Here is a 52,603-nt window from a genome sequence, read left to right on the forward strand (position 1 = left end):
TTGATAGAAAATAAGTTGCGAACTATTCCTTAAGTCTAGCATTATGAGATAAAAACGAGGAGTGTTTGAACCCGGTCCCGGATATATTATTATTAATAATAATAATAATGGTAATAATTAATAATTTGTGTAAACTAACATGACCATCCCACCGAGGCCGAGACTACTTCCTGACACAGTGAAATGGACCAATGAGGCTTGGTGTCCTCCATCCAGTGCCAGATAACGGTACAGGAACAGCACCCTACAGCAGCAGCAGCAGCAGCGGTAGCCTAAACCAGCCCGGCTATAAAGGAGTGGCAGAGAAAGAGAGGCTAGTTTGAGCCGTTGACTAGGGATTTTAGACATAGAAGTGGATGCCTCTATGATCCAGCTAACGTTACAGCGAAATACACGGTGTTCAATTGTCACAAGGTGAGATTCTACTGGCATGACACCGGTATCTGCCACCAGATTTTGAAATGACTTGGTTAGCGAGCTGCTAACCGACTAGTTAGCCTGGTTAGCGGGATCACGTTTTCTAAAATGTAGCTCGTTATCTGATGTGAGAATACTTTGTGATAAACATATTAGACGGTGGGCTAGTGAATAAGAGTGTGTATTGTAGTTTGCTATAAAACAAATATTTAAGCAGCTAGCTGAGTATAAGACGCCGGTGTTACACGGGAATTTGTAACCTGGCGAATTATGTGACCCACCAACGTCGGTCGTTTTGTGGCTCAGTCAGCGGTGATCAGAATAATTTGCTGTATTTAACATGTCAAAATAGGAGTACAATGGCCTTTTTTTAACCATTTGTAACCGGACAACGTTACTGTTTCCCTACAAATTATGTTCCCTGACTGTAGCAGACGGCTAACTACCTCCCCGCTATCTGCCCCCTATCACCCAAGCTATAATGGGTCACAGATGTCGGTGTAACACCTGCTGCTAGCCTGAGCTGAGCTCGCCCGGCATGACGGCTAACGTCACCTGACAGGCAGCGTCGCGAATGATAAACAGTAAATACAGAAACAAAGCATTAGCATACTAATAATAATCTGCCACTGCTTGGTGTGTGAGGTTGGAGAACATGGCCTGACGCTATGGAGACATCGTAGACCAGAGATGTTGCCGATACGGTTTATTTTTCCTTTGTTTAAAGACTGGGTGTATACTGAACACATTGAAAGTTTAATTCCATGTGCGGAGAGATTAGCAGAGGATTACAGCTCCACAAGGACAACACACCATCGTAGTAAGGACTGGAGATGTATGAGATGAGGACCATAGATGTACTATTTCTTCCATCACATTCCATCTCGTTGGTTAATTGGTTAATCTCGTTGGTCACTTTTTGATGTATTTGATTTATTTAGCACAAAATGTAAAAACAAAAAAACAGTACACACAATATCAAAAGAAAAGTGCCAGGAGGAGGCAATTTAATTTACTAGACCCCACGTTTGATACGTCCATACGTCCTATTTGCCCAAACCTCATGCATAAAGCAAGCAGATAAGCAAGCAGTGCAAAATGCCAGCAAGCATACAATGACATTTCTAACATTCATCAGATCAGTCAGGGGTGCATGCGTTACCACTTGAACCCCAGCATCTCGCCAATTCTGGGGGGAACGTTGCGAGTTTGCGACGCATGTAGATGGGCTATTTTGGCTAAGAAATTGGTGTAGAGGGAAAAAAGCACAAGTAACAAAGCAAGTACAGTTGCAACTCAGGCCTCTTTGATTAAGAATATAGAGTTCAAGTGGTAAAGATTGTAAGGGAGGTCCGCCTAACTGTCTTTCTCAAATTGCTCATCATTGGTTTTTACAAGATTTATTTGGACATTAATGCCCTATGTGAAATATCCTGGCCTGTGTGCACTGTGGTGCAGGATTTATGATCTGTACATTGAGGCACATGTACATCCCAAATGGCACAGTAGTCTGTGAAACAAAACATATAAAATCTTAGGTTTGAAATTGTCTGCTACATATTGCTGAGCTATCATTGGTTGAATTTGCTCTGGACTATGTCTATGTACATACCTGGTATCTTTTAGTTACAGCTACTTTGTTGCTGACTTTTATTGGAGCATGTGGCCTTCATCCTGTCCTGTCCTTGATCTTTGTGTCTCTCACACAGTCTCACTTATGTCTCAGACTGTCTCTTCCTTTCTGTCCTCGGTGATGGGGTCAAATGATGATGAGTGTGGATTGAAGTGTAATCAATGCCCATCTTTCATTTGACTCTCAGGAAAGGCCTAGTAGCCAAAAATAGCAGCAGTCAGAGACCAGATGACTGTTGAGGAATACAAAAGACTCCTCAGTAGACTGTCTTCCTCTGTCTCTCTTCTCCCTCTCTGTGGTTATATCTAGCATAGTACGCTTCATCTTGCCATTGGCTATTGTTACGGACATGATTAATGACCGACAAACCCATTACATTTGCATTCGGTCCGGATGGAAAGTCTTCTCAACTCATTTTACTCTGCAGTGATTATGCGCACAATAGACAAGGTTTCAGGGTTGAGTAACGCTCTGGTTATTTATCTTTGTGGGTCTCTGAAGTTGTTAAGCTGGGTCATTACTGTAAGGACAATAATCTGACATGGTTACTGTATATATTCTAATTATTTATTTTGTCCTGCATAATGCAAGCTTTGTTGTGGTGGGTGTATACTGTTCATTATAATGGTGTTACCTTTGTTTGTGATGTTTCTACCCTGCTGTATCTACAGTACTTTCTCCTGCCCTGTAACTGTATCTTAACTGCTGTGCTGCCTCTGGCAACTGAATTTCCTCAAAGGCATCAATAAAGCTCTTATCTTATCTGGGTAATCCCGCAGACTTGTACATTAGTTAACGGGACAGGTCAGGCAGTCACCATGATGTGGCTTACGGACAGAGGGCAAGCGTGGTTATCTGCCATATGCCTAAAGGCTAATGTACTGTGCGGAATGCAAATACCCCATTCAATTAACTTATTGGATATTGCGATGGTGATATGACATGCAATTTAGGCTAACGATGACATCCTTAAGAGGTGTGCTTACAAAAGCAGACCCTGGAAGTGAGTAGCCTTTGATGTAAACTAAAGCCTATTTGCACAGAGTACTACCCCTTCATGCTTGTTTTGAGTTCACATTGGATCATTTTATAAAGTCAGAGTAGATTGCATGACATTTGATGGTGATGTTACTGTCATATCGCAACAAATGTCCTTTGTCATTTTTATATGTGCTAATTTTGATCACAAACACAATAATACAATGCGTTGTGTACATTGTGTACCATAACAAATATGCCTTAAACTGTGTTTTGTATACAGGTAGTGTAGGGTTTATACACCAAAGTAGAAAGCAGCATGAGCCAAAAGGTTAGAGGGAATAGTTGGTGTTTGGAAGGGATGCTTGGGTGCGGTTGAAATCCCAAGGATGTACAGGGCAAATCAGGAGTGAAACATGCTCAGCCTTACCTCTATCGTGCATGCAATGAAGGACCTCTTTGGTGACAGTGACTCAATACGCCTAAGGGGCCGTGCCTGTCAGGTGTCTGCTCAGACAAACAATAGTTGTAGTGGTCTTAATGGCTGATGTACACATTTAGATCATGGACAGTATTTACCCACAACACTTGAAATGCAGTGAGGGCTGGATGGAGCAGATCGTAAATATAACTCAAACATGAATGTAAAATAAATGTGAAAAAGAGAGCCATGCAGGGAGCACAAACGTGCAACCAGACCAGTAGAAACTGTAGGATAAAGTGACTTGTGCGTAGTAATTTAATCAATTATACTTGAAACTTGATACTTGAAAAGAGTGTGTTCAAGTAACTGTACAGAATCAAATGCATAGTGAAGTACATCCCTCTCGATTTCTCTCATTCCTCCATCTCTGCCTCCCTCTGTCTCTCACACACAGAGGGTATCTTGGATAGCCAGCAAACTGCTGTTTACTATTAGCGTAAAAGAGGTTGTCGGTCCCTGTAGACGATCAAATTGTTTTTGTCCTCCCAGCTCTCTCTTTGTGTCCCCAGGCCTTTTTTGATCGCACTGCAGCGGTGCAGCCCCTTGGGGACAGACAGACACACACACACACACACACACACACACACAATTGAATTACAGATTAGGGTAATTAAATTGCCGTGATGAAGGAAGCTAGGTAGATGTGGACAGGGCAGGGCTATCCATGTAATTGTGTTCCATAACAGATTAATTACACTAACTGTAGATATATTGTGGTCACACACAAAAGCCCAATATCTTGTTTGTTTGTATAAATGTTCATGAATGAGAGTTGTAACGCTTGTCAGATTGTGCAGGAGTAGAGCTAGTTTATGTGATTTTGTTTGTGATGTTTATGGGTCAAGCAGTGATATTCCATGTCTCCATCTTACATAGTTACCATATACTGTACTTATTTAATTGCACAGTTGTGTCCATGTTTTGTTTTTATATAAGCTATGGAAAATAGAGTTGGTGAACTACATTTTTTTACTCTGAAAGATACAGTGCCACATGGGTGTCATCCTATGAAATAACAAGACAAGTGTCTAAAAGACTGCTAGCAGCCCTGTGCTGCTCCTGACATCCAACCAGAAATTGTGGCCGAAGAGTTATGCCAGAAGAATTGCCATGGTGTCGTCACCAGGGTTCATCCTGCAATCTGCCTATTAGATTATGGTATTATGTGCAAAATTAATATTTTGGCCTGAGGGTGGCACTAGAGGAAGGGTTCATCCTTCAGGGAAAATGGATTCTGCACTCAGCAGTCAGCACGTTTCTTGGCAATCTTCCAATTACATTTTATTATTAGAGCTTCAAGCCCAAAGGTCTTGGCCCTGGTCCGTGAGCTGGTAGAGACATGACACTTTCAATACAGAACCCCAAAATGATGCCTGTTTGCATCATGTTAAGGTGGCTGTAATGTTTACCCAACATAGACACTCCTCTATATTCACACTTCCTCCTAGGTAGATAGGCAAACAAGCCCTGCCAAGTCACACAAATTATTGTCACACTCTCATTATCACACTCATACAGGGAACTGGAGCACATGAAATATCTCTGCATCCCGCTTACTGCGTGCATCCATCTAATTATGCATTTGATCTTTACAAGGATGGACCGATACAGACTGGCCTGGTCCTCAAGCACAATTTAAGGACTAGAGTTGGAATTTGGCTGACGTTACGGGAAAAGTTACTAGTACTATATATAGTGGTGAGGTTTAAAGTTGGGCTTAGGGAATGAATGCATTAATGTACACAAAGGTGTATGTTTTGTGTGCCTTGAGTAAAACCCTTTAATTCCAGCTCTAATCCCTTTTCCTACAATCTCCCCAATAAGTGTTAATGGACTTTTCTCTTTAGAGGTCATGTGAGAAAGAGCAGTGCAGACCAATTTACACTAAGGGCCTAAATGCTTCCTCTGGCACACAGCATGTGACAACAAAGCCATTAAAGTCAACAGACTGAGCACTCATAACTTGATCATGCCAGCAAATACAAGATTGGACTGACTTCAAAATGAGAGCGGCACAGCATCCGTGCACAAGATTATATTTAAAGATGCCAAATTTGACAATCTAAAAAAAAAAGATCCTTAGCTAATAGGGCTCTCCCCTCACTGTCGATTAATCGGTGGGTTTGATCTTGACCAAGACTTTAAGTTAATTAGTAATATTTCCATGCACATCTCTTGTAAACCCTAGATACTGTATATCCCTTTAATTCTGCCTAAAAGACTATAACTTTCAATAGCCAGTAGCCATTGTGAAAACAACATTAGAATGTTGAAACGGCTGGTCTCTCTCTGCATGATTGTATGTGGCAATTGTACAGATTTGATTAAATCAGCTAATCGGGTCCGGGTGGTCGCCAAATGTCTGTCTAGTCGAAATAGTAAAAAACCCAAGCAATGAAAACTGAAAATCATTTGCCTTCCCTAAAAATACACGACTGCTACAACAGCGTCAATGACCGAAAAAGCAGGTTGTACTTAGTCACTGGTTGACTGAACAACGCAGACGTACTGCTGTCGCTGGACAGGCTAATCCTGTGATATTTGCCATTTCATGTGTGAAAGCCACTTATGACATTGGCCTGTGTGTGTGTGTGTGTGTGTGTGTGTGACACACACACACACACACACACACACACACACACACACACACACACACACACACACACACACACACACACACCTGGACCTTGGTCTATAGTTCCACTGACTTCCTGTTGCTGTTTTTTAAATGGAGTGGGCAGGCACTCCACTATTTGAGTTGTTGGGAATGTCTGTGAATGTAGCCTTAGGTACTGAGCATACCAAGATCTCTGGGTCTCCTTCCTTCATGGGGGTGTGATCATACTGCCATACCTGCATGGTGTTGTTGAGAATGGCTTGTTGCCAATAAATGTTTGCGTGCAGCCATGCATGCTTGCGTCCATCCTGGGGCTGTAGTTTGACCAGGACATTGTCCCACTGTGACACAGACTTGGATATGTAATCTGTGCGATCAGCAAAACTTAATCTTCTTTAGCCAACGACCAGGACAACATACCAACATGTACTGTATGTATTAGGCCTGTCCCGACTAAGAATTTATTTAGTCGAATCTGATTGGCCAAATGTTGCTTATAGTCGAATGGTAGTCGAATCGTGCGGGAAAAAAAGAAATAAAAAAGAAATGCATATTCAACTGAAAGATTGGCAGTCGAATCAGACTCCCTCGATCGATTAGTCGACCTCGAGGTCAGGCCTAGTGCGCATACAGTAGCCATGCTCAAACAGAAATTCCTTAGGACACTAATTATCAGTCTCTGGTTCCAGACTAAGGCCCCGTTTAACCTGGCAGCCAAATCCAGAGACAGGTCACATGGAATCCGAACCACCCAGGTCGCATATCAAACTGCCCAAAACGTCACTTGCAGCGCGACCCAAGTGCCACTGACGTCATTACAGAGCGCGAGAATTGATTTTGATTTACTAGAGTGCAAGGGGTGTAATGAAAACAAAACAATAGTGCAGCATAAGTTTTACAGAAGAAATGGCGAGCAGCATTCAGTGGACTGACGGAGAAATTCGTCTCCTAGCACTTTGGGGGGATGCCTCAGTACAAGCGAAACTTGTAGGAATGTATAGGAACAAGATATATGAAGACATATCTCGTGGCATGGCAGAAAATGGGTTCACAAGGTCCTATCTGCAGTGTCAGAGGAAAAAAGAGATAAAAGTCATGACGCCTATGTCGTTACCACGGTAACCAAAGCAGCTATGTCGACGCAGGGCGGCTTTGTGTTGACGTTGTTTTGTTTAAATCAGTCTGAACACAGATCTGGTCACTTGCAAATGCACTGTGAAAATAAATTGGATTTGACTGGATTTGACTGCAGTCTAAACGGGGCCTAAGTCTTGCCATAAATCCTGTCCTTCAATCATTGTAGCAGGAGCCAAGGAGAACATACTGTATATTCTTGTAGCAACAGCAAGGGAACATTGTCTTGTCTTAATGTACAATTGGCCACTGAGCATCTATTTACTCAATTAATCAGTGCTACACTGTTTCTTGTGAACCAATAGCCAGATTAGAACATGATTATATTACATGAGGAATATTTAAATTACAAATGGGTCAGTTTTTCTCCCCCTTTATGTAGTTTGTCACTTTATGGATAATATGGAGGTAACCTGTGAGGTAGACAGTGAATTGTGGAGGTTCAGCAGGAAAGTACTGGTTGGATTTGGCCAGGCTCAGTGTCCACATTGGAGGTGGAGCCTTAAGGACGTAACCAGAGATAGTTTTGCTTTTCCTGACCATGTTGGAACAGTAGCACTGACTGTATGTCTCCAATATGACCAGGCAGACATTAACAAAGTGTAGGTGAATAGACTATCACAACGAGGATCCAGGGGGTGCCTCAGTGGATCACATGGTTATTATCCACTTGGGTCAGTGTAGGGCATATGTTAGGGAGATAGGGGCAAATGTTAGTCTAAAATCTACAGACATGAAGGACATGTTTCTCATTCAGTGGTGAGGATCTAAAATGTGGGTTTGTGTGGTGATCTGACAGGGTTTCATATTGTGTTCAGGGTCAATGTAACATTAAGCCTTCGATGTCAAACCAGTTCAGAATCAGAACAGCTATATCCATTAGATAGAATTGATACATTGTATACCTATTTTAGAGCTGACATGCGCTGTAATCAATTTTGCACTTGCCCGACCGTAAAGTATTAATATAAGTAGTAGGTCCTATTCAATATGAATAAAAAGCTGTGTTAATCTTTGTCTAATCTCTCAAGAACAGATTCTGCACTGCGTTGGAATCTGTCGGTGAGGTTCGTCATAACATGTGCGCATGGGCGTGCCTTCAGATCAGGAAGCGGGCCGCGCTTTACCCAATCAAATGTAGTGGGCGGGATTCACGTGTCCGTCCATCCTTCCCCCCTCGAAACAAACCGAAACTAATTTAACAATAGCGTCCGCGGAGCAGACAAAACCACGGAAAGATATTCACATTTTAACTTACTCTTTCATCATAGAAACAAGTGGGCTTATAACCAAAACGATCCATGTTCTCTGGGAGAAGTGGTGTTAGTGTTCCGTGTAGAAATATTGTTAGTGGGAATGAAAACATAGTCGCACCAACCGGAAGTGATGCGCTGAAGGCATACACAAAACACCGGTTTCCTTGCGCTCTGGCTCTACGTTTTCGTCCTCCCAGAGCCAACAGACATAGAACAAACAGCAGAGGGCGCTGTTTTTCATTTTCAGTTGGCGATGGGTTCCCAGATTGATCTTTGTCAAGCATAGTACCTTTTAGTCCTAGCTATATTGCTTTAGCTTTCTGTCAGGAGTGGGCTCTACCCATTTCCATATTGAGGGCTACCTACATTACATTATTGCAAGTTCCAGCGTGTGGAAGGCATAATCGTGTTTACTGCTAAATATAAAAAGTATTCATATGAAGTCTACCAGCACAGATCTTGGGTAATAACATAACATGACATAACCAACATTATACAGAGTAGCAACATCAAATCCTCCCAGCACCGACTCCAAGATGTCCCAAGTTGCATAATTTGCTTGAAATTACTTAAAAATAATTAAAATAGATCTGTCTCTGATCTTTGTTCTTTTGGGCTGCAGAGGTGAACCATGGCCGAGCCGAACCCCAATCGACCCCCAAACCAGAGGAAGATGTCCGCAGCCGGGGAGAGCCTCTACAAGGTGCTAGGGCTAGAGAAAGGGGCCACAGCCGAGGACATCAAGAAAGCATACAGGTAAATCATACAGTATCACCATTCTACTGATTCAATGCATGAAGGATACACTGGATACCACAGATCAAGTAAACATGTTAATCTTTTGGTCTGGTGAACTAGAATATTTTTTTTCAAGGATTGTCAGTTACTTCTCAAACTGCTGCTCCTAAATAACTTAAACCCCAAAGAAGAAAGCCAGCCAGGGCATAATATGGTTATTGGTTATTATCAGGTTACATTAATCATTTACTGTACTTAAGATGGTAGCTTTGCCTAGCACTGACCACTAGGTCTATGCAGGTTACATGATTCATTATTCAGTATTTGTTTCTCAAATTAGAATGCGCATCAGCCCTCACTTGCCAGTCAGTTAGCTATGCCCCCACTAGAGATCCTGGAGAAACAAACAGATGGCTAGGCTTAATTAATACATACCGGTAGTTGCAAGTCTGTTTGTTATAGTATATAGTTATATTTTCAGTGTGGGGGGGGGAAGTCAACGTGACTCACTTCAGCACTTTTTTCACTTGAAAAACATGAATTAGCCTTAACACTAGCAAGTTAATAGATCAACGACATGTGACACTATGGTTTCATGAGGTGACCTAACTGATTTGTTAGATCCATGATCAGTAACCAGCATAGGCTCGGCCCTCATTATCTGCATAATATTATTTCCGACAAGATCAAAGGAGCCTTCCCAGACTCTGGATGCCGTCCAGAGTCGTGTTAGACAGGCTATGCCTATATGCCGTTAATGAGCCAAGGAGCAAGATGTTAGTGTGCATTTGTAAACTGTTCAGGCAACCATAGTTGGTCCCCCATTCAACCCTCCCATCCCCCTCTCTCTGCATTTGTTTCCCTGTTCTTCATTTTCCTTATCCTGCACTACCTCAACCCCTTCTTCTCCTCCCTTCCTCCCTCCCTCCCTCCCTCCCTCCCTCCCCACTCTCCTTCATTCCTTCCCTCTCTCACCCTTCCCTTTCCCCGCCATCTTTCTCCCGTATCTCAGGAAGCTAGCGTTGAAGTTTCACCCAGATAAGAACCCGGAGAACCCAGAAGCGGCAGAGAAGTTCAAGGAGATCAACAACGCCAATTCCATCCTCAACGATGAGACCAAGAGGAAGATCTACGACGAGTACGGTTCCTTGGGCCTGTACGTGTCGGATCAGTTCGGCGAGGAGAGCGTCAAATACTACTTCCTCATGTCCAAGTGGTGGTTCAAGGTAAGACGAGATGAAGAGATGAAGGCATGGAGGTGTCTTGTGTGTGGGTCTGTCTACGCTTGGAAACCAGCATTGTTCATAGAAATGACGATTAGGGCTGTGCTTGACTCAGACTTTTCTCAGTTGAATTCAGTAGTTTAATAGGACGATTTGACAATTCATTCATTTTATGTGTCTACAGTGACATACATATTCGGGCTGGAATCTTTACATGTACAGTATGTCCAAAACCGTTACTTTCAGGAAATGGGAAAAATAACCTGTGTTTCAATGGATCCAATGTAGTTACTTAGTCACAAGCTGTACTTTTAATTGGTTAATTATATATAAAACCCACAGACAGGCTTAACCTCATGAAACCTAAAATTCACAATGCAGCATATTTTGAGCTTGTATATCAGCTATTTTAAGCAAAGGTATTTAGTGTAGTGCGAAAACAGGAGGAGGCCAAGTATAGAGCCCTTGAGAATCCGGTCAACTAAGCATAGTGTCAAGGCAATCTGTATTGGGGTAAAATATAATAAGGACACATTAATGAGACGGGAGACAACAACTCAGATCTTAAAGTATGAGAGATTTAAAGTATTCAAATACAGATCAACATTTGGTCACAGCTTATATACCCAATGCAACAGAACACACCAGAAAACAAGAACTGACCAGAATTAACCATGAGAGGAACAAGCCATCCCTTTGACCTAATTGTCATCTATAATGAGGGGGTTTGAGAGAAAACCCCCTCTTATCGCCACAGCTGTTCTACAACTGTGCTGGTCAAGGCAAGCACAGAAATACCTGCCCTTAAGAGAAAATTATGCTATCTCTCTCAGACCTTTCCACAGCTGCTTTTGGAGAGAGGATTATTATTGTATATTTGAGTTAATTTAAATGTTCCCTGTGATAGCTACACGTCAGCTGTTCTAATGGACACAAAAACACAGACACACAAAACTATTGAGTTCTCTTAAATTATACTTGTTTCAAAATTGACTTTAACAATAGACTTTAATGGTTAACAACTTTAACCCTGGCATCCATATTTGGGCATGTCATTAGGCGAAGATGTTCCAAAACATTTCAAAACAGGAGGAATGCTGCTCGGAAACGTTTTTCACGTTGGAGGCAAATGAACAGGGAAAGGCAAAGGATACATAAACAAATAAAACATGTCAAGAGGTTTGTGACAGACAGCTCTCATTAATTGAAGTAATTGAAGCATTAAAAAAAGATGTCCCAGAAAGCTAATGTCTCCCTCCTGTCAGAATCACAAATCCAAGTCCAGGTTTCCCCTCCCCCTTAGGCCGAGTGGCAATACTTCAAAGAGTGACAGTGTCAACATAGACAGAGCGCATCAGAAGTCATGTATTTGAACTTGACCTTTTATTCTGAATAGTAGCCTTAAGCTGTGCCTTAGAATGTTTACTTTAGATAATGTTGAGACAACAGTAGCAGGGTTTTTTTGTATGTAGACTTAGCTGATCATCATCTCACTCTAACTCGAGCATTAATGAGTTCAAGCTGTTAAGTCTGACTCACAGACAATTAGAAGTCCCCAGTGTCTAATACTGTAGCTGTTTGGTATGAGTGAGTCAGAATGGATGACGGCAAGGAAAATAATAAGATGCATTGAGATAAGACTTCAGAAGTTAGTAGTATGAGGTTCATATGAGGACATACAGTACAAGATTATAGACTAAGTGTGTCAATACAAAATTACAATGAGCAGTAGAAATAGAAGGTGTCTGTGTGTACTGTTGTGTTTGGCCAGGGAGCAAAAATAGACTATCTTAAAATATTTTGAGTGAGGTGACTGAATCAGAGCAATAATGCATTGGTGTGCTCTTTTCGATTACATCTAGGGGGTGAAGCAATTAATTAATTGATCGATAGAAAATGAATCAGATTACATTTTTGTAATCGTATTATCGGTTCAGTGATGTATCATACACACAGTATATACATTTCTAACATGTTCTGTTTGAAGTTGCAACTTCTAAAATGTGAATGCTTGTCTTTGCTCCATATTCTAAAATGTAAATTTGTTTTGATTACTGGGTAAACATACAGCAATAAGCTATTTCAAGATGTCTGTTTGGGTTTAGACAACTTGTATTTACCATTATTTTGTACTTCCAGTATTGAAGATTATCTAAGATGTTTATCCCTTTGGTCCACTAAGCTCTTCACCATCTAATCTGATTTGTGCAGTAATTGATCATAACAACACTATTTGACTGAGAGACAGGCATGACAATCAGAAATTAGAATCAACTTTGTCACATTATTATGATAACAGGTGTAAAAGAGTGGGTTAAATATTTTTAATGTCAACTTTGCAGTTTCAGGAAGAGTTAGAATAGGGAAGAGAGAATAGAGAAGAAAGGAACACATAACTCAGAACATGTCAACAATATCAGGAAGGCACAGACAAACCTAATATACAATGTCTAATATACAGGTGCATGATAAAAAAAAAAGCAATGGATAGGTGGCACTACAGAAGGCAGAAATGCTTCCCGTGCACATGAAAAACCTAAACGGCATGCAAAAATAGCAGCAGGTAAGGTATAGTATATAAAATCACAATCATCAGTTTCATGGTTATAGCAATACAACATGGCGACAGGGCTCAGCACAGAGCTCAGTGGCTCTATCGATGTTGTATATCATTGCTGTCAGTCAGAAACCTTCTATCCCTGTATTTCAACTATTTATTCGTTTTTTCGTGAATTTATATCTACTGTATGTCATACTACAGTGTCACGAAAGTAGCAAAAGTAGCGTCATGATGCGAGGCTATTTTTGAAAAAAAATAAGTGACATTAAGTGAAAGTCTGTCTGTGGGTTTTATGAATATTTAATCAGTGAAAAGTGTTAAGAGTTTGTGACTAAATAACTACATTGTATCCATTGGTACTGTTTCTTTTTTCAATTTATTTAAAGTTAGGGAGTTTGACGTACAAGGTTTCCACCCGGCAGCGACGATATGCTGAATGCTGAATGACATGCTTTTATCCAGGCATCAGGGGGGAAATGACACAAAGAAAGCGACCTAGGCACATAAATATATTAGCACGGCAGAGAGACCTGTTGGAAATGGCAGATGATTAACGGCTCTGACAAGTTTAACATTGGAGAGGTCGCCTTGAAAACCAGACTTGCTGCATGTTGGAGAGTCACTGGCCAGCTGAACCTGACCACGATTAACCACTTAAAGCCTGAGTTGGCTCTGTACTTGGACTGCTTTTTTCCGTTTACACTAAATCTCTTTGCCAAAAATAGCTGATCCACACATTGTGTTGTGAGCTTGTAGATCGTCTATTTTTGGCTTCTGTACTTCACCCAAGAATATGGATGCTGCGGTTCAAGTGGTTAAATTCCCTGTGGATTTTCTGAGGTTCAATTTAATCTGGGGCAGTACAGACAAAAGGCACAGGAACCCAGTCATTCTGACCTGCAGTTGTGCCTCCCTTTGGTCTCTGTCTGGACCCAGACTGGATTTCTCTTGGTTTTGGTCCTGAGTCTGACTTTGACCCTATGGATCTTTCCTTGGAATGGGCTGAACTGGGGAGAGTGGACCTGTCATGGTGTCCTACAGCATCTACCCATGAAGAGTTGTGGTAGGCAGCTGGCTGTGACTGTGTTGGTTTTGCAGCATGGGAATGCATGTCAGAGGTGCGTGCGTACGTGCGTGCGTGTGTTGTAGCGGCTTTCCCCACCGCCCTGCAGTGTCGTCAGAGATAGACCTGGGGACACAGAGAGAGTGCTGACTGGACACAAACACTTTGATCGTCCACAGGGACCAACTGCATCTTTTTATAGTTGTGTGTGTGTGTGTGTGTGTGTGTGTGTGTGTGTGTGTGTGTGTGTGTGTGTGTGTGTGTGTGTGTGTGTGTGTGTGTGTGTGTGTGTGTGTGTGTGTGTGTGTGTGTGTGTGTGTGTGTGTGTGTGTGTGTGTGTGTGTGTGTGTGTGCGCGCAGCCCTACATGCACGTCTGCACATACATGCGTATTGGGGAGTGTGATGATGTTGATAAATTGCGACTATATAATGTTTTCTAATGCCTTGTGAAACTAACTTTCTAGTTCAGTATGTAGAACACCCTTTGCTTGATTGTTGTTATGTGTATTCAAGTGCTAGGGCTGCACAATCTATCTATAACTGCACAGAATCTCTGCGTGCGTGCGTGTCTGTCCGTGTGTGCCATGCGAGAACCATCCAACTGATTGACTTTAAACTTGGCATGTGTATCGTCAGTTGTCAGTTGGATCAGCGGTTGTCCAGACATATCTATAAATCCACAAATCTCTTTATCGGTCTGTCTGTGTCCCATTTATGCCCATATATGGAGATCCTTGATCAATATAATATCATAGACTGGCCTCCAAGTACTATGATTGTTTCCAATTTTCAGACCACCTCTTAAACAACATATTCAAGGCCTGTGTAGAACAAAAGAAATCAATGTAGACATTTAGCAGACCCTCGTATCCTGAGCAACTTACAAAGTGCAATATCAGAGTAAGTGGCATGAGGATAAGGATAAGGATAATTCCTTTTAACAGGACGTTCATGAAAGTCCTTGCGGGCTTGTTTCCAATGAAGGCCTGTGAGCAATTAGGGGTTAAGAGTCTTGCTCAGGGACAAATTTCATTTCATCGACACATATGCTGGCGTGGCCTGGAATCGTACCTGGGGCAACCAGGGCCTCTGGCTCCCTAGGCGGGCTCACTAACCACTCAGCTATGGCCACCCCCATAAACCATAGTCAACCAACAACAGGATTGGTGGGAAAATAAACAGACTAACCCCTCATGAAAGTCAAGTCTTTATTTTATTTTATATAGCACCAAATCTCAACAGAAGTTATCTAAGGTCACTTTTCATATAGAGCAGGTCTAGCCAGTACTCTTTACTTAAAGAAATAGTCTCTTGGGTTGCTGTAATTTAATGTCGCGCTATTTTCTCTGCTCTGCATGGATAACGGCACTCTGTGTTCTCCTTTGTCCTTCAAGATCAACTATAGCAGCCCTGGCTCTGGCTGCAAATAGTGTGTGTGTGTGTGTGTGTGCGAGAGAGGGGGAGAGAGAGAGAGAGTGTGTGTGTGTGTCTCTCTCACACACTCGCACTCACACTCTCACACTCTCTACTGGTTCTATGAACCAAATGTATTTGACACTACATGCATGATGTCTACATGTGCAATCATTGTGTACAGGGCACCTATTTCATGACGTTATTGCCAATATGCCAAGACAACATGGAAAAAGTATGTCTTATTTTAAAAACTCTTAAGTTGGCAGGCATTAAATCATCTTCAGTGCCCACAATTTGATTGAGAGCTAATTGAATGTAGATCTGCCTGTTTTGTCGCCAGAGAGAATAGAGAAGAAAGGAACACATAACTCAGAACATGTCAACAATATCAGGAAGGCACAGACAAACCTAATATACAATGTCTAATATACAGGTGCACGATAAAAAAGTAATGGATAGGTGGCACTACAGAAGGCAGAAATGCTTCCCGTGACAAACATAAACGGCATGCAAAAATGGCAGCAGGTAAGGTATAGTATATAAAATCATCAGTTTCATGGTTATAGCAATACAACATGGCGACAGGGCCCAGCACTTGTTCAGCAGTGGCGCTATCGATGTTGTATATCATTGCTGTCAGTAAGAAACCTTGTATCCCCGTATTTCAACTATTTATTTGTTTTTTCGTAAATGTATATCCTACCTACTGTATGTCATACTACAGTGTCACACGAAAGTAGACAACTGCCTGGTTTGTCGCCAGATTCTCCATTATATTAGTTTCCGATGCACCTACTACAGGCCTCCATAAAGTTTTTAAAATCTGTCTTTGCGTTGGTGTGGTTGTGTCTTTGCAGAGCCTGTTGCTGTGCTGCACGTTGTTCTCGTGCTGCTGCTGTTGCTGCTGCTGTTGTCTCTGCTGTGGGAAGTGTAAGCCTCCTGAGGACGATGAGAACTACCAGTATGTCGACCCAGAAGACCTGGAGGCCCAGATCAAAGCAGAGCAGCAGGATGGAGGTGAGAGGCGTGTGTGTGTGTGTGTGTGTGTGTGTTCCCCCCAAAAAACCTGAAAGTTAGTTACAGTACTATTGCAATTTCCTAATGGCACTAAGTTGCAATTGTTTTCACTGGATAGGGTGTTTCAGATGACGTCAAAGGTATATTATGATTAATAGTAATGATTGCTATAGTGTTTTTTTTCAATAACAGGGGTCTCCCAGGCTTTCCAGCACTTGAGTAAACAGAAAATAAATTTTCCGGTCAGGATACCAATTCTATCCAATCAGGAGGGAGACTCCCACAAAGATAATTGATCAACCTCAGTTTTATATTCCAGTTAAAATGTTGCTGTTTTTTTGTTTGTTTCATCAGTTCCAATTTAACTTCTTTATCCTGTATCCTGTATGAGTTCTCTCTCCTAATTGGATGAAATTTGTACCCTGATCTGAAATATTGTTCTGTTCACTTAAAAGCTGGAGAGACGAGTAGACCCCTGTTCCTGAAAAAACACTCAAGATTGTTTGCCAATTATTGCTATAGGAATATAGAGTTATTTAACACTTATTTGAATATGTACATCTGATCCTAATGTAGTGTTTATGTATATGGAAAGTTAATATCACACCTATTTATGCAGCTGCAAATGATATATGCGTACTTTTCTACCAACAGATCCTATGGCTCTGACATTAAGTACAGTATGTGAGATGTAACTGATTGATCTTGGTTGTTGATTATAATGTTAGAACCTCAACTGTCCGCCAGCAAAAAACAGTTATAGCCTTATGTGTACATTTTTTAACGTACAAGCTGGCTGAATCGAACACACGTGACACCTGTGTGTCGAGACGTCACTCATCTGTTGCGCAGAAGTAATGGATCTCATTGGAAATGAATGAACGTCCATGGGAGAGCAAGCAACGCAGTAAGTGTGATTATGGTGCAGGGGTGGTAATCGAAGGCCGTCAAGTTCTCCCTTCCATTTTCTCTCCTTCAACCTCTCCTGGCCTCTCGCCTCTCTATCTGGGACTCCACAGATGTCCCTCTTTCCGCCTGAGTGAACACCGTCATTTCCTTCCAGAGAGAAGCGAGAAGATTTTGGGATGGGGTAGGGCACCATACTGGAGAGAGATATGCCTAATTCACAAGCTCCCAACGTGTCACAGATGTGATAGCGTTGTGAGCTTGTAGGTCGGCTATTTTCGGCACGCGGTGCCGTCGTGTGCCGAAGTATGAATTGGGCTATAGAGCGAGAGGGGAGGTGAACTTAGGCCTGTCTGCCGCGAGCAGCAGGCCACAGATGGGAACCGGAGCAATCCAAAATTGTGTCTGTGTTTGTCACACATGAGTAGATATGCCTACTGTGAACATGAGCAAATGAGTGTACATACCAATATGGCCCTCTCCCCGGGGTAGCTTGAGACCCAGTAGTGGAAATGCCTCAGCTTACATTTCCTTTACATCTCTTACATGATGCGCTGTTTCTGCTGTGAAATAGAATTGGCATCTGTTGGCTAAGATGAAAAAGGGAACAAAATGACCTGGCAGATTTTTATTATGATATTATCATGCAGAGAAAAATTTATTTTTGTGTATAGTTGTAAGTAAATCAATCTGCACCAGCGAGCAGGAAGATGGCTAATCAGGATCCGCCCGTAATTAAGTTAATTCTGAAACCGTGTGAAGCAACACTGAACACAGACAAAGGTCTTAGACACAGTTTGACAGGAACTGTTCCTGTCCTGTGAAACCGTGCTAGACATGACAGAAAAACATTTATTCTGTCTGACGACAAGAGACTGGCTTAAATGAGACTGAGACTCGGGCTACGCCTATGAATCCTAGTGATTGAGCGGATACTATAACGCTCTTCTCGTGACTGATCCTGAATCCCAGGACTACGAGATGACCCATCACTGCATAGGTTTGCTCATATCTTGATTCGAAGTAGATCTTGACTTCGAGATAGCAAATAGGGGAGTTTATTACATCTTAACTGACAGGTGCCTTTTGACAAAAGGGGCAGGGCCATCCTGGTCAGGTGACGGCGCAGGGCCATCCTGGTCAGGTGACAGCCAGTCCAGCCAATAGAAATTGTCTGGAAGTGTATAATAAATGCTTCTGTGATCACACCAGGGGGTGCTCTCCCATAAGCGAGACATCATAATAATCAAATAACCGGGGTTACGTTTGTAACCTATAGTTATTGTTAACTACAAAGTTGTCCGTGGACCACTGGTTGAGAAACAGTTCTATTTACAGTATGGATTTGATTGTTGTGACAAACCAAAGTCGTTGGTCATCCATTAACAGAACTTTAACTAACTGCACATAAAAGGCATCAGTGGCTGCTGACTGTGGTTGGTGTTGGCGTTCTGGAATGTTTAATGTGACTGGTAAGACAGGAAACGCCCGTCTTTCAAGACTGTATGTCGACACTATGGCAAAGCAAGTACATACTCGCAAATAAGCTATATCCAAGTTGGTTGCTGTTCTGTTCTTTACCGATGGTTCTCAGGCTTATTAATTTGAAGGACCCCAGTAACTCCAGTCCATGTCACACAAAAAATCGAAAATAGCTATCTACAAGCTCACAACACGCCGCATTGTGACACTTTGTGAGCATGTAGATCTGCAATTTTTGGGTATTTCTGAAAATGTATTATTTTATAAAAATTGCATGTCCAGAACAAATATGACCAAAGTGCAAGTGAGCAAACGAACCACCTATGGGGGCGACTTGGAACCGTTATAATGTTGCGGGTGTTTAAGCTTCCTCTGAGCCAGAGATGAGAATATTTCACCATTGCATTCCTCCTCTGCCTCACCATGTGTTCCAACAGTCAACTGGAGGTTGAGTGGTTTCCACCTTCTAATCCAACAGGGACTACTATAATCATAATCCAGCCGGCATCTACTCCGGGTTCGGAAGGGCCCGACAGCCATCCCGTGGCACAGAGCCAGCCGATACCTCTGCCTATGCCCATGCCGGCCCCTGAGGCCCAACCACAGGTGCAGGCCCAGTCGCCGACCTCAACAAACCCCGCTGAGACAGAGAAACCCGGGGAGACGCTGCCGGAGTCGAAATGACTCGTAAGAGAGCCACATACCTTCATCTTTGTGTCACCTCTCCTTCGGCTCTCTGGTTTTGCTTCGTCTTGAGAGGCTGTCATCCCTGCATCATATTGCATTATTCGTTTTGTCGTCCGCCTGCATGGTTGGCTGGATTTGTGCCTCATGTCTGTTTGTTTCAGTGTGTAACATGTCACACGTGTGCCATGTGCCTGCTTGTTGTATACCGGTTGCTTGTGTCAGCATTAACCCATTTCCTTGTATGCCAATGTTGCATGACGTTGATGTATTTTGCCTGTATCTGAATTGAGCATGGCTGAATGAATTGCTGTAGCTCTGGCCTCTGTGGCAGGCTGTTGGCACATCATAGTAATTACTAATCTTGCACCAACTTCATATCAAGTGATTTGGTTTCAGAGGATTATTACTTTGGTTTAAGAACATTTGCTTACCTTAATTGGTATTAACAGATTCTCTGATGCACACAAGCACAGACGGCATTAATCTCTTGTTAATTTCAGTAACACCGAGAATGGTGATACAGTACATGATGAGAATACTTTGAATAATACTTTGAATAATCCTGGGTTGTCCGAGGCTTTTGCAAGGACTATTTTATTAACTACATTTAAAGAAGTCGTAACGAAGGCAAACATTTTCATAAACATTTTCAAAAATAGCCGATCTAAAAGCTGATAGTTTGAAATTTGAATTGGTCTCAAGTGGTTAATTTAACTCTGAGAATTAACTCTCAGAGTTAAATGAACTCTGAGGATTTTACTGTGTATTGAGACCAGTTGGTTGTTGATCAAGAGGATTACCGTTGTCTAGCCCCAGAGGCCCTTTCTCTGATGTTTACACTGTCAACTCTGACGGTACAGGTAGCTGAAGGCAGTGTCCCACCCTGTTAATTCAACAGTCTGCGCTGCTTGGGTGTTGAGCAGTGTCTATCTATATAATACTGCAGTTTGATTACCAAGTTCAGTGAACTTGGTGGACAATGTGACTGGAACAATAGGCATAATTGACAGTCCACCAATTAACATACTATATTTAAGCAGGCTTACATTGTGTGGGCCAAATAGAATCGATTTTGGTGTCATAGGATAATCATTAAGATCACTGGCCCAATAACCTATAAGGCTACTAGTACACATACAAGTCATACTGTATGTTTTATGTGTGCCAACTGCCAAGTATGAAACGCATTACATTTCTGTATTTGTTTTGTATTATCGTAACTTCCCTGTGCAATCTTTAGGTATTGGATAGCAAGTTATTAGATGTGCAGTTTTAGCACAAATGTGCTAATGTGAGCTTAACAGTGAGCTGTGATTGGTGTTGTAGTGTCTCAGTAGTAGCTGAGAGCTATGTGGTTTTTGTCTACTTTTGTGGGGACATACAAATGGTCTACTTCTGTGGATACATACATACATACCGTACATATACATACCGTACATAGTCTACATACAGTAGTGTGTTGTAAAACTTACATCATTCATTGTCAAAAGAAAGCTCCAACAGCATTTTATAAGCTGTATAACTACCTATTATGTCCTGGTCTGCGGTAGGAGTTCTTAGGAGGGACTGGGAATTAGTCCATAAGAACCTGTCATACAGTACATAGACATTGGTGAGGGTGAGAGTGAGTCACTAAACCTGTACTGTGCTTTCTTGTGATACCACTGCAAGTAACGATTATTTCCATAATCAATTAATTTGTTGATTATTCATTATTTGATACATTTATATGCAATTGATTTTAGACCATAAAATTACATTGGTCTAAATCAAGAGAAACAGCTTTATTGCGTTGATAACGCATCGTGACAGACACCGCCTGCCCACCCGCCACAACGTGAACGTTATATACTGGTAGAAATGGCACCATAATGTGTGATATTTGATAATATTAGAAATATATACATGATTAATCACTAAACTGATCATTTGGTTAATCTTCTGTCTTGATTAATTAAATGGGGGAAAAAATGATTTTTTATTTATTTACCCATTTTATTGAAACCCATGGTACCTCCAACCTGTTTATCAGGAGCAAATACCTTTTGAACCCTTTAGGGGTGGATGACCGCTGGCCCAAGACCATATCTGTAGGCCAGGTTTTCCAAAAACAAGACTGTGAAACCGATTCACAGGGGAGGCTGCCTCAGTTGAAACTAAAAGTGAGAGAACGTAGACATAAAGTTAGTTGTTTATTGTGAGAAGAATATGAAAAGTCCCACAGTACTGTCTTTTATTACCATTTTCAAAGTCAATAATGGCACAGTAAGAGGTAGGGAGTTTATTATGTCAGTCCTGAGGATACACAGTAAAATCCTCAGTGACCACAGCAAAATCCTCATTGTTAGACTCTGTTTTAAATTAATTAACACTCTGTGTGTGTGTGTGTGTGTGTGTGTGTGTGTGTGCGTGTGCGTGTGGTGGCTGTTGCATACTGCTGGGAACTCTGGGGGAGCAGTCGTCCACTGCTGTCCTGTCAACACTAACCATCTGTTGGCTCTTCAGTTTGTCCTCTGGACTTGTCTGTCCCTGGTCTGCTGGCTATCACACGCTCTGTTGTTGTGAAGTGTAATTCACATCGTGCTACCGACTGAAGCCTGCATGTGTTTGTCTCTGTTGGCAGTCGCAGTGTGTTTCTTCTCACCAACACAGTGAAGTGTCTGTCACTTCAACCTTTAATTGCCTTGGCTAACTCAGCTACTCACCATCAGGGGATCGTTCATGTTTTGGCCTACTTGGGGAGAAGGTGATCTTGGGATGTGCTTGAAGCTTGTGATTTGTTAGGTTCCCTTGTCATCAATCTCGTGATGCCTATTCTTTACGTCAGGGGATTGTTTTCAATAGCATCCTGGTTGAATGAAAGTACACGGTAATTTGGGATAAGAGAAAATATGCTCTTCAAAATTGTCCTGATAAAAGTTCATCCATTTCACCTTTTGATTATAACGTTTACTTTTAGTATAGCAGACTGCTGCTACTATACAAGCTGTTACAACAGTGACACATACAGTATGATACAGACAAATCTATGGTTATTTTATTTTTTATTTTTTTATTGAGTATGTACATAGCCAGGGTTCAGTAGACCTTTCATGAGGTAGCATTACATTGTTCTAAGCCATGTGTCCTGTTGCTGTCTTTCCCCACTGCATCCTGATGGATTGTGACATTCATGGTGGGTGGCGTCTCCCCTCTCAGGGAAGTGACAGTGGATGAGCCTCACCTGGCGGGGTGCAGGTAGGTCCTCCTAGGTAGAGGAGACGCTTCTGGTTAGCCAGCTTGCATCCACAGCAGAACATGGAACGCTCATGCTATGCACAGCCTAGAGTGCAGACAGGCCACTGCACAACTTGTCGCTTCTCTGCTCCCCCGATTTAGAGTCTAGACAGTCTATTAGAAACTTATTGTTTTTGCAATGTTGGAATTCAGCTCCGGATACACTTTTTTTTAAATATTTATTGCGTATCTTTTTTTTTTTTTTAATCAAAAGGTGGTATAAGACATCTTCAAGAACTATCCTAAAATTAAAGCAAACATAGAATTGACAAAATACAATAACAAAGTGTTCTTGAACCAAAAACATTTTGTCCGGAGCTGAATTACCTTACCTGTAAACATCTAAAATGATCTTGCTGTCAAGTGTACTAGCCTCGATCTCCAGGCTTTTATTGCTTAGTTTTGCTAAAAAATAAAAGCCTGGCCCAACGATAGCCCGTACTGGGTATGAGGAAGTGTTTCACTTCCCAACCAACCAGAGTGCAGTGGGCGTCGCTCGTAATGTTGTGTTAACGGGGCGGGGGTTGACGGACAGATCGGTGAACCAATGGGATCAGCCGCAGTTTCTCGCCGGCTCTTTACACCCGCCCCTTTATACACGAAATCAGGAGGGTTGCAGCAGGCTACAAGTGTACAGACAAGTCTGCTCTCCTTATTTGCAATGTAGCCTATTGTAGCTACCCCAAAACCCCATGTAGTAGTCGCTGTCACACTTAATGCAATTTCTGGAACTAGGCATTTGTTTGTTTGTTTTTACCCAGCTTTCCAATACATAAGCCACACTGAGGCGTGTCTGCTTATCAGTCATTTTAGAAACTATTACCGTTTTGATGTTTGCAGTTCATGTCTCTACTGAGCCCTCCATTCAGCCTTTGATGTCATTTCAGAATAGTCAACTACCACAGACGAAACGGTTTGTTTCCTTCAGGCACCTCCAGAAAGAAAGACATGAGGTTACTGTGTGTCTTCAGACCTTTAGAGAGCCTGTAGATGCACCTATGTTACAGGACACTGGGAAGATGACCCCTATTCAGCACAACTTGCACCTTGAACATACAGTAGCATGCAGTGAAAATAACATGCACAGAAAACCCTTGATGTTTTCATGACCTGTGTCTAGTAGAAGCCTCCAACACAATAACAGGATGTTGATTCTCAAATGTTCGGATGTATAGAAAGGTTCACTAAGTAAGTCGGTACTCCTAAAACCTTCTTTAGTCATTTAGTTTTAATTGTTCTGTCTTCTCTTTCTTTCTTCTACTCCATGTCTTTCTCTCTCTATCTCCTCTTCTCTCCCCAATCAGGTGCGCGAGGCCCAGTTGTGATCCAGCCGCATTCCACCGCCGATAGCGCCCCAAAGACGAACCAGCCCGCAGCCAACCAGCCCATCCCCATGCCCCAGCCCTGACCCACATGACCTGCCCTGCATCTCCTCCAGACAGCTCTCTGAAGACTGGGCAACTGGATGGATCCTGAGGTCCCTTCATATTAATTTAACCAACTAGCCACACAATGGAAGGCTAGGCTAAGCGTCATTCAACATATGAAGGTCCCTCAACTTTTTTCATCACCAGCCAAATCGAGCCAGGCCGACCGCTGGCTAGCTCTTATTCTTCCATGAACTTCTTTTTCTCCCTCCCAACTTGCCAGCAAGCCCAGCACATGCTCCTTCTGACCTGGATAGCCACCATTTGTGGCTAGGTTAGTCATCTGCACATGCCAGCAGCACTTAGCAACCCGTCATTCATTCTGTGCTGACCTCTATGGCTGTGATTCAGATTGGCCAGAGTGTGACGTGGTGATCTGAGGATGCCAATGGCCTGGCAGATGACCCCAATTCTTCAACTATCCATCCACCATCTTGACGTGCGCTGGAATATATCCGTGTTCGTCAGTCATTCTTTTCCTTCTTCTCTCTAGTCTCTCAATCTCTGTCATTGTTCCCTCCCATCCTCTGTTTAATTCTCTGCTATATATCACATCCTGCCCTTGCCTCACCTCGCCTCCATTCTTCCCCATGTCCCTCCTTCTGCGACTGTACAGCAATGACCAAACCAGCGGTGGTACTGTGGGATTGGCCAGTAGTCGCTACGGCTTCGGGGAATGACGGTGTGTATTTATTGGTACCTGTCTGAGCCAAAAGCCTGGAGACGAGAACTTACAGCATGGAGCAGAGAAGGCCTCCTCACCCCAATGTGCATGCGTTACCTCCCAAAATGCATGACCCTACTGTACAGCACTGGAACACACACACACACACACACACACACACACACACACACACACACACACACACACACACACACACACACACATCTATATAGAGGCACTCGCTACCTCTAAACAAGATGTGCACACATCTACAGTACCACTACACACACACACACACACACACACACACACACACACACACACACACACACACACACACACACACACACACACACACACACACACACACACACACACACACACACACACACACACACACACAGAGACACACAGACACTCGCATACACAAATAACAGTCCCTTGTACCCTGGTGCCATCGTCTGGTACTACGTTGGACAAGCCCCCAGATTAACACCTTGACTTTAACAGACAATAACAAAATAAAAGAAACTGTACCAGAGAAACCTGTGGATGAAAAAAAGAGAAGTAAATTCAACACTTAACTCATTGTTTTTAACAGGTAACAAAGAACGTCTGCCAGGTTTTTTTTTTTTTATATATTGCCCTGTTTTCTCTTTTCCCGTCACAATTCTATTTAGACCAAAGCCAAAAATGCTAGAAGCCCCATGTAGCCAGCCAAGTTCACATTCAAAGACATGAGCACCAATGGAAATGCCATTTAGCTCTGTGTAAGCCACTAGATGAGTGATTTATTATTATTTTCTTTTTCTGTGTTCAATATGCTCTTGGGTCTATGCACTGTGCAAAACTTAAAGACACGGGTCTGTACATTTTTAGTTTTTATGCAAACACTAATGGTGTCTGTTTTCTGGATTTCAAGGGGGCAAGTCTGGATGAGAAACCACATATTGAGGTGATGTAGTCGGCGTAGGCGTCGTTGTGTTGCCCGCTCTTAGAGAAACGTGGTAACACTTGTCATTTATCTTTCAAAGGTGAGAGGAGTGTGAAGTTATATCAAAGATATCCACACAACAAGTGTTACTCCATGAACACATTTTTAGTTTCACCAATGTCACTTCTCGCTTCATTCCATCTTGGCAATATCGCTTTGCATTCTGGCTGCAAACATTGTTTAGTGTCACTGCAAGGTGGCATTTGCCCTGAGAATCTAGTGTATGCTAATGAACCTACTTTGGGGGGTTTGGAGTCTGATCTTCAGTCACCATAGTGTGCATTGCACTACCTTGAAATGCATATACTGCACACAGAGAAATATCAGTGATGGTACTATCCAATAGTACATTTGTACGGTCAGTGTTTTCCTATGTTTGGGTATGCATAGAGTTGTATGGGCTTCACGAGAGAAATGACAGTTTCACGAGTGATATTCATTTGATTTGGAATCTCACCTGATGATGGGAGAGGTGCTTGCTAAAATGCACCATATTCATAATATTTTGTTATGAGTACATGGAAGCCATTCTTGAAAGGTACAGTTTGTCCTTTTTTTTTTTCTTTGCCTCCATACTGCAAGATTTTTCTTAAGTATTCAGTACAGCTGACAGATCGTTCTCATGTGCTAAATCTGAAAACTCACTCCAGAAACATTTTATCATAGTGATGCTACTGTGGTTTCTTTTAGAACTTTTCTGGATCTCCATTCATATCGTAAATCTTCCACATTTGTGGCTTTAATTTTGTCAATGTCACTATGCTGTTCTTTGTAGAGTGGAACCGTTTACATGTCCACTGTGCTTTCTTGTTGGTTGTTAGTGAATTGCAATGGTTTTGTATGTGGTTATTCTTTTCATTTGGCGCTACTTGGCTGACAGTATGGGTGAAATTCTGCTGCAGTTTCAACCTGTGAGAAATGGTAACAATGATGGCCATGTTTCTATCAACTGGGCTTTAGTCCTGAGGACCCAAATCTGGGAACCCATCGTCAAATAAAAAGGAAAAACAGCGCCCTCAGCGTTTTTCACTTTTGCATTTGACTCTGGGGGGAATGATTAAATAGACCGACGATGACTGGAAACCGGCGTTTGGTCTCTGCCCTCAGCCCTCCACTTCCGGTGGTGCGCCTAAGTTTTCATTCCCACTAACAATATTTCTCCACGGAACACTAACACCATTTCTCCCAAAGAACATGGATCGTTTTGGTCATCATAGAAACCCACTTGTTTCTATGATGGAAGAACAAGTTAAAATGTTACTAACTTTCCGTCGTTTTGTCGGCTCCGAGGACGCTATTGTTAAATGAGTTTGGGTTTGTTTCCAGTGGGAAGCGAAGGGCCGAAGGCCAACGCTCACACGTTCTGAACGGGGCTCCCGACAGATTTAGTAGCGCAGCTCTGAATCTGTTCTTGAGAGATTATGAGGACCCAGACTACCCTACTTCTAGTTTTCTCTATTCTACCAGCTAGTTCATTAGTTGTCCCACGTCTAAATTAGTCCTTAAATAGACAGATGTTTGAAACCCTAGGATATTGCCAACATCAGATGCCGTAAACGGTGTCATTGATTAAGCCCTCTTGGCTTTGTCATTTATTCTAAATGCATATGGCACACTCTTTGCTGGATACGTTTTCATGATCTCATACTGTACAGGAATGTTTGGTACATATGGGAAGGGGCCCTAAATCCCTAGGGGGTGCAGAGGGTGCAGCCCCTATTATTATGACCTTTTCATCTAAATTAAAAGGTCAAAATGTAAGACATAAAAAGCCAGTAGTATCAAAATTAAGAGTGAAGGAGCATGCACCCAGGCCCCTTGTGGCAGACTGAAAATTGGCCAATGATTTAGTAAAGTTAAAGTGTTTACATAGAAACAGACCTTTGAGCTTAAAATTCTTACTCGAACTTGACTTAATATTTTCACTTGTTACCTTTTTTTTTATTAAACATTGTTAATAGCCATAAAGAAAAAAAAATCCAGCACATCCCGTAATAATTCCACTAGGTGTTTTTAATTTTTTTCTCTCAAATCAGAATAAACTGATTTCATTTCAGTGTAAATGTGACATGGCCATAGAGAGAATTTGTTCTTGTCAAATTCTTCTCCTGTGTAAATAATTGTCAGTTTTATTGGAGTGTGCAACATCCACTTTGAGAGACCTCATTGTAAATGGAAAGGTGTAACAAATCATAATCTGTTTTTCATAGTGTACATACATTTTTAGCATCTTTATTTTTTAATTTATGTAGGTGTTGACTTAAATCCATTGACAGAAGGCCCACAGGCTGAATTTTGATTCTTCTTTTACAAAGGGCTTCCCCCCTTTTACTGTGAAATCCATCAAATGACACATGGTGCACACCTCGCTGTGTTTGGGCGATTGCATACCTAAGAGTGAAAAGTAGAATATCAGAATTCAAGGTAGCCGTAGAAAATGGCATCAGCTCAGTTAGACTGTCAAGTGGTCCAGACCTTGTACACGTGTTGCCATGGGACCCTTTGATCTGGGGGGAGAAGAGGCCAATGTCCATTGTGTAACTGAAATGATTCCTGATTGCAGGTCAAAAGAAGTTTATTCTTTTTTGTGTGTGTGTCATTCATTGTTGAACATGGATCCTTGTGGACTATCTGTAAATGTGTATTTATATGATGATGAAATCCAATCGAATAAAAGGGGGATTTTATAACTTATTGTCTATTGTTTTGTACTGTAAGTGGGCGTTGGCGTGCCTGAGAAATTGTCGGAACGTCTTGATTATACTTTTAACCTCTTAAAACCGTATACTACCAGGGTCCCCCATGGATCTGTACTTGGTCCCCCTCCATTTTTCCCTCTACACCAAATATCTTCACCGAAATTAGTCGAGCTCAGAATCAAATCAGCTTTATTGTCACATCACAGGTTCATAGGTGAAGTGGTTCACCTATTATTACATGCCCAGAATAAGGAGGGTTAATGTGGTTTAAGTGTTCCCCAAGTCAATGACACGGCAGTCTGAGGAGTCAGTTTGATCAGTGGTAACAGACTGGGTGATACTAACCCTAGGAATGGCATGTGTAACCCTGTTAGAGCGTCTTTGTAACTCACCTCACTACACAACTGTTTAATCTAGGATACATGGCACAATACATGCTCAAGAAGTTGAACTCAAGTGTTAATCTGACTGTCAAGACAGGTTCATTGGTTACGTACCATAGCTAGGCCACACTTCACCTGCCATCCCCATGTGTAGTGTGGTGTGGTGCTAAAGCTGCAGTCGAAATCCGGCTTAAATAAAAAAGAAGATAAGAGATTTACTTTCAGTCAGCTATGATGCACAGATGGACCACAGAGTTAAAAATCCTACTTATTTGAATCTGTATAAACCCAACCATCTAAGCATGACCTGGGTCAAGTTAATTGTAATAATTGGAAGCTGAAAACATGAATGACTGTAACCATGCTGGGTATTTGTGTTTAGCTTACTCTGCCCTAGCAAGAGTCTCCCCGTCCTATAAATGGTCCTGTAATCTCATCAACAGCTTAGTTTCAGCCAGCTCTATTCAGTTGATTAGCAATTACCTCATCTGTTTAACCAAGACATGAGCAGGTTTGAAAACCAACCAAGAAGTTGACAAAGGTCAGAGGGCGGTAGAAGGCCAATGAAAGTGGTTCTGTGAAATGCTGTTGTAGTTTCATACTGTACTGTACATTTGTTGTGTATGGGGAATAGATATGAGGTGGCATACCAGACAAGATTTCAATTTCAAGATTCAAGATTTTTGTTCTGCACACACTAATCTCTCGAGACATATTCTGCTTACAGCAGAAATGTCACTTAATGCGGCCAGCGGGTCAATATGTTGTTTAATAAAAGACATACACAGTATAATATCAAAGGAACATGCATCTTCTCAAAAGCAAAAACCAGAACAAATGCTAAACAAAGATGTATAACATCACCGGCTTCGGATGCTGTCAATGCACTGAATGGGACATTATCATGTTTAATCAGACTATTTATTGATTGGTCTAAGTAGGTGAGATACTGACCTACCCACATTTCTTTTTTTTTAAATATTGTTTTGGGTCTTTTTATGCCTTTATTTAGAGAGGGATAGGGAAAGTAGGCTGACAGGAAATGGGGAGAGAGACGGGGGTGACACGCAGCAAAGGTCGTCGGGAACGGGAGTCGAACCCAGTAAGTATATTATATGTGTATACTATGAAATTAGGTACAAATGTTACACTGAATAATAATAGTCAATTGCCCTTTATTATTACATGTGTGACTATTATGGGCTATTTTAGTGATGGGGTTTACAGTCTACTGCTGGTGAGAGTGCAGATATGCAATGTGGCCTACTGGAGTGAGTGTGGAAATTAAAATTGTCCACACCTGCAGAAGATTATATGCAAGAATTACCTGTATGGACTCATCTCAAACTGTATTGGATGGACCGGATCTGCAACCGACATATGTGTAAGTGGAAAACTTGTTTTAGCAAGTTGTGTGTGATTATGAAGTGCTCAAGTACTGTTGTGTGTGTTATGTGTAAACTGCCATAAAGCTCCATATTCTTTGTGGTGGGAGTGGTGTGCCAATTCTGTCTCACTAGGTGTCTTTGGAGATATGATATTTTTGTGGGAAATTTGATGTTTTAAATGGCTGGCTATGTTAATGGTTTCCATTACAAACAAATAGTAGAAGGCCTGTGGTGAGTCTGTGAGGTATTTTAACATAGCTTTGCATTTGACTATCAGTATGGTTATTTGGTGCTACACAAAAGTCAATTTCTACAGATGTACAGTAATCGTATGTTGCCCATGTAAGCTACAGTATGTGTTTCACCTATGTTTTCTGGAACGACATTTTGTTAAAGCGCTCTTTTAGTCTAGGACCTGGCTAAGATATGTATGCACTTCATTTAGGAGAGAATATCTCAACTGTTCTTGGCTAATATGACCCCAGGGAACTTCTTAGGAACTTTGACTAATTCTCTATTCTATTCTCTATATACGAAATACCAGAAAATGACCACGCCCTTTTTAAAATGACCATAACCGGTGCACTATTTCCAACATGGTAAACCGTTGGAGCTACAGATTTACTGAGATGCTCAAAATGTTCAGAATACGTAAAACATAGTAAAGTGAAACATTTCTAATTTGATATTTAATGACAGAACAGCCAGGGCTTACAGTCTGGATTACAGTCCAGGGGCATAGGGATTTTTTTGTGCTAACCCTAACCCTAAAAGCACTACATTTGTCCCAGATGTAACCCAGGGCATGCTCTAATGATTTAGCAAGGGTGCCCGAGCCAGCGACCTTCAGGGCCATCATAGTGGCCAAATCCAATATGGCCGCCACCTGCCAAAGTCTATGGCTATAACGTTTGAACCACATGAGCTACGAATGCAAACTTGGTGTCTAAATCATGTTTTTTGACAATTAGAAACATGTTTGAATGCTTATCTTTATGATTTAATCTATCTAGGGGACACTAATTTGATTATCACAAATATGGCCACTATGTTATGAAACAACCAATGTATCTTACAATGTAATTTTATTGAAACAATAGAATGATTTAAGAGTAGAACTCATTCCTAATGATACAGCTACAGCTAGTACAGTATGTGCAACAATGCTCAGCATAAAATGTAATACAATATAGTATTACTATATACTGACCTTCTTAATCCGGCCCACCAAGTCCTCAAAGAAAAACAAAATGCCCCCCCCCCCCCCCCCACCCCCCATCCATCAGCATTCCTCCATCCGTATGTACTCAAATGTTTTATGTTTATAATGTAACAGTGAAACAGTCAACCTTGAGTCCATATTTATAACATAATGCAATGTGTTTGATCAGTGACCTATGGAGTGGTGCATATCAGACAAGATAAGATACTGTCTAAATGTATAGGCTCATTTAAAAGTTGATACGGCATTGACGTGGATTGTTTTATGCAAGTAATCTTTTTATTGTAAGGCCAGAGTACACCAGAGTGATACAGTACAGCTGTAAAAAAAAAAACGGAACATTATTATTGTGAGGACAAGTACCTTATTGTAGTAAGGTAGGCTACTGTCTACCAAATTCATGCAGTTTTAACATAATTCAGCACCATGTTTCACGTTTCAATTCAATTGTACAATGTGTGGCACTTCACTCACTTTATCGAAGTCAGTATGAACCCCTGGAAATAAATCTTGCCCACCCCTGGACTAGTATGATATCATATTAGTCAAAGGTGTATAGAATTGTTTACAATATGTTTATATCACATTATGGTCTTGGTGTTACAACAGCAACAACTTTACTGGCACATGCAAGATCCAGTAAGGTTCACAAGTCTTAGTAATGGAGTCCCAGTACCAGCACAACCTATTGAAATCTGGGATATTTTGTTGGACGGAGGTTGTCTGATCCAATAGAAGCTGGTCTGAAGCTGTTTTTACATGCTCTGTGTGTGTGTGTGTGTGTGTGTGTGTGTGTGTGTGTGTGTGTGTGTGTGTGTGTGTGTGTGTGTGTGTGTGTGTGTGTGTGTGTGTGTGTGTGTGTGTGTGTGTGTGTGTGTGTGTGGTGCAGTACTGTATGTATTAGTTATTGCAGAGCTGTTCTGTTGTTGTAGTAACACCAAGACAAATTCCTAGCAACCATTTGTTGTTTAGCAATTACCTTTTCTGATTCTAATTTAAACATATTGTTCAAATTCCATACACCTTTGACTATTATGATAGTGTTCAATGCATGCTGAGCATTGATGTGCATAGTGTACTGGCTGTTGCTGTATACTTTGGGTTCTATAGTCATATTATATTGTTTCAATAAAATTAAATTTTTTTCTCCAGGTTGATCTTAATTTGATCTCATTCTAGGGGTGGGACGATATATCGATATCGTGATATATCGCGATACTTTCTCCCGCGATAAATAATCGATATACTGCCGAAAAAAATCGATATTATAATTAAAAAAATTTGTGATACGCTGTTTTTCCGACTCTGTATTTGTGTAATGATGATTTTGAACTGTTTGGTGCTATTTTAAGTGTTTATGAATTGAATACAAGGACTATCGTGATATATCGTTGGTGAAATTTCATGCAATATATCGTGATATCGCAATATATCGCAATATATCGAATATCGTGATATTATCTTTATCGAGGGCCTAATATCGCAATAGATATCGTATCATGCGATACCCATATCGTCCCATCCCTACTATACACTCAATCTGGATGAAACTTTATGTTACATAACATGTTTGGTATTGTGGCCATATTTGTAATAAGCAAGTCAGAGTGATCTAGATGGATTCAATCATAAATATGAGCATTCCAATGTGTTTCTAATGCTCAAAAAGCATAAAGTAGACACCAAGTTTGCCAAAAATGACAAAGATTAAAGTAATACTAGGTAACGTTTTCAACAAAACTAAAGTTAAATTGTATATCTTTTGCGAGTGGCAAAAGTTTCACAACACCCACTCCGTGAATTTCACCCCCGGAAGCCTTTTATTTATATATTTTCTATTGAACGTGTACGGGGGGGACTTTCCCGGGAAAATGACGTTCCTGGCCAACGTCATGACGTCGTGGCCGACGTCCTCAGGAACTACCGCAACGGTTTCCTGTTTGGCCAGGAACTACCGCGCTATTAACAAAAAGGAACCTCACGCTGATTTTAAGATAATGTAGGATTGGAAGATCGAAAAAGAACAGAAAAAGAAAGCACAGCTCATGGTAACTAATGCTCCACTGGCTAAGAGAAACGATCCGTAGATAGTATAAAACAATTAAAAGATCGCTTTTTGAAACGCTTCCGGTGAAAACGAATGGAATTCTGGGTAATCGAGGACTAGGGAAATTGTATGCAGTGACGGTAGTGACCAGCAGAGGTTGCTAAAAATCGTTATTTGTGATTCTGCATTGTACAACTTTAAGGTAAGTAAAACAAATTTCTTTGAAATATGTAAAATAGAGGTCCAGCCACACCCAGTTATAAAGATAAGCACTCCAACATGTTTCTAATTGTCAAAAAACATGATTTATACACCAAGTTTGAATTTATAGCTCATCTGGTTCAAAAGTTATAGACAAAACCGTTTTTAGCTGTTCTGTCATAACATTTCAAATTAGAAATATTGCACTTTTCTATGTTTCCCTAAACATAAGTATTCTGGACATTTTGAGCACCTCAGTAAATCTGTAGCTCCAACGGTTTAGCAAATAGAGCCATGTTGGAAGTAGTGCACCAGTTATGGGCATTTTAAAAAGGGCGTGGTCATTTTCGGGTATTTCGTCCCGGATAGAGAATTAGTCAAAGTTCCTAAGTTGTTCCCTGGGGTCATATTAGCCAAGAACAGTTGAGATATTCTCTCCTAAATCAAGTGCATACATATCTTAGCCAGGTCCTCTACTATTTGACACTTTGAGTTTTAGAGGCAGGTATGGTGAGATGAATGTGGCATTTCGTACATCATTTATTAAGTGTATAACACATACAGTACATATTAGGTCTTTGTAGAGAGGATCTCACAATCTCCTAGAAGCAGGGGTACCGCCCAGGTCTAGGGGCCCAAGAGCTCAGGGGGCCCCTGGTCAAAGCCTTTGCGTGAATTGACGCCGTTATTAATTAAGGTTGCATTTTTTTGTCAAAGGCTCAGCCATTAACGGAGCCCCAAACGTCCTACTGAAAACCTGTATGGTAACCTCCGTGAGCTTGTGATATCACAGAGCGATGTCAGTGTGTGACATCATCAGTGACACATCCGGACAGGTTTATATAACTGTCCGTGCGCCAGAATAGTCTCCATATATGGGCATGTTATGTCCAGCGTCCAATGTCCACCCACAAGGCAATTCTAATTGAATGGAATTGAATTGCCCAATAGTCCATATATACATATTCACAGATATTTACGTCTGTGCTTACATCACACCAGGCCTATGCCTACAGTATATAACTATGTCCAGCAGATCCCCTGGCTATCTAGCTACTCGGTTGCTGTTTCCATTTCATTAAAGGAACTCGTCTGCCATACTATTATTTTTCCCTCTAGTGCGTAGAACAATATAGAAATGGATGATTTTGACAGCGTTCCCGCAGTCGCATTAGGTCACGAGTTTGGGTTGGAGGAGGATCCCGCCACTCGTTTCCTAGACCAGAAGGAGAATGATTTCACGTGGATCGAGAACGAGGACTTCTGCGTCCTGGACGGCGGACAGGTGGTGCCTTCATCTCTGGGAGACACAATTGATGCACCTGTAAATGGACAACATCATGAGCCTAGCAGCGGTCCATCAGACGCCGATGCAGCTATCTCCAACGCCGACAGCCTGCAGGATGAGCCAGAGACCCTACGCAAGTGGAGGGAGCAGCAGAGAGCGAGGCTGGAGGCCCTAGACGCCCAATCCCGTCAGGAGGAGGCAGAGTGGAAGGAGAAAGCCCTGGTTGAGCTTGAAGAGTGGCACACCAGGTATAACGAGGAGGTCGAGATGGCCAAAGTCACCAGGGCGGCCGAGAAGGCCATGCTCTCGGACCTGGACGAGAACAAGCCGGGGACAGAGTGGGAGGAAGTGGCGCGGCTCTGCGACTTCAACCCAGAGTCCAACAAGCAGGCCAAAGACGTGTCACGTATGCGCTCGGTCCTCATCTCATTGAAGCAGTCTCCGCTGCTCCGCTAGGCAGTGCTGTCATTCCTTATCCTATATTACAGTGCTTCTCAAACCTTTTCATTTCAAGTCGACGAGACATCTGTCTATATCCCATAACCATACCTCCCTGTTTTGTGTCCTAGTGCAAACTTTCCATGCCAGGGACCCTCAAATAGCCATAGCCTCTGGCTGCCCTATTGTGAAATGGCTCAAAAAATAAAATAAAATAAAATAGCAGATCTTCAAGTTTGTAGATCTGTTTTTCCTATTTTCAAAGGTTTTTGAAAATATTTCTACATGGCTCGCGTTTAACAGTACTTTCCTAGCAATTCTGATAGTCATATATATATACTTAAGATACAAAATACCTATGTAGTTGTAGGTTGTAAAGATCACCGCCTTCACAGAGAGTCTGTCTGAGAAGGACAAAGCCTGGAAAGAGGAAAGTGGACGGTGGAAAATGTGATGAGGAGAGTAGAGAGCTCAAGTAGCTGCTGAAGTTCAGGAAAGGAGGAGGAATGGTGGCAGAAGAATGAGCAAATATATGGGTTAGGGTTAGGTTTATTTCATTTATTCATTTTGTTGTTTTCTCTCCATAGGTTTCGAGGTCTGAGCTGGCTGAGGGTGGGGGGACGGTGATTGGGATTTTTTGTTAGGCCCTGACTCCCATAACACCAATAAAAAGAGTTGGGAGGGGGGAGGGGCGCGTGGTAGCTCGAGCAATCTTTTTTTGCCCTTTTTTAAGTTAGATAGTAGAGTGTGGAGTGACAGGAAACCAAGGTATACTGTCTCCTTTCTCCCCTCGGAGAGATTTGTGTTAATCTGACTCTGACACTGTTGGTCTTTGGGGTTCAGGGTGAACCAAAGCAACAGACAGGCTTTCTTGGTCTGTATCTCAACTCCCTGACCATGATGGTCTCTCTATCCCAAGAGGATAGTGAGGATCTGTGTTGAGTTGATTGAGTTCCAGAGACTACTGGGGATCATCTCAGCCACGGCCATTGTTCCAATCTGCCTTCTCGCAGCTCAATCTATACAGGGAGACAGGCATGTGAAACGTGTTATGATGAGGTACCTCTTCCCTCTGCGCCCCTTGAAAGAGCAGGACACTGTTGACATAGGCCAGGGAGTCCCACTTGAGAGACCTCCCATTCAGGAAGCCATGTGGCAACCACGGACACATCCCTGACTCTCTGGGGAGCTGTCTACGAGGGCAGGATGGCGAGGGGACTCAGGTCATCTCCCTGGACTGACTTAGCAAAAGAAAATTTAAATCCCAGAAAATGTAGTTAGGGGAAATGCCCGTGGTGCAGCTAAAGAGGCACACAACCTACGTACGTAGACACACTGCTGCAGGAAAGTGGAGCTATCAACACTGCAGAGCTCCGGACCCTGCGCTGGATAGGAGTGAGGGGAGGGCAGGTGGTGTCGGCTAGTCTGTACTCTCGCATTGCATCACATCACAGGTAGCTATATGGGAAGAAGCATTTTTTGTTTGTTTGTTTGTTTGTTTTTTGGAGTCTATAACCTATGGTTCAAGAGTCTACCATGAGGACCTGCCATGGGTCACAGACAACGTCAGAGCTGAGGCTCGCAGGGCACTGCGCCAGGCACCCGGAACTAGTGGCAAGAAAACTGACACTGTGGGAGCCAACCCAGGGCAATTAAAGCCAGGAAAGGCAAGAAGCGCACCACCTACGTTGAAGCACTGTCTGCGGCACGACAGCTTAGTTTGGAGTTTGGAGGGCAGCGATTCAGGAGTCCCGAGTTGGTGTTGACTCACTAGACCACACTCTCGCATCGCATCGCAAGAAATTTGGCTCTGACCAGTCTAGTAGTTTGGTGCTGTAGACTAGTTCCAACAAATTATCTCCGGCCCTGGCCCTTGGCCTGGTCGGAGGTATAATAATACGAAATATCTTCTATTCCCAGACCATAATCACTACAAAAGTTATATAAACTGTAACAGGCAGTTACAGAACCGGACTGTGCACATTACTTTCTCTCTCTCACACACACACACACACACACGCGCACACGCACACGCACACGCACACGCACACACACACACACACACACACACACACACACACACACACACACACACACAGATTATTATTTTGTCTTTTCTTATTACTTTGCATTAGTACTACTATTTGACCTTCTATCCTTTTTATTTATTCCACTTTATTGTTATTGTGTATTGTATCTGTATCATGTGTACACAGGTAGGCTATGTGATGACAAACACCTTTGACCTCGAACTTAATCAGTTACCATAACACTTAAGTATTCTATTACCATAACACTTAAGTCTTCTATTACCATAACACTTAAGTCTTCTATTACCATAACACTTAAGTCTTCTATTACCATAACACTTAATTATTCTATTACCATAACACTTAATTCTTCTATTACCATAACACTTAACTCTTCTATTAGTGCTGTAGCACAACTCTAAGCTACTAGCCAAGGCAACTAATAAACTCTCTTCAGTGGTGGAAAGTAACTATGAACATGTACTCAAGTGCTGTACTTAAAGTACAGTTTTTAGGTACTTTTACCTACCCGGAGTATTTCCAATTTTCCATACTTTTACTTATACTGTCTCAGAGGCAAATGTTGTACTTTTTACTCCACTACAATTATTTGAAAACTTAAGTTACTAGTTAATTTGTAGATTTTTATTATTATTACAAAACATACATTAACCACTTCAGCCCTATATCTATGCTGTTCGGCAGAAAACAACTAACTCCAAAATGTTCATTTTTCAGGAAATTACAAAAACAAAAAGTGGAGTTTGGAGGTTTTGTTCATCATTGATAAGAACAGCTGAATGGACCTCCAAGCTCACAATGAGGTTGGAGGTCAAAAGGGGGTGGAGCCTGGAGTCAGCAAAACCAGCTAACTCCACCCCCCTTTGGTGGAGTTTTTTCATTTTATAAATTAAAAAACTTGTGAATGCTTAAGTATATTTTAATGCGAATACTTTTGTGCTTTTACTCAAGTACATTTTGAATACCGGACTTTTATTTGTAACAGTATTTCTACATTGTGCTATTGATACTTTTACTCAAGTACAAAATCTGAGTACTTCTTCCACCACTGGGAAGGTCACCCTTCCCTGCTTGATAGACAGAAGCTGATGTTGCGCCGCTATGATGAACCAGAGTGCAGCCAGAGCCATGCAGTCTGATTGCAGCAAACTGGTTTGGCAGTAGACCTAATAGATGAATGCCTCTTGATTCCGTGATGCAGTGAGACATCTTGTGGGCAAGTTTAGGTACTGCATTTTGAGAAAATTGCTTTTTCCCCCCCCATGAACTGTATTCCTCACATTACCTCACAACATTTTGCAAGAAGGGTCCCCACGCTTGAATGTATTTTGTAGTAGGCCTAGAGCCTTTATGGTAAGTTCTTAATTGTCTTCCATTTATAAAATGTAATGAACATCTTGGAAACAGTGTGTTAAAAGCTGGTGGATCCACGTAAGCAATATTAGGCATCTGATCAGAAGCTGCAAGCGACATAGACTACATGTTTGTTAAATAATAGTAAACAGGCACAGTACCATATACAGTATGGCTACCATTGAGCTAGGGCAAAATGACTGGCAAGTCATTTTGCAAATGACAAATCGGGGAAGAAAATGACTTAGGCATGGTGAATCTCTCTCACCTCCCTGCTGGCATTGGTGGACAGTAATGAAGTACATTTATTTGAGTGCGCTACTTAAGTACATTGAGTATCTGTACTTTACTTTACAGTATTTATATTTTTGAATGACTTTAACTCTGCTACATTTCAAAGACAAATATTGTACTTTTGACTCCACATTTCTAGGAAGAAGAAAAGTATACTGTATTGAGATTTATTATTATGAACCACTTAAGACCTACTTCAAATGTAGTGAAAATATCAGATGTACAAACTCACAACGTGGTGCATTGCGACACGTTGTGAGTTTGTAGATCTCACACACTGTTTTACTTTAGTGTAGACTCTACATGACTCTACACTCAGACCCTCTACACTGCAGAGGGTCTGAGTGGTTAATGAGGCTCTGTCTGAGCTGGCTTGTCATGGTGGTTTGGGCCATAGTCATAGTGTATCAACAGCATTGAGATTAGTCCCTGTCCATCTAGAGGGGCAGCTGCTGTTTACTCCACTTATTGACCCTGTGCCTTGCACCAAACTTGAATTTAAAGGACAGAGAGGACAGAGAACCGAGGGCAGAGAAAAGAGGTTGAGTGTGAATAATAAAACATAAAGAAACAGATTAAGATAACCTTGTTTCAGACTGCATGGTATGTAGATATCTATATAGATCAATTAGGAAGCACATTTTTAGCAAACAAGTAGAGATTACTGTGCACAGACACACATAAGCACAGATCTGCTATTTTCACCAAATGTTTACCCCAGAATAGGGATGCTAGGGTTAATGTGGTTAATTTGGGTTAAGTGAACTTGTACTTCCTGTTTTGGACCCTTCAGGTTCCTATGAAGAGAACTGTAGCTGTAGCCACAGAGTTGTATAAGTTAACTAATATAATATAACGGGCTGTAATGTAATGTGAGCTGAAAAATAAAGCTCTATCAAAAGATTATCTGCCCCTCCCAGTTGTTATTCTTATTCTAAGTTTAAAGTATTTCCCTACCAAACACGAACCACCTGTTATCCAACTGAGAGGAGCAGTAGGGGGAATAGTAGAACTGATTATCAGGGCCCCAAGGTGGGGCAGGGCCTTCAAAAGTCCTCAATTTAAAATGTTATTTTGGTCCTCAGTTTTTAAATTTGTACATAGATATTAATGACAGAATCAAATAGATGAGAGTGAAGATTTGATCCATCAAAACTGTTACTGGCCCTCTCCCCCTCTCAAAGGCAAACTATTGCCTTTACATTTGACAGTATTTATGCAATTGCTTTAACAGCTTTTCTAGTCTTCTTCTAATCGGATTGAATCAGGTCTCCACCTAAATAACTAAATTCAGTTTTATAATGAAAGGAAATACTTGATCCTCCCCTAACCATCATGCACCATGTCATTGTTTCCCCCCAAATTCCAGATTTTATGGCCATATAGAGACAGTTGGATGGTGCTGGATTGCATGGCATTGCATGGCATCTTCCCAGCGGCCAGCCTAACAGAATGCTCTTTGGATAGTAACCCAAGCCAGAACAAACTCCAGTGCTAAATTTACCCACAGACAGCCTGGTCCATTTGTGTGTGTGTGTGTGTGTGTGTGTGTGTGTGTGTGTGTGTGTGTGTGTGTGTGTGTGTGTGTGTGTGTGTGTGTGTGTGTGTGTGTGTGTGTGTGTGTGTGTGTGTGTGTGTGTGTGTGTGTGTGTGTGTGTGTGTGTGTGTGTGTGTGTGTGTGTGTGTGTGTGTGTGTGTGTGTGTGTGTGTGTGTGTGCACGTGGCACCAGCGCTGGAGGGTCTCAGCAGGGCACCGAATAATTGAGGGATAGTGAAAGCATCGACAAAATAGCTAGAGGAAGAAAGACAGAAGAGATACAGACAGAACTTCAAACAGCACATGACATAACCTTCACGAATATAGTAGGGTAGAGCAGCTAGACAGGTGGACAACAACTGACAGTTAGTGAGTTAGGGAGTGACCACTGTTGGATTCATCTACATTTACTTGTGAGAGCAACAAAATTAGCACTGGGGACAGAAGCATCCAATAAGAACACTGCTTTTACTCCTGAAGACATCTACCGCGACGAGGTTTTAACGTGACGTTGAAGCAGGCCACCGGCGGGAGCAGATGAACTTCGCCCTGGGCTTCAAGCCGCTGGAGGCAGGGGACTCGGGGCCCGGAGGTAGGACTGTCAACCGTCATGGAATTTTACTTGACTATTGATATTGTCATACAAATAATTACATTTTTAAACTTACATTTCTGCCTTTTAGGCTTTGTAAACCAGAATAGCACAGGGCAGATATGACAAATAACTTCAATGACTCACAAAACTGGTTCCAACAATCAAAATAAATAATCTACTGTGGCCAAAATGTAAAAAAAAATGTGACAGGCCTGCCCGGCGGTAGAGCCATGGACCATCTGGAGAAGCAGCTTATCTGTCCCATCTGCCTGGAGATGTTCTCCAAACCCGTTGTCATCCTGCCCTGCCAGCACAACCTCTGTCGCAAGTGTGCCAATGACATCTTCCAGGTGAGAGTGCACGCAGGCACATGCGCACGTGTGTGTGTGTTTGTGTGAGTTAAAGAATTTTCAGTCAGTCATACAACAAATTAACCCTGACATCCCTATAAAAAAACATTCTTATCATTATACGTGAACATGTTAAAGTTGTACAATGCAGAATCCCAAATAACGATTTTTAGCAACCTCTGCTGGTCACTACCGTCACTGCATACAATTTCCGTAATCCTCGATTACCCAGAATTCCATTCGTTTTCACCGGAAGCCGGAAGCGTTTCAAAAAGCGATCTTTTAATTGTTTTATACTATCTACGGATCGTTTCTCTTAGCCAGTGGAGCATTAGTTACCATGAGCTGTGCTTTCTTTTTCTGTTCTTTTTCGATCTTCCAATCCTACATTCTCTTAACATCAGCGTGAGGTTCCTTTTTGCTATTACCGCGGTAGTTCCTGGCCAAACAGGAAACCGTTGCGGTAGTTCCTGGGGACGTCGGCCACGACGTCATGACGTTGGCCAGGAACGTCATTTTCCCGGGAAAGTCCCCCCCTTCACCGTTCAATAGAAAATATATAAATAAAAGGCTTCCGGGGGTGAAATTCATGGAGTGGGTGTTGTGAAACTTTTGCCACTGACAAAAGATATACAATTTAACTTTAGTTTTGTTGAAAACGTTACCTAGTATTACTTTAACAAATGCATTTTTTTCATAGCACACACGCACATGTGCACACGCGCAAGCACACACAAGCGCACACACACACACACACACACGCACGCACGCAGCACGCACACACGCACGCGCATACACGCACGCACACACACACACACACACACACACACACACACACACACACACACACACACACACACACACACACACACACACACACACCTGTATGATTTCCACCCAGTTGCCTCCACCCAGTTGCCTACATTACTGTTTATTCTGACTTGCGGCCATGTTGAGTGCCAGTGTGGAGACTGATGGTTCTGTGGGGATCAGGCAGTTGCTGCTGAACCCAAGCAGCTGTCTCTGTTCTGGGCAATAGAAGAGGGAACCCAAACGCTTGTCTGGTTGTCTGTCCAGTAACAATGAGCAGTAGAATGATGGCAGCGCAGAGGCTGCGTGTCAATTTGTGACAAATAGGGGCCTGTTTCAGTGTTCTTGAACAAGTTACAGAACCAACCGCATTAACCACTTGAACCCTAGCATCCCTCTCCTGGGAGAGCTGGAGAGCTGGAGAGCTTATTGATTGGCTATTTTTGGAGGAAGGATTTAGTGTAGAGGGGGAAATGTAGCCAACCCTGGTCAACTAAGTATTAGTTTACAAAGTATAGAGGATTTAAGTGTTTAATACATTTGGATACAATAAGAGCTTTCAGATTATGTTCTGTAAGAGGGTTGGGGCATTACAGATATGAAATTTGGAAAACATTATGTTTACACCAGATGGCACAGGTAAACATTGGTGATTGACTAATAACTTGCTCCAAGTCTTTGAATGGACTATTGCTTTTTGCTTCAGAAACAGTCAGATTGGAACTTTCTGGGCATTTAAGAAATCTAGATCTTAATAAAAAAGGGGGGTTAGCTCCTGATTACCTCGACATACTAAGAGTGCTTGGATTTCCTGCTTATTTTGACCTTCCCCCTCCAAGTCGTCTCTTTGGTTTAATCTGAAAGAGACATATATTGTTATTAAGCCTTATATTGTCATCATTAATCATTTGGCCTACATAAACGTTGACATATGGTACTAGGCCAACACAGTGACTTTTCATAGATCTACACTGCAGAAAATGTGTTCTCCCATCCTTTCTAAGTCAATTAATGGGGTTATGGACTTCGGACTTGACTTGCAAAATTAAAAAAATCATATTCACATGTTGAATGGTACTATAGTAATGGCCTATCAAACATTTCAATGGGCAGAAAAGCACTAGTAGGTTATGTCTTGATTTGACACAGGCTATTTGGAAATTTACTTTAGACTTGCCCTTCATTACTTGTGACTTGAAACTCAAAGGTTAAGACTTGAGACTGACTTCTGTAGCAGTGTTCTGTTGTGTAGCAGCTACGCACAAACCACATGATACTAGAGCTCTGTGTTTTCATTTCTTCGTGTCAGAGAATAGTGAACATGGTCTGTAGAAATGTACACCATGAACTCACAACACTGTCAGCTTTTAAACAATTATTATCAAGGCATTTTTGTTTTATTAGTCAGTTATGTGGAGAGAGAAAGGATCAAAGGAACCATATTGAACCCATGACATCATCATTTGGGTGCTGTTGCAGTCCACAGGGCACCCCATATTGCTGTGTAAATGTGTGTGTGTGTGTGTGTGTGTGTGTGTGTGTGTGTGTGTGTGTGTGTGTGTGTGTGTGTGCGCGCGCGCGCGTGCGAGCGAGCGAGCGAGTGACATTGCAGTTTTGTTTATGTAACTTTGCTCACAGATAATAAAGCTTATACATTCTGAACAGGTGTTACCAATGATACAAATTAAGTTTGTGTTCCAATCAGGTCAAAGAGTCATGGTGCTGTTATTGTCCATATTGGCTCACTGGAAAGACGCTGCTATAATGAAACAGATACTAATACATAATTTGTAACATCTGATGTAAAAGTATCCTATAGCCTACTATGTATGTCAATATGGTATTGACATGACATGTTCTATTAAGAGATCTAATTCTGTAGTTTTGTTGCCAAGCAACTACACAAATACTTCCCCATGGCATGAGCTGGCTCATCAGCTTAGCTAAACATCTGAGAGGTTTGTTTGCAATGTGTCAAACCTGTGTGTTCATTGGGTCTGTGTTGGGGCAAGGGCTCAACCCCGAGGTAATGTTCAGTGGTGGGAAAAGTACTATTTAAAAAAAAAAAAAAAAAAAAAAATGTAATTTCTTTCTTTTTATTGGATTTAATTATTTTCTCTTTCCAAAAGAAATATAAAAAATAAATGAAAAAATTTATTGAAAAAACACGGCCTCGTCCACATATTAGGAGTCACCAGAACCAAGGACGGGTGTTTTTGATGAATCTATCATGGTTAAAATGGAATTTGAAGTTATAATGGATTTGTATAGGAAGGGGGCGTGTCTGATAAAATCAATATCAAATATCTAACTACTGAATCAAGCAACTTAAAAACTGTCCGGGGTGCTCACAAAAGCCTGAGTAGACGATGAAATGACCCAATAAAAAAAAAAGGTGAAATATCCCTTTATAATTCCTTTAACAGGTCCGTTCATGAAAGTCCTTGCGGTCTTGTTTCCAATGAGGGCCTGTGAGCAATTAGGGGTTAAGAGTCTTGCTCAGGGACAAATTTCATTTCATCGACACATTTGCTGGTCTGGTCTGGAATCGTACCTGGGGCAACCAGGGCCTCTGGCTCCCTAGGCGGGCTCACTAACTCACAACCACTTTAACTCGGTTGTGAGTTGGGCTCACAACCACTTTAACTCAAGATCCACAATATTATATCATACAATACGTTTAGTTACTACAACCCTGTCACATCATCTCACGGCCCACCAATGGCCCGTGAACCAGTGGTTGAGAAAAAAAACTGCCTTTTAGTTTCTTTCCTTAGCTCTTCCTTCCTCTTCAATTCTCCCCACTTTTATAAATCAGGCATCTATCTATCTATCTATCTATAATCTCTCTCCCTCTACAAAGTAGGTTGTTATTGATTCTACCATCTGAGTGTATAATGTCTATTTCAGACATATTCAATCAATGCATATTACCCAATGGCTAACCAACCCCAAAATACTGTATTTTAGCATAAGGTCACAGTTGGTAAGGTTAAACATATTAGTAACACTGGTCTGTATTGTTTGTTGTTACATTTCCTTTATTTGTTTAACTGTACTGTAACTTCTTCAACCTGTAAATAAATGCATGCCCTGTCCCAAGGCACTGTTGGCTGATGTGAATTTGGTGTGGTTAAGGGTTCGTGTAAGGATCTGGGGATGGCCTACAAACATGTCCGTCCGTCAGCCAGACAGTGGACATTCCACTTTCCCCATTGTATTATTATTATTTGTAATCAGACCCTGCCACTACTACAAAATAGTGACTGCCACTACAGTCACTACTTTGACTGTATGTCCGGGAAGTGCTATTGTGCTCTTTTTATGTGATATCACCAAATCACCACTCCCTACACCAGTGGTTCTCAACATGATTTTGAGGGGGTCCCCAGATGACAGTGAAGTGACAATTTAAGTAACCTTTTTTAATGCCAAAAAAAAGACAATAAAAAGACCATTACTGCATCAAAAGTAATCAACAAACTATACTATAAAAACTGGTCAAACATTGGCCAAATTGTGAAATAATATAAGAAAGTTTTGAAAATAGACGATCTACAAGCTCACTCAACTGTAGATCAGCTATTTTCACAATATTTCTCTGTGGAACCGAGTCAAAATAAATGTAATGCCTCAACTCCTACCAAGTGCTTGTCAGGGTGGGGGGTCCCCAGTTCAAATATGATTATTTTGGGGGTCTCCAGTTCAAATATGATTATTTTGGTGGGTCTCCAGTTCAAATATGATTATTTCGGGGGGTCGCAGCCTGAAAAGGTTGAGAACCACTGCCCTACACCACCCTACCCCAACTTACATCTTTCTTTACCCAGGCAGCAAACCCTCTGTGGCATTCTCGTGGCTCGTCCAGCATGGTGTCCACCGGGGGTCGTTTCCGCTGTCCATCGTGTCGTCATGAGGTTGTAATGGATCGTCACGGCGTCTACGGCCTCCAGAGAAATCTGCTGGTAGAGAACATCATAGATATCTACAAGCAGCAAGAGTCTTCCAGGTATGTGTGCCATCATTTCCAAAGAATATTATTATGTCACACATAGTTGGAACAAACGTCAAGAGGACTAATTTTAAGTGTGATTAAATTACTTTAACCACCTGAACCCTAGGATCCCTATTCTGGACATAATAGGTGACTTAATTTAGCAGGAAAAAATGTAGAACAATTTGAATTGCCTCTGTAGTTGGAAATGTGCTATACAATTTAACTTGCCTTGCCTCAGATCTGTAATTCAGCTTTCTCACAAACATGGACATTCTCTACTGAGCTAGTCTATCAGCTGGCTCACTCCATTGAAGAGTGCTGAAGCCCAGTCATGTACTCATGTCTTTACGCAGTAACACAAGTAAGTGAAAGAGAGAGGGCAAAAGTCTTTATGGTATGTAAACACTGCGGTCAGATGAGTCTACCAAAACATAACCTGGTACCGGGTTTGCCGATGGCTCTAACAGGGCTCAGATATTGTAACTTGAATTGAGAAGGGCTTTGGGCCAAAATCTGATTATAAATAGGCATGTAATTTACCTCACTCAGTCACTGGCAATTCATTACATACCATATTCCATATTATATTAATTGTTTTGTATTGTATTGTATTGTATTGTATTGTATTATTTGATACATTAATTAGGCACCTTTTCAATATCTGGTATAGTAGGTCAGGGTAGTGGGTGGTTAGGGATCAAACCTGTGCCCTTTCTGTTACAAGAAAGACTATAACTGCAAGTCAACCCATAGACAAAGCGCCTGGAGTAACGTAAGTAAGTAAGTAAGTGACGTGTCAAGCCTGTCATTTTCCAGAATAATAGGCATACCTGTCAAAGCTTAAGCTACACTCAACTTGATCTCTGGACTACACAGCAAAGGAAAATATGGAGATGCCGGGTATTGAATCCAGGGCCTCATACGCTCCACCACTGAGGTACATCCCTGGGGAACTGATAAACTGCCAAGATATTTTCATCATCTGTCTAACAGCAGCCAACAGACAGACTGATGTAAACATGATGATATTCAAGTGGAATGGCTGATGATTAGAGACAGAACAGGCTTTGGGGCTATTCATCAGAGCAAGAACTGAACTGAAAGAAAGAAAAACAAATTCTCAACTGTGTCTTTACTTAATACTTTATTCTCATTCACTCTACAGTATCTCCCATGGTATTGTTGACTACAAGGCAGGTGAAATTGACAGCTGGCATACGTGCAGCTGTAGTTCACTTTCACTTATATGTTGCTTTTTTTTTAGATCACCTCCATTCTCTCTCTCCTCCATGGGGCAGCCATAGCTGAATGAGTGGAGAGCCTTCCTGGGAATCAGAAGGTCCAAGGTTTGAGCCCAGGCCCTGGCAATGTGTTGAAGTGTCCCTAGCCAGAGAAGGTGATGCTAGTTATGCTGGATGATTGGACCTGGTATGGGGTGCCAACTAGAATGGCTTCAGTTTTTGAGTAGCAGGAAGTTGTGTTTTATACTCATCTTTATCTCCTCCAGGCAGTGAGTGTGTGTTTTTTGAGAAGGTGTGTATTTGTGTAATATAATAGATGTTTTTAGAGCCATTGGTACATGGCCAGTCTGGAGGGAGTGGTTTATTACTTTGGTGATCAGGGGACACTAGACAGGGCAAGATTTGGGCTGCGGGAAGGGGTGTTCAGGGCACAGGTGGAAGGAATCTTGCTGATAAAGTCCATACTCTCACTGTGTGATGTCAGTGAAGTTAGGACAGGTGGAATGGAGGAGTTGGAAAGAAGAGACCGGATGGTGTCTACTCATTGTGCGTGCGTGCACCTGTGTGTGTGTGTGTGTGTGTGTGTGTGTGTGTGGTGTGTGCGTATTTGTGTGTGTCCACTAATTCTTCCGAAGAAAAACACTGTCCTCCGGAGTACTCCGGAGGACAGTGGATGGGGGTAATATATGCACAAAACATATGAAATGACATACAGTAGTTGTCATCCACGTATTGGAAAAGTATTCGAGGAGTGGACGTTTGGCAGTGATTAGTCCAGTGGTTTGCAGTATTAACTCTAGACTCATGCACACAGTCACAAACACATGGGCAGGGGCAAAAACATAAACTGTCTCTTTGCAGCCAGGCGGAAACAAGTCATTGTATGTTTAATATCAAATACACAGCAACTGGTGGTATACGGTATATTGTATGCTATTGCAATAATGACTGCCCACCAATAGAGGACAGTATTGCATTTCATTACTGACAGGCATGGTGTACTACTCCTGTATGTGAGAAGGATGGCCTACCTGTACTGACTATACACAGGTTACTGTTACAAGACCACATTTAATTTTCATTTATTTTCAAGAGTCAATGTGTAAAATGTACACCACAAAGTTACTGTTTGGGCTTAATCTTTATTATTATGTTTGTTAATAACCCTGCACATAGACCTCTTTAGTGTTGACAATGTATTGCACTAGACCTTGGGAACAATGCAAGTTGGGAATGCATTCCCCACCCAGTTATGCAATATCTGTTGTACCCATTGTACCCATCTGTGACTGTGACCCTTTTGCCCTTTTATGCCCATGGAGATACCTGATGTTATCAGTATATGCCCCTATATGGGCAAATCTATATGGACATATATGGGCATAACCACATATCGATGGCCAAAATGCAAAACCTCCTATCTGAAAAATTAACATTGTTGGGAAAATGAAAAAGAAAACTACAAAATGTTGTATCTTTTTTGCACAATGCTATTTTTTTATGATACCCATCACATAATTCACCGTTTCTGGATTTCTGGATTATATTACAATATTATATGTTAATTACACTGATCTCATATTGCAAATGCAGATAGGAGGTTTTTCCCCACTTTTCCTGGATAATTCTGCAGATAGGAGCTTTTGCACCGTGATGTTAAGTGATTGCATAACTAAATAATGATAAATAGTACAGGCTGTAAATACATACATTTACAGCTGCAAACAGTTGCATCAGTGGTGTGGTCTAGGTTTGTTTTCTGAGGTATACAATAATCATTCCCTGCACGAGATGCGCGTGGTCGTGGGTATACGCTAGCACATTTTCAATGGATGAAATGGTTAGTAGACGTATACGCTTTTTTCCAAAAACAACAACAATTAGGTGGACTACAAAACTGGCCCAGGCACCCCTCGACATAATCCCCCCTATACCCTCAACTCCACCACCTGAAATACCCCCCCACTCCCACAACCCCCATTCCCCCCAACCAGCACAACACACCCCCCAAACCCCACCCACCCAACCCTCACGCCCTCCAACTCCCCTAACTCATACAACTGGATCACCAACCTTGTGTCCGGTGTGGATAGTGGAATAGTATGTAAGATCATTGAATGTCTTAAAGAGCCTATAAGCAAGGAGAAAAGACGGATGCCTTGACCCTAGAATCACCACAGCCAGGGAGGAGATGAGAGCAGCACACAGGGACTTTGTCGCTGACCAAAAAGGAGAGGGTCTGAGGGAGAAATATAAGCGGAGGAAGGAGGAGCTATATCAAGTGTATGCAACTGGAACAACGGGAGCTGACCCAAAAGATCAGGGACATTAAAGAGGTGCATGTTAACCAGAAACATGGCAAGAGCTGGAAGCTCATCAATGACATTTCTGGCAGAAGCTCTTCTCAGACTTCCAAGATCTGGGGAGAAAGCGCAGAGGAACGAGTTGAAACATGGTACCAGCACTTCAAAACACTCCTAGGAAATCCTCCTTCAACCGAAGAAGAGGATGATCCGAGGATGATCCTGTCTTCCATGACCTTCCCAAACCAGACGGTTCACCATGGATGAGTACCAGAGGGCCAAGGCTACTATCAAGTGAGGCAAGAGCTGCGGGGAAGATGGAGTGACAGCAGAGGTTCTGATGTATGTGCCCATAGACGAGGTGGTGTTGGATTGTATCAAGCACACATGTCTAGCAAGCTGCCGAAGCTGTGGAGCAAAATGATCATCGATCCAGTACCAAAGTCAGGCGAACTCACCAAGGCATTAGCCTGAGCTCACAAGTTGCCAAGACGGCTAACAGGAAGATCCTCAACCGGCTTAGACCCATCTTAGACCCTGTAATGAGAAACTCGGGCAGATGCTGGTGCTGAGGAGGATACTGGAAGGAGTAAGGAGCGGAATCTTTCAGTGGTGATCACCTTCATGACTTACAAAAGGCTTTTGGCACCATCCACCGGGGGAATCTGATGAACATTCTCCGGGCCTATGGAGTTCCTGAGAAGATGGTTCAGATGATGGAGACAAACTACTCGAGGCAGTCCAGGACTTCTAATAACCTGGGCCTGGACTGCTTCAATGGAACAGGACCTGAAGGTCCGGGGGGCACTTGACTGGAATGCCTTGCATGGGATGAGGAGTGTGTGGAAATCAGACATGGGAGAAGACCTCAAGAGGCGGCTGTTCGTATAGCTACAGTGGATTCAGTACTGCTGTATGGGGCTGAGACATGGACCGTCACAGCACAACAGGAAACGGCCTTGGATGGAGTCTACACAAGAATGCTATGAATGGCACTAGGAGTCACATGGACGGACCACATCAGAAATGTGGTCCTCTACAGGAACCTACCATGGGTCACAGACAAAGTCAGAGAGCGAAGGATGAGGCAGGGCACTGCGTCAGGGACCCATAACTAGTGGCAAGCAAACTAACACTATGAGAGCCAACCCAGGGCAAAGCCAGGAGAGACAAGAAGTGTACCACCTACGTAGATGCACTTCGGTGTAACAGCTTAGCCAACAATACTGTAGAGCTCAAGACCCTGATGCTAGATAGGAGAGTGTGGAGGGCAGCGATTCAGTAGTCCCAAGTTGGTGTTGGCTTGACCACACTCACACATCGCAAAGACCCTATTCTATATGATATGGCCTAACTGACCCATGCCCCCCTCAACATAATCCCCCCCATACCCTCTACCCCCAACTCCACCACCTGCAATACTCCCCCACTCCCACAACCCCCCCCCCCCCCCAACTGCCAGCCCACACCTCTCCACCTCCATAACTCAAAACCCCATCCCACTTCAGGGGTCCCGAGTTGGTGTTGAATAGACCACACTCTCGCATCGCAAAGACCCTATCCTGTGTGATCCGGCCTAACTGGCCTATGCCCCCCTCAACATAATCCCCCCCATACCCTATACCCCCCAACTCCACCTACTGCAATACTCCCCCACTCCCACAACCCCCCCCCCCCCCCCAACTGCCAGCCCACACCTCTCCACCTCCCTAACTCAAAACCCCATCCCACTTCAGGAGTCCTGTGTTGGTGTTGGCTAGACCACACTTTCGCATCACAAAGACCCTATCCTGTATGATCCGGCCAAACTGGCCTATGTCCCCCTCAACATAATCCCCCCCATACCCTCTACCCCCCCAACTCCACCACCTGCAATACTCCCCCACTCCCACAACCCCCCCCCCCCCCAACTGCCAGCCCACACCTCTCCACCTCCCTAACTCAAAACCCCATCCCACTTCAGGAGTCCTGAGTTGGTGTTGGCTAGACCACACTTTCGCATCACAAAGACCCTATCCTGTATGATCCGACCTAACTGGCCTATGCCCCCCTCAACATAATCCCCCCCATACCCTCTACCCCCCAACTCCACCACCTGCAATACTCCCCCACTCCCACAAACCCCATACCCCCCAACTGCCAGCCCACACCTCACAACCCCCATAACTCAAAACCCCATCCCACCCCCAAATCCCACCCAACCCATTACCCCCACTCCCAGAACCCCCGGTCCCCATGCCCCCAACCAGCACACCACAACCCCCAAACTCCACCCACCCAAACCCTCATGCACCCCCCACCCCATACCCCCCCAACCACCACCCACACCTCCCACACCCTATAACTCCAAACCCCATCCCACCCCCATACCCTCATACCCCCCAACCGACACACCACAATATTTTCACAGGGTTGTTGGCTGCCACGGTGTTC

The 52,603-nt window shown here is 42.4% G+C and overlaps 3 protein-coding genes across 6 annotated transcripts in view; all 3 read left to right on the forward strand.

Annotated features, from left to right (window-relative positions):
• Window positions 1-234: 234 nt before the first annotated feature.
• dnajc5ga (DnaJ (Hsp40) homolog, subfamily C, member 5 gamma a) lies at window positions 235-28,665 on the forward strand. Of its 2 annotated transcripts, XM_080453759.1 has the most exons (6): window positions 235-414; window positions 9,142-9,275; window positions 10,270-10,483; window positions 16,378-16,537; window positions 19,404-19,612; window positions 24,193-28,665. In XM_080453759.1, exons 2-5 carry the CDS (start codon window positions 9,151-9,153, stop codon window positions 19,607-19,609), a joined length of 705 nt encoding a protein of 234 aa, XP_080309885.1. In that variant the 5' UTR covers window positions 235-414; window positions 9,142-9,150; the 3' UTR covers window positions 19,610-19,612; window positions 24,193-28,665. The 2 variants fall into 2 exon arrangements, with proteins under 2 accessions (XP_080309885.1, XP_080309886.1); XM_080453760.1 differs by lacking the exon at window positions 19,404-19,612.
• A 6,386-nt stretch (window positions 28,666-35,051) lies between these two features.
• On the forward strand, window positions 35,052-35,657 carry LOC308102858 (clathrin light chain A-like; the record flags this gene model as incomplete). Its single annotated transcript, XM_080452712.1, has 1 exon — window positions 35,052-35,657. One exon carries the CDS (start codon window positions 35,052-35,054, stop codon window positions 35,655-35,657), a length of 606 nt encoding a protein of 201 aa, XP_080308838.1.
• Window positions 35,658-41,096: 5,439 nt separating this feature from the next.
• trim54 (tripartite motif containing 54) overlaps window positions 41,097-52,603 on the forward strand; it is a 42,007-nt gene continuing 30,500 nt past the window's right edge. For all 3 annotated transcript variants that reach the window (XM_080453073.1, XM_080453074.1, XM_080453075.1), the window contains exons 1-3: window positions 41,097-41,466; window positions 41,680-41,819; window positions 46,460-46,638. In XM_080453073.1, coding sequence (XP_080309199.1) covers window positions 41,412-41,466; window positions 41,680-41,819; window positions 46,460-46,638 — 374 coding nt within the window. In that variant the 5' untranslated portion in view covers window positions 41,097-41,411. The remainder of the gene's footprint in view (window positions 41,467-41,679; window positions 41,820-46,459; window positions 46,639-52,603) is intronic.

This window comes from Gymnoscopelus braueri, assembly GCF_963280865.1.
Source record: "Gymnoscopelus braueri genome assembly, chromosome: 16".
NCBI lineage: Eukaryota > Metazoa > Chordata > Actinopteri > Myctophiformes > Myctophidae > Gymnoscopelus > Gymnoscopelus braueri.

Coding starts and splice junctions, on each gene's coding strand:
- dnajc5ga (XM_080453759.1), top strand. CDS start 9,151: ATGGCCGAGCCGAACCCCAATCGACCCCCAAACCAGAGGAAGATGTCC. Junction 10,484..16,377: donor TGTCCAAGTGGTGGTTCAAG/GTAAGACGAGAT, acceptor GTGTCTTTGCAG/AGCCTGTTGCTGTGCTGCAC. Junction 16,538..19,403: donor AGCAGAGCAGCAGGATGGAG/GTGAGAGGCGTG, acceptor CTAATCCAACAG/GGACTACTATAATCATAATC.